General features: G+C 40.8%; 1 protein-coding gene across 3 annotated transcripts; it reads left to right on the top strand.

Annotated features, from left to right (window-relative positions):
• The first annotated feature begins 5094 nt into the window (after positions 1 to 5094).
• Positions 5095 to 49264, top strand: rbl1 (retinoblastoma-like 1 (p107)). 3 transcript variants are annotated; one of them, XM_080780702.1, is made up of 23 exons: positions 5095 to 5407; positions 8414 to 8550; positions 9325 to 9424; positions 9804 to 9907; positions 10022 to 10086; positions 23364 to 23492; positions 23984 to 24162; positions 24269 to 24333; positions 25603 to 25750; positions 26200 to 26366; positions 27768 to 27880; positions 28109 to 28212; positions 29259 to 29396; positions 30177 to 30341; positions 31408 to 31552; positions 32733 to 33032; positions 37745 to 37956; positions 38507 to 38683; positions 43411 to 43482; positions 44576 to 44666; positions 45908 to 46059; positions 47724 to 47918; positions 48568 to 49264. In XM_080780702.1, exons 1-23 carry the CDS (start codon positions 5237 to 5239, stop codon positions 48799 to 48801), a joined length of 3363 nt encoding a protein of 1120 aa, XP_080636828.1. In that variant the 5' UTR covers positions 5095 to 5236; the 3' UTR covers positions 48802 to 49264. The 3 variants fall into 3 exon arrangements, with proteins under 3 accessions (XP_080636828.1, XP_080636827.1, XP_080636829.1); XM_080780701.1 differs by having other exon boundaries at positions 26197 to 26366; XM_080780703.1 differs by lacking the exon at positions 5095 to 5407 and adding an exon at positions 5523 to 5541 and having other exon boundaries at positions 26197 to 26366.
• Positions 49265 to 53530: the final 4266 nt, after the last annotated feature.

Here is a 53530-nt window from a genome sequence, read left to right as displayed (position 1 = left end):
GGCCATATCCGTCATCACAAATGTGCACATTTGGGCATAATAGCCTATAGCCTATTTGGGCAAGTGGCCAAACTAGGGGGTTTTCATGATTCTGAACGAACCCATTCCAAGCATTCGTTTTGCACGAAAAACACTCCTTGCCTGAATTTAGCCCAAGGAGTGTTTATTATGCTTGGAATGGGTTCAGAATCATTTTTTGCCCCCTAGTTTGGCCATATACCCCCTATTGACCATAGCCACTTTCTCAAATATGCCCAAATGTGTTGACCTCATCCCATTTGTGAACGCATAGATATAGTTATACGATTTAGAACATTAAATAGGAAAATATAGCCTGGCTGAATAGTTTAATGTTCCTGACAGAGGTTATAGGCCTATGTCAGGAACATTAAACTATTCAGCCATATGGCAGATGATTAGCCTGGATCCAGCCCAAAGACCCACTCTCTGAGTGGACTGCAAGAAAGCTACAGTCTGATAATCAGGCTAGGAGATGATAGCCCAGGCCTATACATCTCGAATGTAAATGCATTCATTCGTTTATGAATTAATTTATCATTACGTAATTCAGTCAACTCATGGGGACTTTTCGTCGTGTGGAAGAAACATTCTAATAATTTTTTATATTATATTATTTTATTTTTTGAAGACTTCCCATATCTATTTCATCAAATCAAACATGACTGAGAGAATGTACATTTGACTTTTTTACATTTGACATAAATAAATACTAATCCTATACCTATAACTTCAACCCTAAATCGCTAAACCTAAACATCAAACCTCGGTTCTAAGCGCGGGTCTTGGCCGATGGACGAGCATCTCCAACTAAAAAAGATAATTAAGATCAAGGGGATAATAGACCCACCCAAATCAAAACATATTACGGCGTATACGTGTTCAATCAATTATTCCATCAAAGCAAACGGCATAAACAATATTAGTTTTTCTTTTCTTTTTTAATATATTTTTTATCCCACGATTTTGTAACCCATTTTTCACCCCTGTGCCAATCATCTACTGTGATCCTGGGCTCTACACACCCTCCGCCAACCTGGGGAGAGCAACGGACTTAACTCGTGCTCCCTTCATGCCTGAGTGTCCAAGTTGCTCCTTTACACCTGACAGGGGGGAGTTTCCCTGGTTGGACGTAGCGCGTGGAAGGAACACGTTATTCCAACCAGTTCCTTTCCCCTCCATCAGGCGCCCCGGCTGGCCAGGGGGAGGCAGTTTAGAGACCAGGATTACTGCATGTTTTTGTGAGGGTACCAACCCTAGTATGGTAATATTAGTTTTTCAAAAATAAAAGTTACAAGTTACAGTGTGTACGTGTCATACGTATGCATATTACCCTCTGTTTGACATAAAAGCTCATCCACCACTCCCAGTCCCCAGGCTCGCCTCTCACAGTCTGCCTAGGCATGTGAAATAATGACTGCTTCTGTAGCAACACGACTCTTGGTGTGATCACGATAATAGACAACACAAATACTCCCACACACCTCAATCAAAACACAAACACATGCTTGTCTGGTATGAAGTATGTAGGCTAGGAAAGAGTCATGCCTTGGGCCTTGGCAGTTGGCACATGTACAGTACAGTAGCACCCACATGCCACATGGTTTGTTGAACTCCCTCTGGCGTTCTGGGTGTGGACAATATCGTTAAGGAAGTATTAGACAGGTAGCACATTTTGTGGACCAGACCCATTGCAAGATGCTGTACTCTGTCGTCAACCCTAAGCCATTCCAGCCCAAAGTGGGCAGGGGTGAGGTGGGTTCGGGGGGGGCTTAGGCCCAGTAGTAACCTGACCAGTTTGTTTTGGGAGCCTTGTTTTAAGGGACTTTGAGGTGCTGTGGTTCGAAGAGGTGCATGCATAGTCGAAGAAACCTTGAGGGCTCCTAGTTGTTAGGGTCTTCAAGGTGTTTTTGTCGACCATGCAGTGAGGAGATCCTGTTATAGGAATCTTGTTGTTTGGTTGACTTTTTTGATTACGTTGGTGGCCATTTTATCACCGGAAAGATTTGCCGCCAGGATGGAACCTATATAGTTAATTTCATCTTTTCGTGTGATAATATTGTCACCTAGCCTGGCTCCAGCCCTGAATCGCTATAGCCACGCCCATTAAGAAAATATGTTCTGGCGATGAAGTGAAACGAAATGAAATTCATATATGAGTGTCAGGCTAGTTTGTCACAAGAAGCCATATCTGCCTTGCTGAGTTAGATAGATTGAGATACTGGCTACGTTTACATGAAGGGTGATCATTCCGAATAAATACTTCCGAATAAAATACATCCGATGTAATGTTTTTTGCCGCGAGTTTACATGGGAAATGGTCATTCCGAATGAGTGTTTATATGGAGAAGTGATAGAAGACATGATACATGTTAATTCACGTGAAACTACGCCATCTGTTGGACACATAAAATATAGGCAGTTCATTCATTGTGACTGTCTCAACAATACAAACATATTACAGACGAAAGACGATACTTTGAAATCCCATCATTTCATTCCGCAGTAGCTTTGAGGCTGCTGGTTGGATAGGGGCGGCGCGGGCATATATGTTTAGTGTTTACCGTATTTTTTTCCCCACCCGCTGCGGCTCCGCTTCTCCGCTGGGAAGTTGATCATCTCGTTTTTATTTGTAGGCCTACTACTATACTTTGTATCTACAGCACGGCCAGGGCACGCAACGCAACACTGATGATTATTATTGTATCGGGTCGCTCGTTATTTTTGAGAGAGAGAGAGACCGTTGAACACACACACACACACACACACACACACACACAGATCGTTTTTTTTGTGGATTTCGGATCTGAAAAAAGGAACGAAATAACGCGCTCTATGTGCAAACTCCTCGGCGCCGACGGCGTGCCTTGGATATGAGCGCCTTGGAGCATGCTCAGAAAGACCAGAATGAATTTACATCCGAAGCAGTGTATACATGAGTCAAATTTCTTTCAATCGCATTGAAAATCGGAGTAATCCGGCCAGTGACATCGGAATGGTTTTTAGATCGCATCGAGCGTTTTCATTCGGATGTAAGTTTTTGTAGGTGTTTACATAACAACGTTTAATAGGATTGAACTTCTATTCGGAATGAAAAGGGGATTTAACTGCTCATGTAAACGTAGCCATTGTGATAGTATAGCATTGATCATTGAGCAGCCGTTCCCAAACCGGCCCCAGAAATTAGACATTTGCCTGGGACTCACCCAAACTAGTGAAAATAGCAGGCCTACAAGCAATTAACGCTTCGTGCCACATTATTAGCTTGCAGATCGACTATTTTCACTATTAGCCTACTAAATAATTTGTTTTATAATTTATGGAATTTCTTAGATTTTAATTTTATTTCTTCCTGAAATTAGGCTACTGTTCAATTCATGGAAAAGAAAATGGGGGGGGGGAGATGTTTTTGTAAATGTTCAATAATAATAATTAAAAACTAAATATAGGAAACCAATAAATAGGGCCCATAAAAATGTGTCCGGGACCCATGGGTCCCGACCCTGTTTGGGAACGTGCGTGCGACGTGCGTGTATCGCTGCCGTCGGCACTCGGCAGGGGCCAGGGCAGATGGGTTCGTCTCTCCTAGCAACCAACCAACTGGCCAATCACAGCGCTGACCGCTGCCCTCCGCGCTATGGGATCCAGACTGAGGTCGGAAGCACGAGGGGGAAGGGAGGGGGCGGGCCCGGCGGCGTTAGGTTCCTCCCTCCTTCACTCCGGTTGGTCCTCGGCTCTATTTACCTCTCTCCGATTGGTCGCGGCGCGGCCGTTTTCGCGCCACCCGCGCTGTGCATTGTGGGGGAAGCTCTTCGGAAGCAGTGTTGCCATGTCCCTTTATTATAAGTGACTCTGTGCTTGTTTTTTCTGTAATAGTTGCTGGTGAATATTGGTGGTTGTTTATTTGGTATTGTTTCTAAAGTGTAGGCCTAGTTGTTTATTTTTTTGACTTTCTTATTTCACAGTATGCAGAAAGAGTAGCCTACATTTCAAACAAAAGCACAAGTCATTACAAAAACCTCTACTTTGAGGACAAAACTGAAAAGCACTATAAATTAAGACTTGTTTGCATCAGTCATCCATTTTCAATTCATCAGAACATTTAAAGACATACACTTCTAAAGTGCAGTTGTTTATTTGGTCTTGTTTCTAAAGTGTAGAACTTTGTTTATTTGGCCTTGTTTCTAAAGTGTAGAACTTTGTTTATTAGCTCTTGTTTCTTTGTGCGTTTGTTTATTTGGGCGTGTTTACGCACATCGACAGGCTGGGTGCTGGGCTAAAGAAACTTCAGCAGATGATGGATGGAGCCCGCACACCACAGGTACAAAAATTCTTTCTTTATTGAGAAATCTGACAACGTTTCAATCTATATTTGATCTTCATCAGGTCATCCTAAATCAGTTATTCAATTTCTCACACATTTCCATGTCAAGGACCCCCAGATGAATGTATGTCATTTGTATGTAAAAGGACCCGTCACCCCTACATCTAAAAAATATATGTTGTGCCACTCAGATATGAGTTGTTAAAATGTTTCACATTTGTCCGTTTTTTTCCCAAGATTTATTTTTAAATAGCGGATCTAAAGCTCACAAAGCATTGCGATGTGACACGTTGTGAGCTTTTAGATCTGCTGTTTTCAAATATCCCATTTGATTTTGATAAAGTCTCATTTAGTCTATTTAGACTAATGGAATGTTTTAGTGGTGATTTATGTTTATTTGTACGTCTCTAAATGTTATGATGAATTGAACATGGTGGACCCTATTGTAAACAATTAGGTTTAATGCTTTATGGTGTCGTCCTCTACTCCACTTTTAACAATTTTGTGTTTGAGTTGTGCTTGAAATGTGCTGTGATTCTCCAATCTGTTAATACATTATGCAATCAATCAATCAAAGTCAAGTCGACTAAATATATATTTATAAAAAACCTTAGTCTTAGTATTAGTCAACAAAATTAACACTGCAGTAGTCGTTTATTTTTTGTTCTTGTTTTCGTAGACCTGGCTGCTTGTTTCTCTGACACAATCTGGCAACGATGTGCGGAAGTAGAGTCAGACCGGAGAGGGGAAGTTTGACTGTGTTTTTGTTTGGTTAGTCTGCTGCGGGGTGTTTTAATACTTTAACGGGGTTCTTTAGTCATCTTTTTTATTGTATTATCTTTATATATCTTATATAATATTGTTATTATTATTATCCTTTGATCCTCCTCTACGATGGGAGGAGGAGACGACGAGTCCGACAGCGACTCTCTGAGCACCGGTATGGACTGTGGCTCTGTGAAGAGAAGTCTGGAGGTTCTGTGTCAGGATCTGAACATGGACGAAGACACTTCCATGGAGGCTCTGGAGGTGTTCACCAAGATGTTTAACACCTACACTCTAGAGGTAAATACATTTCTATAATAATAATTATATAGTCTGGGCTCTGGAGGTTCTGTGTCAAGATCTGAACATGGATAAGGAGACCTGGAGAAGCTCTGGGTATCGTTGTAAAGATGTTTAACACCTACACTCTAGAGGTAATTATAACTAGGTTTAGGGTTAAACGGGCTTATTTATTATATTATTGGTCCACTCCGTTTGGTTTAATTTTGGTTTCCTAAATCAAATGTTTCTAAACATCTGAGAATGTCCACTGGAACCAGCCTGTTATTAGCATGAGAGTAGGTAGCTAGGGAGGAGTACTGTAGGACTGTAGGTATACATACGATAGTAGAGCAGCCTCTTTGTTTTCTGGGTGCAGCAGTGCTAGTACAAACACTGACTGTCTCTGTTGCTATCATGTTGTAACAATTCAATTCAAAGGGTTTTATTATTGTCATGAGAAAACATGGAAACAAAGCCAAAGATAAAAAAGTCGAACAATACGATCAAAACCAAATGTATGTACAATTGAAGATCACTTGATACTGATATAAGTGCAGGTCAGAAATACACGCAATGTATTATTAGTAGTCTTTAAGGTGGTTGTGTCCAATTTCATATCCTTCTATCATTTCAAAGGAGCTTTATTGGCATGCGAGAAAACCTACATTTACATTTCCAAAGCAAGTGTCAAAATATAATTAAAAACAGTTGAAAGGGGGTACAGCATTTTGTAAACAGCAATTATGTGACTGTCACAATGTGTCGTTACATACATGTTTTATACAGGGTATAAAGCTTTAATGGCATACAAAAAAACAACAACTCAGATTTAAGATGTGAAGGTAGCAGCTCTGTGTACATGTGCAGATAGTAGTCCTTAGGGTGGTTGTATATTCCATTGGCTAGCCTTCTTTTGTCGCAACAGTTCACAAATATTGCTGCTGTGTTGCACATTGTTGTATTTCTCCCAATAGGTATGGGAGTTTTTGTAGCTAGTCGTAGTTTAAACAAAAACTCACTTTGGGTCCGATGTGTGTATGTGTCTGATTTATTGGTCATCACAGCAGCTCACAGATCTGGCTGCTGTGTTTGCACATTGTTGTACTTCGCCCAGCAGATATGAGAGCAGATATGTTTTTGTCATTAGTCATGCTTTCAAAATCTCCTTCTTATTTGTAACCTGTGGGAACTGTCTCTGATATCATCAAGACATCAGAGTCTGATGTCTTGGTACAGTGGACAGTATGTGTCTCTGATGTCTTGGTACAGTGGACAGACGTTTAGGAACTTAGGGAAGTGTAGCTCAGTTTCCACTTCGTTTTGTGTGCAGTGGGTGCATACTAGTCTGCCGTCTCTCTGTTTGTGTTTGTGCACAGAGTTCCAGGACGGTCCCGGTCCAGCTGGCTGAGGGGGTCATTTCTCTAGAGTTGTGCTGTGTGTGAGACTACCTTGTTATGCTGTAACAATGCTGATTGAGGCAGCGGTGGCCGAACGGTTTGCGGAGCGGTCTTGATATCGGAAGGTCGCTAGTTCGTATCCCCGGACCGGCACGTTTCAAATTACCACAGCTGAAGTGCCCTTGGACAAGGCATTGAACCTCTACCATGAAATGTTCTATGAGCAGGGCATGGCTGTAAACAAGTTCTTGAGCTTAGTCCAGTTACCCTGGGTAAACATAGTACCTTTCTTTTCCTTTGATGCTATTGAGTCACAGTGGTATATCAGCTAGCCAGTATTTGTTGACCCCTTGCCGTGACCAGTGACCACACCCATCCTTAGACCTCAGCTTCCATTGTGATCTCAAATACACATCTGTAAAGTTTCAGCTCTCATTGTTATCTAAACCAGGGTTGCCAAGTCTGCTTATTTGCCACAAAGTACCTGTCCCAAAGTTGTGGTTTTTTGGGGGGGCTTGTTTTGTTTTGACAAGCAAACATTTCTTTGATTTACATATACTATAAATACCCATAGGTTTGGGGGAGTGTGAATCACATTGAGTGACATAGTAGGTCTGTTGTCTCTACTTTTTAAGCCCTGGCTAAAGTATCTGTGTAATAGTATAATTAATGACCAAAACATTCATTATTATAGACATTACATACTAGTAGTATTTATTATGATAATTGCACCAAGTCTTTTTATCAGGATTATATGGCCTTACAGTATTATTGGGCTTGTTTTTCGAGGGAGATGGCTTGTTTTTCGAGGTGGGTTGGCTTATTTCTCTGACAAGAGTTGGCAACACTGATCTAAACTACACATCTGTAAAGTTGCCTGACTGCATCTCACACACAGACACACACATTCACACAGCTGGTTCGGTTCGGCTTATTTCTCTCACGAGACTGACAAGAGTTGGCAACACTGATCTATTCTAAACTACACATTCTGTGAAGTTGCCTGACTGCATCTCTCACACACGTCTCTCTCTCACACACACGCGCACACACGCGCACACACACACACACACACACACACACACACACACACACACACACACACACACAGTCACACAGCGACTTCGGTTGAAGAGAACGTGTGTCACATCATAATTTCATCTTCTGCACCAAATCTCTCGCTTTGCCGGAAATAAAATAGGCGATCTACAAGCTCACACCGTGTCTGAGTTTGTACATGGGCTACTTGTGAGCTTCTATATCGGCTATTTTTGGCGAGGCGGTGTTTACGTGGTTAAACTGAAGTCTCATGATTGATATATAACATTCCAAATATTATCAAGAGACACCTCGGGACTGAAGGCTCATACATAGTCTAGATTTTCGGTGGTTAGGTGACCAGTACCGAACTACAACATGACGTCACGAGCCGCGGTGAAGAGAAAACCACCGCCACCGCTCCAGCCCTTCTCTCTGTTTTTTTACTCACCACCGTTCAACGTTATTTCAGCTCCGAAAATCCCAGACTATGAATAGGCCTTTAGGCACCCGCTCTGAGAAACCCCTTCTAATTGTACAGAACAAAAATAATTATAAATAACATGTTATTGTTGTGGGTCGTCCTCAGGGAGAGGTGGTCCACTGGCTGGCCTGTGCTCTGTACTCGGCCTGTAGGAAGGGCTCCACCCCCACCGTGGGGGGTAAAGGACTGATGGAGGGAAACTGCGTGTCTCTGACCAGAATCCTCCGCTCCGCCAAACTCAGGTCTGTACACATCAGTGTTGTTTTTGGCAGCAAATTTCTATTTTAGTTTAGTCATAGTCTTTGGACTGAAACTTCATTTAGTTTTAGTCACATTTTAGTCTAGTTTTAGTCGACTAAATGTCATAAGATTTTAGTCGACTAAATCTACAGTTGATTTAGTCGACTAAAATGTATTTTGGTGGGTCTTGATGCCGTCGTAATGAGTGTTTTTACACTTGCTAAAAATAGCAAGTGTAAAATATTTTCAGCATGCAACCAAGTGTAAAATGACTTATACTGGATCTCTTGTCCACTAGTCCCTTCCTAACATTTTAGTCTAGTTTTTATTTGTCTACGAAATTGTCAGTATATTTAGTCTTAGTTTTAGTCATCGTAGCTTAGTTTTCATTTAGTTTTCATTTGTTTTTGTCCGTGAAAAAAGGTAGTCGACGAACATTTTTCGTCTTAGTTTTAGTCGACGAAAACAACACTGGTACACATCCAATTTCATATTCAACTCGATTCAATTCAAAGGAGCTTTATTGCCTTGAGAGAGAGCATACGTTTACATTGCCAAAAAGTGGAACAATACAGACAAGATAAAGCAATGTACGTACGAACAAACATTGAATACCAATAGGAATACAATAAAGGTGTAAACAGAGCTGTGTTACATTAACACTTTGAGTAATGCTGATTATGCTGTCTTGTGAAAACTATTTAAAAAAATGTTCCGTATCCCGTGTGCGTGCATCATCACCTCATGTGACAACTTGTGTGTGTGTGTGTGTGCAGTCTGATCCAGTTCTTCAGTAAGATGAGGAAATGGGCAGACATGTCCAACCTGTCTCAGGACTTCAGACATCGAATGGACAGTCTAGAGAGGAACTTCCAGGTATAACGTGTGTGCGGTTGCGCAAAGACCCGCCCATCAGCACTGTTTAATGCAATTTATTTGTGCGTGTTATATATGTTTTTTTTTTATTGAATTATTCACGACAGTTGTACAGTATGTATATCAATAACATAAACAAGCGGCACACTAGCAAACAATTCACTAGTTCTTTATTTCAATCATTTTATTATTTTTTTTATTTTCACAATTATATTACCTGATCATCTTCTTAAATACACTAGTTTGAAACTATACTGTCATATGCAATGCATACATCTGTCGCACAAATTATCAAAACATTAGAAAGTAGCTGTGTGTGAGAGAGTGTCCAGGTGTCCACAGTCATATTCATATATGACCATATATGGTTAACTTCCAGGTGTCCACGGTGATATTCCGTAAGTTCGAGCCCATCTTCATGGACATGTTCCAGAACCCACAGGGCAGCGAGCCGCCCAGACAACCTCGCAGCAGGAAACACAGGTCTGTCTGTCTGTATCGCTGTCCCTCTCTCTCTCTCTCTCTCTCTCTCTCTCTCTCTCTCTCTCTCTCTCTGTGTTGTACACATGTGATCTAACTCGGTGTTCTCTCTTCCAGACGTCTGCCGTGCCATATCAGTGACGTATTTAAGTTCTGCTGGACTCTGTTTGTGTACACCAAAGGTAAGTCTTAAACCCATTTTGACCTGCGATCAGATTCTAAAAAAATGTCTTCTACATCCCGACAGTCGTTCTTCGATTCTTCAAAAATAGCAGATCTACAAGCTCATAGCGCGCCACCGAGTGGCGCGCTATGAGAGTAGTCTATTAGGATGTATGTTCACTACACATTCTGACCACTACCACTGGTGGCGCTAGTGAGCAATTTAATGCATAATTTGCATAATTAATTATGCAAATTAGTAATTAAACATTCCTTGAATTCCATAGATATAATTAGCATAATCATAAATCATAAAAATCCATAAATATAAATATCCATAAATATAATTAGCATATAATAGTTTATAATTAAATAATAATAAAAACTAATGATAGTTATTTATAAAATGCATGATGTGTGTGTGTGATTAGCTGATCTCATCTCTCTCTCTCCCTCTCCCTGCGTCACCATTTGCCATGTCCCCAACATGTAAATTTTGTCACTGGGGTTAAGGTGGGGGGGGGGATGGTCGCTAACCTCAGGCAATATTTATTTAGGGCAGGGGGGTCACTGTCTTAAGGGGGGGATGGGCTCTAACCATGGGCCAGGTGCGACATGCAAATTAAATGAAGCGAGGGGGTGGGGTGGGGGGATGGGCACCCCCCTCTTTGTGGAATGCTAGGTGCCAGACATGCAAATTAAATGAAGCGGGGGGGGGGGGTGAGGTGGGGGGATGGTATCTAAACAGGTGCAAGTTAGATAAACAAGGGGGTGGGGTGGGCTCTAACCAGGTGCTAGTAGTAAAATGCAAATTAGATAATCACAAAGGTGGGGGTCCTTATCTTTGAAGTGAATTGTATGCATAAATTAATCAAGGTAGTATTTAAATTCCTTACATACATTGACAGTGGGTGTGTGATTCCACCTAGTGGTCAATCTCTCTATATAAATATTTACACTGCAATACCTACTATGCCCTGATGTGATCTCAGTCATCTAGGGCAATGTTTTTCAATCAATAGTCTGGGGACCACCAATGGTCCTTGAATATAATTCTTGTGAAAAATCAATGATACCCCCCTAGTGTTCAATCTCTATATAAATATTTACACTGCAATACCATTTATGCCCTGATGTGATCTCAGTCATCTAGGGAAATGTTTTTCAATCATTGGTCTGGGGACCACCAGTGGTCCTTGAATGTAATTCTTGGGTAAGTCAAGGATATCCCCCCTAGTGGTCAATTTCTATATACATATTTACAACTGCAATACCATTTATGCCCTGATTTCAGTCACCTAGTGCAAATGTCTTCAAGCATTGGTCCGGGGGCTACCGATGATCTTTGAGAGGGTTCAGGTGACCCTCCCCCCAGCTAAATCATGGAGAGTTGGTAACCAAATAGTCTCCTTATAGATCTTTAACTCTATACTTTTCAATTTTTTGTGTTTTTGAATTTTTATGTTTCATGTGTCCTAAGGTGTATGGTTTATTGTCTGTCTTGTATTATTTTTGGTGTTTTGTGTTGGGATCTTTGAATTTTTTATGTTTCATGTTGTCCAAATGGGGTTGGGTATTGTAAATCTTGTATTATTTTTTGTGTTTTGTGTTGTGTCTTTGAATTTTGCATGCTTCATGTGGTACTAGGTGTTTGGGTTATTGTCTGTCTTGTATTATTTTTGGTGTTTTGTGTTGGGATCTTTGAATTTTTTATGTTTCATGTTGTCCAAATGGGTTGGGTATTGTAAATCTTGTATTATTTTTTGTGTTTTGTGTTGTGTCTTTGAATTTTGCATGCTTCATGTGGTACTAGGTGTTTGGGTTATTGTCTGTCTTGTATTATTTTTGGTGTTTTGTGTTGTGTCTTTGAATTTTTTATGTTTCATGTTGTCCAAATGGGGTTGGGTATTGTAAATCTTGTATTATTTTTGGTGTTTTGGGTTGTGTCTTTGAATTTTGCATGCTTCATGTGGTACTAGGTGTTTGGGTTATTGTCTGTCTTGTATTATTTTTGGTGTTTTGTGTTGGGATCTTTGAATTTTTTATGTTTCATGTTGTCCAAATGGGGTTGGGTATTGTAAATCTTGTATTATTTTTTGTGTTTTGTGTTGTGTCTTTGAATTTTGCATGCTTCATGTGGTACTAGGTGTTTGGGTTATTGTCTGTCTTGTATTATTTTTGGTGTTTTGTGTTGGGATCTTTGAATTTTTTATGTTTCATGTTGTCCAAATGGGGTTGGGTATTGTAAATCTTGTATTATTTTTGGTGTTTTGGGTTGTGTCTTTGAATTTTGCATGCTTCATGTGGTACTAGGTGTTTGGGTTATTGTCTGTCTTGTATTATTTTTGGTGTTTTGTGTTGGGATCTTTGAATTTTTTATGTTTCATGTTGTCCAAATGGGGTTGGGTATTGTAAATCTTGTATTATTTTTGGTGTTTTGTGTTGTGTCTTTGAATTTTGCATGCTTCATGTGGTACTAGGTGTTTGGGTTATTGTCTGTCTTGTATTATTTTTGGTGTTTTGTGTTGGGATCTTTGAATTTTTTATGTTTCATGTTGTCCAAATGGGTTGGGTATTGTAAATCTTGTATTATTTTTTGTGTTTTGTGTTGTGTCTTTGAATTTTGCATGCTTCATGTGGTACTAGGTGTTTGGGTTATTGTCTGTCTTGTATTATTTTTGGTGTTTTGTGTTGGGATCTTTGAATTTTTTATGTTTCATGCTGTCCAAATGGGTTGGGTATTGTAAATCTTGTATTATTTTTTGTGTTTTGGGTTGTGTCTTTGAATTTTGCATGCTTCATGTGGTACTAGGTGTTTGGGTTATTGTCTGTCTTGTATTATTTTTGGTGTTTTGTGTTGGGATCTTTGAATTTTTTATGTTTCATGTTGTCCAAATGGGGTTGGGTATTGTAAATCTTGTATTATTTTTTGTGTTTTGTGTTGTGTCTTTTGAATTTTGCATGCTTCATGTGGTACTAGGTGTTTGGGTTATTGTCTGTCTTGTATTATTTTTGGTGTTTTGTGTTGGGATCTTTGAATTTTTTATGTTTCATGTTGTCCAAATGGGTTGGGTATTGTAAATCTTGTATTATTTTTTGTGTTTTGTGTTGTGTCTTTGAATTTTGCATGCTTCATGTGGTACTAGGTGTTTGGGTTATTGTCTGTCTTGTATTATTTTTGGTGTTTTGTGTTGGGATCTTTGAATTTTTTATGTTTCATGTTGTCCAAATGGGGTTGGGTATTGTAAATCTTGTATTATTTTTGTGTTTTGTGTTGTGTCTTTGAATTTTGCATGCTTCATGTGGTACTAGGTGTTTGGGTTATTGTCTGTCTTGTATTATTTTTGGTGTTTTGTGTTGGGATCTTTGAATTTTTTATGTTTCATGTTGTCCAAATGGGGTTGGGTATTGTAAATCTTGTATTATTTTTTGTGTTTTGTGTTGTGTCTTTGAATTTTGCATGCTTCATGTGGTACCAGGTGTTTGGGTTATTGTCTGTCTTGTATTATTTTTGGTGTTTTGTGTTGGGATCTTTGAATTTTTTATGTTTCATGTTGTCCAAATGGGGTTGGGTATTGTAAATCTTGTATTATTTTTTGTGTTTTGTGTTGTGTCTTTGAATTCTGCATGCTTCATGTGGTACTAGGTGTTTGGGTTATTGTCTGTCTTGTATTATTTTTGGTGTTTTGTGTTGGGATCTTTGAATTTTTTATGTTTCATGTTGTCCAAATGGGGTTGGGTATTGTAAATCTTGTATTATTTTTTGTGTTTTGTGTTGTGTCTTTGAATTTTGCATGCTTCATGTGGTACTAGGTGTTTGGGTTATTGTCTGTCTTGTATTATTTTTGGTGTGTTGTGTTGGGATCTTTGAATTTTTTATGTTTCATGTTGTCCAAATGGGGTTGGGTATTGTAAATCTTGTATTATTTTTTGTGTTTTGTGTTGTGTCTTTGAATTTTGCATGTTTCATGTGGTACTAGGTGTTTGGGTTATTGTCTGTCTTGTATTATTTTTGGTGTTTTGTGTTGGGATCTTTGAATTTTTTATGTTTCATGTTGTCCAAATGGGGTTGGGTATTGTAAATCTTGTATTATTTTTGGTGTTTTGTGTTGTGTCTTTGAATTTTGCATGCTTCATGTGGTATTAGGTGTTTGGGTTATTGTCTGTCTTGTATTATTTTTGGTGTTTTGTGTTGGGATCTTTGAATTTTTTATGTTTCATGTTGTCCAAATGGGGTTGGGTATTGTATATCTTGTATTATTTTTTGTGTTTTGTGTTGTGTCTTTGAATTTTGCATGTTTCATGTGGTACTAGGTGTTTGGGTTATTGTCTGTCTTGTATTATTTTTGGTGTTTTGTGTTGGGATCTTTGAATTTTTTATGTTTCATGTTGTCCAAATGGGGTTGGGTATTGTAAATCTTGTATTATTTTTGGTGTTTTGTGTTGTGTCTTTGAATGTTGCATGCTTCATGTGGTACTAGGTGTTTGGGTTATTGTCTGTCTTGTATTATTTTTGGTGTTTTGTGTTGGGATCTTTGAATTTTTTATGTTTCATGTTGTCCAAATGGGGTTGGGTATTGTAAATCTTGTATTATTTTTGGTGTTTTGGGTTGTGTCTTTGAATTTTGCATGCTTCATGTGGTACTAGGTGTTTGGGTTATTGTCTGTCTTGTATTATTTTTGGTGTTTTGTGTTGGGATCTTTGAATTTTTTATGTTTCATGTTGTCCAAATGGGGTTGGGTATTGTAAATCTTGTATTATTTTTGGTGTTTTGGGTTGTGTCTTTGAATTTTGCATGATTCATGTGGTACTAGGTGTTTGGGTTATTGTCTGTCTTGTATTATTTTTGGTGTTTTGTGTTGGGATCTTTGAATTTTTTATGTTTCATGTTGTCCAAATGGGGTTGGGTATTGTAAATCTTGTATTATTTTTGGTGTTTTGGGTTGTGTCTTTGAATTTTGCATGCTTCATGTGGTACTAGGTGTTTGGGTTATTGTCTGTCTTGTATTATTTTTGGTGTTTTGTGTTGGGATCTTTGAATTTTTTATGTTTCATGTTGTCCAAATGGGGATTGGGTATTGTAAATCTTGTATTTTTGGTGTTTTGGGTTGTGTCTTTGAATTTTGCATGCTTCATGTGGTACTAGGTGTTTGGGTTATTGTCGGTCTTGTATTATTTTTGGTGTTTTGTGTTGGGATATTTGAATTTTTTATGTTTCATGTTGTCCTAATGGGTTGGGTATTGTAAATCTTGTATTATTTTTGGTGTTTTGGGTTGTGTCTTTTGAATTTTGCATGATTCATGTGGTACTAGGTGTTTGGGTTATTGTCTGTCTTGTATTATTTTTGGTGTTTTGTGTTGGGATCTTTGAATTTTTTATGTTTCATGTTGTCCAAATGGGGATTGGGTATTGTAAATCTTGTATTATTTTTGGTGTTTTGGGTTGTGTCTTTGAATTTTGCATGCTTCATGTGATACTAGGTGTTTGGGTTATTGTCGGTCTTGTATTATTTTTGGTGTTTTGTGTTGGGATATTTGAATTTTTTATGTTTCATGTTGTCCTAATGGGTTGGGTATTGTAAATCTTGTATTATTTTTGGTGTTTTGGGTTGTGTCTTTGAATTTTGCATGATTCATGTGGTACTAGGTGTTTGGATTATTGTCTGTCTTGTATTCTTTTTTGTGTTTTGTGTTGTGTCTTTGAATTTTGTATGTTTCATGTGGTACTTCAAAATATTATTAATACAAACAGGCGGCCTGTTGTATTAATATAATATTTTGAAGTACCACATGAAACATACAAAATTCAAAGACACAACACAAAACACAAAAAAGAATACAAGACAGACAATAATCCAAACACCTAGTACCACATGAATCATGCAAAATTCAAAGACACAACCCAAAACACCAAAAATAATACAAGATTTACAATACCCAACCCATTAGGACAACATGAAACATAAAAAATTCAAATATCCCAACACAAAACACCAAAAATAATACAAGACCGACAATAACCCAAACACCTAGTATCACATGAAGCATGCAAAATTCAAAGACACAACCCAAAACACCAAAAATAATACAAGATTTACAATACCCAATCCCCATTTGGACAACATGAAACATAAAAAATTCAAAGATCCCAACACAAAACACCAAAAATAATACAAGACAGACAATAACCCAAACACCTAGTACCACATGAATCATGCAAAATTCAAAAGACACAACCCAAAACACCAAAAATAATACAAGATTTACAATACCCAACCCATTAGGACAACATGAAACATAAAAAATTCAAATATCCCAACACAAAACACCAAAAATAATACAAGACCGACAATAACCCAAACACCTAGTACCACATGAAGCATGCAAAATTCAAAGACACAACCCAAAACACCAAAAATAATACAAGATTTACAATACCCAATCCCCATTTGGACAACATGAAACATAAAAAATTCAAAGATCCCAACACAAAACACCAAAAATAATACAAGACAGACAATAACCCAAACACCTAGTACCACATGAAGCATGCAAAATTCAAAGACACAACCCAAAACACCAAAAATAATACAAGATTTACAATACCCAACCCCATTTGGACAACATGAAACATAAAAAATTCAAAGATCCCAACACAAAACACCAAAAATAATACAAGACAGACAATAACCCAAACACCTAGTACCACATGAATCATGCAAAATTCAAAGACACAACCCAAAACACCAAAAATAATACAAGATTTACAATACCCAACCCCATTTGGACAACATGAAACATAAAAAATTCAAAGATCCCAACACAAAACACCAAAAATAATACAAGACAGACAATAACCCAAACACCTAGTACCACATGAAGCATGCAAAATTCAAAGACACAACCCAAAACACCAAAAATAATACAAGATTTACAATACCCAACCCCATTTGGACAACATGAAACATAAAAAATTCAAAGATCCCAACACAAAACACCAAAAATAATACAAGACAGACAATAACCCAAACACCTAGTACCACATGAAGCATGCAACATTCAAAGACACAACACAAAACACCAAAAATAATACAAGATTTACAATACCCAACCCCATTTGGACAACATGAAACATAAAAAATTCAAAGATCCCAACACAAAACACCAAAAATAATACAAGACAGACAATAACCCAAACACCTAGTACCACATGAAACATGCAAAATTCAAAGACACAACACAAAACACAAAAAATAATACAAGATATACAATACCCAACCCCATTTGGACAACATGAAACATAAAAAATTCAAAGATCCCAACACAAAACACCAAAAATAATACAAGACAGACAATAACCCAAACACCTAATACCACATGAAGCATGCAAAATTCAAAGACACAACACAAAACACCAAAAATAATACAAGATTTACAATACCCAACCCCATTTGGACAACATGAAACATAAAAAATTCAAAGATCCCAACACAAAACACCAAAAATAATACAAGACAGACAATAACCCAAACACCTAGTACCACATGAAACATGCAAAATTCAAAGACACAACACAAAACACAAAAAATAATACAAGATTTACAATACCCAACCCCATTTGGACAACATGAAACATAAAAAATTCAAAGATCCCAACACAACACACCAAAAATAATACAAGACAGACAATAACCCAAACACCTAGTACCACATGAAGCATGCAAAATTCAAAGACACAACACAAAACACAAAAAATAATACAAGATTTACAATACCCAACCCCATTTGGACAACATGAAACATAAAAAATTCAAAGATCCCAACACAAAACACCAAAAATAATACAAGACAGACAATAACCCAAACACCTAGTACCACATGAAGCATGCAGAATTCAAAGACACAACACAAAACACAAAAAATAATACAAGATTTACAATACCCAACCCCATTTGGACAACATGAAACATAAAAAATTCAAAGATCCCAACACAAAACACCAAAAATAATACAAGACAGACAATAACCCAAACACCTGGTACCACATGAAGCATGCAAAATTCAAAGACACAACACAAAACACAAAAAATAATACAAGATTTACAATACCCAACCCCATTTGGACAACATGAAACATAAAAAATTCAAAGATCCCAACACAAAACACCAAAAATAATACAAGACAGACAATAACCCAAACACCTAGTACCACATGAAGCATGCAAAATTCAAAGACACAACACAAAACACAAAAAATAAATACAAGATTTACAATACCCAACCCCATTTGGACAACATGAAACATAAAAAATTCAAAGATCCCAACACAAAACACCAAAAATAATACAAGACAGACAATAACCCAAACACCTAGTACCACATGAAGCATGCAAAATTCAAAGACACAACACAAAACACAAAAAATAATACAAGATTTACAATACCCAACCCCATTTGGACAACATGAAACATAAAAAATTCAAAGATCCCAACACAAAACACCAAAAATAATACAAGACAGACAATAACCCAAACACCTAGTACCACATGAAGCATGCAGAATTCAAAGACACAACACAAAACACAAAAAATAATACAAGATTTACAATACCCAACCCCATTTGGACAACATGAAACATAAAAAATTCAAAGATCCCAACACAAAACACCAAAAATAATACAAGACAGACAATAACCCAAACACCTGGTACCACATGAAGCATGCAAAATTCAAAGACACAACACAAAACACAAAAAATAATACAAGATTTACAATACCCAACCCCATTTGGACAACATGAAACATAAAAAATTCAAAGATCCCAACACAAAACACCAAAAATAATACAAGACAGACAATAACCCAAACACCTAGTACCACATGAAGCATGCAAAATTCAAAGACACAACACAAAACACAAAAAATAAATACAAGATTTACAATACCCAACCCCATTTGGACAACATGAAACATAAAAAATTCAAAGATCCCAACACAAAACACCAAAAATAATACAAGACAGACAATAACCCAAACACCTAGTACCACATGAAGCATGCAAAATTCAAAGACACAACACAAACCACAAAAATAATACAAGATTTACAATACCCAACCCCATTTGGACAACATGAAACATAAAAAATTAAAAGATCCCAACCCAAAACACCAAAAATAATACAAGACAGACAATAACCCAAACACCTAGTACCACATGAAGCATGCAAAATTCAAAGACACAACACAAAACACAAAAAATAATACAAGATTTACAATACCCAACCCCATTTGGACAACATGAAACATAAAAAATTCAAAGATCCCAACACAAAACACCAAAAATAATACAAGACAGACAATAACCCAAACATCTAGTACCACATGAAGCATGCAAAATTCAAAGACACAACACAAAACACAAAAAATAATACAAGATTTACAATACCCAACCCCATTTGGACAACATGAAACATAAAAAATTCAAAGATCCCAACACAAAACACCAAAAATAATACAAGACAGACAATAACCCAAACACCTAGTACCACATGAAGCATGTAAAATTCAAAGACACAACACAAAACACAAAAAATAATACAAGATTTACAATACCCAACCCCATTTGGACAACATGAAACATAAAAAATTCAAAGATCCCAACACAAAACACCAAAAATAATACAAGACAGACAATAACCCAAACACCTAGTACCACATGAAGCATGCAAAATTCAAAGACACAACACAAAACACAAAAAATAATACAAGATTTACAATACCCAACCCCATTTGGACAACATGAAACATAAAAAATTCAAAGATCCCAACACAAAACACCAAAAATAATACAAGACAGACAATAACCCAAACACCTAGTACCACATGAAGCATGTAAAATTCAAAGACACAACACAAAACACAAAAAATAATACAAGATTTACAATACCCAACCCCATTTGGACAACATGAAACATAAAAAATTCAAAGATCCCAACACAAAACACCAAAAATAATACAAGACAGACAATAACCCAAACACCTAGTACCACATGAAGCATGCAAAATTCAAAGACACAACACAAAACACAAAAAATAATACAAGATTTACAATACCCAACCCATTTGGACAACATGAAACATAAAAAATTCAAAGATCCCAACACAAAACACCAAAAATAATACAAGACAGACAATAACCCAAACACCTAGTACCACATGAAGCATGCAAAATTCAAAAGACACAACACAAAACACAAAAAATAATACAAGATTTACAATACCCAACCCCATTTGGACAACATGAAACATAAAAAATTCAAAGATCCCAACACAAAACACCAAAAATAATACAAGACAGACAATAACCCAAACACCTAGTACCACATGAAGCATGCAAAATTCAAAGACACAACCCAAAACACAAAAAATAATACAAGATTTACAATACCCAACCCATTTGGACAGCATGAAACATAAAAAATTCAAAGATCCCAACACAAAACACCAAAAATAATACAAGACAGACAATAACCCAAACACCTAGTACCACATGAAGCATGCAAAATTCAAAGACACAACACAAAACACAAAAAATAATACAAGATTTACAATACCCAACCCATTTGGACAACATGAAACATAAAAAATTCAAAGATCCCAACACAAAACACCAAAAATAATACAAGACAGACAATAACCCAAACACCTAGTACCACATGAAGCATGCAAAATTCAAAGACACAACACAAAACACCAAAAATAATACAAGATTTACAATACCCAACCCCATTTGGACAACATGAAACATAAAAAATTCAAAGATCCCAACACAAAACACCAAAAATAATACAAGACAGACAATAACCCAAACACCTAGTACCACATGAAGCATGCAAAATTCAAAGACACAACCCAAAACACCAAAAATAATACAAGATTTACAATACCCAACCCCATTTGGACAACATGAAACATAAAAAATTCAAAGATCCCAACACAAAACACCAAAAATAATACAAGACAGACAATAACCCAAACACCTAGTACCACATGAAGCATGCAAAATTCAAAGACACAACACAAAACACAAAAAATAATACAAGATTTACAATACCCAACCCCATTTGGACAACATGAAACATAAAAAATTCAAAGATCCCAACACAAAACACCAAAAATAATACAAGACAGACAATAACCCAAACACCTAGTACCACATGAAGCATGCAAAATTCAAAGACACAACCCAAAACACCAAAAATAATACAAGATTTACAATACCCAACCCCATTTGGACAACATGAAACATAAAAAATTCAAAGACACAACACAAAACACCAAAAATAATACAAGACAGACAATAACCCAAACACCTAGTACCACATGAAGCATGCAAAATTCAAAGACACAACACAAAACACAAAAAATAATACAAGATTTACAATACCCAACCCATTTGGACAACATGAAACATAAAAAATTCAAAGATCCCAACACAAAACACCAAAAATAATACAAGACAGACAATAACCCAAACACCTAGTACCACATGAAGCATGCAAAATTCAAAGACACAACACAAAACACAAAAAATAATACAAGATTTACAATACCCAACCCCATTTGGACAACATGAAACATAAAAAATTCAAAGATCCCAACACAAAACACCAAAAATAATACAAGACAGACAATAAACCATACACCTTAGGACACATGAAACATAAAAATTCAAAAACACAAAAAATTGAAAAGTATAGAGTTAAAGATCTATAAGGAGACTATTTGGTTACCAACTCTCCATGATTTAGCTGGGGGGAGGGTCACCTGAACCCTCTCAAAGATCATCGGTAGCCCCCGGACCAATGCTTGAAGACATTTGCACTAGGTGACTGAAATCAGGGCATAAATGGTATTGCAGTTGTAAATATGTATATAGAAATTGACCACTAGGGGGGATATCCTTGACTTACCCAAGAATTACATTCAAGGACCACTGGTGGTCCCCAGACCAATGATTGAAAAACATTTCCCTAGATGACTGAGATCACATCAGGGCATAAATGGTATTGCAGTGTAAATATTTATATAGAGATTGAACACTAGGGGGGTATCATTGATTTTTCACAAGAATTATATTCAAGGACCATTGGTGGTCCCCAGACTATTGATTGAAAAACATTGCCCTAGATGACTGAGATCACATCAGGGCATAGTAGGTATTGCAGTGTAAATATTTATATAGAGAGATTGACCACTAGGTGGAATCACACACCCACTGTCAATGTATGTAAGGAATTTAAATACTACCTTGATTAATTTATGCATACAATTCACTTCAAAGATAAGGACCCCCACCTTTGTGATTATCTAATTTGCATTTTACTACTAGCACCTGGTTAGAGCCCACCCCACCCCCTTGTTTATCTAACTTGCACCTGTTTAGATACCATCCCCCCACCTCAGCCCCAGGGACAAACAAACAAATTTACATTTGTTTGTTTTTCACACCTTCGAGTCAGCATCTCTGTATGCGGGAGGCATAGCACATGGAGGGAGAGAGAGAGATGAGATCAGCTAATCACACACACACACACACATACCCCACATCATGCATTTTATAGATTTATAAATAACCTATTATTAGTTTTTATTATTATTTAATTATAAACTATTATATGCTAATTATATTTATGGATATTTTATTGGTTATGGATATTTATTATTTATGATTATGCTAATTATATCTATGGAATTCATGGAATGTTTATTACTAATTTGCATAATTAATTATGCAAATTATGCATTAAATTGCTCACTAGCGCCACCAGTGGTAGTGGTCAGAATGTGTAGTGAACATACATCCTAATAGACTACTTATGAGCTTGTAGATCTGCTATTTTTCAATAGCTAAAGCATAACATAATGCTAACACCAAAAGGGGTTCCCGCCCAAAATGGGTTGAAGCTGCTATAAGCAATAATATGTAACATTTTTAATGATTTTTATTTATTTTTTGGTATTCAGACAGCCAGCAATGGGTAAAACGCTCCCATGTGTGACACATCTAGGGGGCTAGAAGCTTTGTCATTGGTCGATTTGCCTGTCTACTAACTAACTCATTGGTCAGTCATTTCGACCAATGATAAAGCTATATAGGTGTAGCCCAGGCCTAAGTGATGGTTGGGACAAAAGTTAAGTTTAGTGTTTAATTTTGACTGTCTCTCTCTCTCTCTCTCTCTCTCTCTCTCTCTCTCTCTCTCTCTCTCTCTGTCTCTGTCTCTCTCTCTCTGTAGGTAACTTCTGTATGATCGGAGATGATCTGGTGAACTCCTACCACCTGTTACTGTGTTGTCTGGACCTGGTGTTTGGCAACGCTCTGCTGTGTGCCAACAGGAAGGAACTGATCAACCCCCTTTTTAAAGGTGTGTGTGTGTGTGCGTGCGTGTGCGCAGTCCGTAAATCCTTGCCTAAATGAATTTATTCATGAACGTGAAAGCGTAAACGTGGTCGCGCTTCAAAATGGACAGATCTACACGTTAACAACACAGCAGTACCAGGTCGCGGCGCACCACATAACCGACTTGTAGATCGGCTTTTTTTTTGCTCCCTCGTGATGGATCCACTGAACGTTAAAAAGTAGGACAGCCTCTAACTCTCACTTCTAATGAGAAAGAAGTTAATTTATGAAGTTCAACCTCACAACAAAAGGCAAAACAAAAGCCCTTTTTACTAACCTTTGCAGAGGTAAAATCACGTCCGATATCGTTATACACGCGAGCTGTGAGCTTGTAGATCGGCTATTTCTCGGCAGCTCCAAAATGTTGTCCTCACAAGCACATTAATACAAACGTGTGTGTGTGTGTGTGTGTGTGTGTGTGTGTGTGTGTGTGTGTGTGTGTGTGCCCATGTGCAGGTCTACCCACTGCGTACAGCGCAGAGTCGTCAGACAGACACGCCCCCTCTCCAGACGACGTCCCGCCCCCCTGTGTTCTGGCCAATCTGTGTGAGCTCCATGACGGACTGGTGGTCGACGCACTGTCAATCAAAACTCACTACTTTAACCCTTACATCACCAAGCTGTATGACAGACAGGTACACACATGCAGACACACGCTCACACACAGACACGCACTGATTGATACGCACACACACACACATACATGCGCACACACACTGATTGTGATGTTTTATCTTGCAGATCCTGAAAGGAAACGAGGACATGTTGACGGGACTGTTGGATCCACAAAACTTTATCGACAACAAGTATGTCTGTCTGTCAGTCATGTTCATGATTATTTGAAATGCTTTTATATAATATATGCATAATCTTATTTTAACCCATTAAATCCGGGGGAAAGCATCTATGTAATTTGAGATTTTAACCATTATTTTATTACTTTGGCCATTAAAAAAATAGCAGATTTACAAGCTTTAAATACTTTTAACTAAACGTATTGAGGTATAAACCCCATCTCAAAGTATTTTGAGATGCGGTAGGGGTGCCGATCAGGTTTTATGGGACCGATCACATTGGTGATCCCGATCACCAATTTGTTTTTTCCTCGCGATTGGCTGATACCGATATTGTGCCTTAGGGGAACATTTCTATATTTCCAAAATGATTATAATGTCAAAACCCACGTCACCCCTTGTGTAGCCTGGGCAGCATTCCTTTTCGGGCTTATGATCCGTTCTGGAGCGGACGATATCGCTACGTCATGTTGGAGTCATTGTTTTGTAGTCGTCAGGATGATATCGCTACGTCATGTTGGAGTCATTGTTTTGTAGTCGTCAGGATGATATCGCTACGTCATGTTGGAGTCATTGTTTTGTAGTCGTCAGGATGATATCGCTACGTCATGTTAGAGTCATTGTTTTGTAGTCGTCAGGATGATATCGCTACGTCATGTTTGAGTCATTGTTTTGTAGTCAGCAGGCAGGAACTTCCTTTTACCTCAAACCGATTTTTCTCAATAAAAGCAGCAGGCTACGAGAGCTTTTATTGTTATTCTTCCGGTTTGAGGGAAAGGATGATGGTTCCTGCATGATGACTACAAAACAATGACTATGACATGGCGATATCATCCGCTCTAGACCAGGCGTTCCTCCGAGGTGGAAAGCCTGGTGACGCGAGGTTAGTTCCTGTGTGTGTGGGGAGGAAAGGGGGAATGTTTAGGCCTGTCACAAAAATGCAAAACGACACTTAAATGGTAAAATAGATCGGTTTCTCCAGATCGGGTAAATTACCGATCGCTGATCGAGTCATGTAGAGTGACAATCGTCTGATTTAAATCGGTGGCCGATCCGAATGGGGCATCTCTGGGCCGCGGCCGAATACGATATAATTTTGGGGGTCCTTGACATGAAAAATAATTGAGCACCACTGTTATATAGCAACGTAAGTTTATCAGAAAACTGTTTGGATTTGGAAGACATTTGTGGAAACGACCTCAGGTCTAGACTCTTATTGTGCGTGTGCGTGTGTGTGTGTGTGCGCGTGTGTGTGTGTGTGTGTGTGTGTGTGTGATCCAGTAAGGCCATCAACAGGGAGTATGAGGAGTTCGTTCTGACGGTGGGAGACTTCGATGAAAGAGTTTTTCTGGGAGCGGACGCCGACGAGGAGATCGGAACCCCCCGAAAAGTCCCCCACGATCCCCCCCACACACACAGAGACAAGAAGGTGCACGCACGCACGCACACACACACACACACACGCACGCACACAAACACACACACACACACACACACACACACACTATGAGGCTCCATCGGCTTCTTTATTAAACATTAATTGCGTTGCTCCACACGTGTGGGTGTGTAGTTTTGAAACGTGAAATGTGTGTGCATGCGTGCGTGTGTCGTGCACAGACTGTACGCGTGATCATAAGATGTGCACAACCAACTGCGTCTGCACGCTTGTGCACAATAACAAAAAAACATGTTCTATCATGTTTGTGTGATTTGGGAGCACACAGTAATGGTTGGAAAGCCCACCCCCTGGGGTTTAGCGAAGCAAACAAACAGCCTGGTTTCCTCCACTCCAACTGTCTGTCTGCCTGCCTGTCAGACAGACAGCCTCCCCCCCCCCACTCCTAACTGTCTCTCTCTCTCTACCTGTCTCTCTAGCAGACAGACAGCTTGGCTCCCTCCACTCCTCTGACTGGGCGTGTCTACCTGAAGGAGAAGGACTTCCTGGTTACGCCCGTCTCCTCGGCGACTCAGAGCGTGTCCCGCCTCCAGAGCATGGTGGGCGGGCTTAGGACCGCCCCCAGCGAGCAGCTCCAAACCCTGTTCAAGTGAGCACGCGCACAGCAAGCCACACACACACACACACACACACACACACACACTGTTGTGGCGCTATCACTGGACCCAGAAAAACCCATATCCCCATAGAAGTCCATGTATTTGGGCCCAACTTCACCTAGACTGTATAACCTTAGTAAACATGGTCATGAATACTTTTTGCTTCCAGTCACTAGTTTAAAGTCTCATTTCTAATGTCATAATATTCTTTTTGGAAAATTATGGTCCCTCCCATGTATAAAAAAATGACCATAAAGTCGCGCATGTTCTGAGGGGCGTGGCTACCGTTACAGTCTATGAACGGGATCCCCCACCCACTCGAGTCAAAATAAAAACCAACGAAGAAGAAGGGGGGAAGTCCCGCCTCGTTGTCTGGGCCAGCCAATGGGCCAGCCAATGGGCCAGCTGGGCCTGGGCCCGGATCTTGAAAGATGGCTGCCTCCATGGCAAGGACTGACCCATTGAGACAGGCTTCATTTTACGTTCATGTTAGACCCGCGGAACGCTTTGTCCATCTTTTTTACAGTCTATGGTAATAACACAATAGAATACAATTAGCCACTGTCATATTAACAATTACAACATAACAACAAATGAGTATCGAAACATCTTTACAATGGTAAGAATCACCCACAGAGGGCCTTATATGAATTATATTAAGACATCTGCAGACATTAGTAGTGTTGCTCTTCACACTCGAAACAGAAGCTTATAATTGACTTTCACTTCAACCAACTGTCCAGTTAAAATTGAAAACAGCCGACCCCTGGTGGTCACATAAGGCACGGCAGAGAATGACGTTCACTTCACACACAATAAATACAACATGGAATGAAAATGCTGGTGATACAGTACTTCACGCATCACAAAGAAATTGTTTACAAACCACCTCCGTAACTCCAGACACATATTATGAGCATTATACAATGACGTTAACTCTCCTTAAATCTTACACAACGTGAAGTATAAACACAACAATGCACTTTTCGTCATTAACTCGTAAAGCTCGTGAAAGTATACCAGGATGTCAGACGAACAGTAAACCTGAGGTAATAATCCACAGTTTCAGCTCAAACTTGACTTTTAGAACAAAAGGCTGGAGGGACACTAAGGCTGCAACGATTAATCGCAATCAAATCGATTATTCAATTAGTTGCCAACTAATTTAGTAATCGTAATCAAATCGGCAACTAATTGTTGTAGTTTTTTTGCAATTCATTGTGGGTGCTTTTCCACTTAACCTATAGTTTTTACAGTGTTAAATGTCACTAAGCTAAAGGGGAGTGAGCCCCCCCAACACATTACATAGTAATAGTATAGTAGTATTGTGTGTTTAGGAATTGTTCCAGAACACATTAAATGTAATTCATCGTACTGTATTGTGTTTTTAGGGGTTGTTCCAGAGATCCTACAGAGTCCATCGTGAACAGAGTGAAGACTCTGGGACAGACCTTTAAAGAACATTACACCAAAGACTGTGACGACACACCTGGTTCACACATAGGTATGTGGTAGGCTCACACTCCCTTCAACACACTGTACACACACACACACACGCACCTGGTTCACACATGGGTAAGTGCGCACACTGTAGTGTACACACGCGCGCGCGCACGCACAGGTAACGCCTATAACCTTCTAGTGGCTGCAACTGTCATTATCCAAGCCGTTATCCGTTATTATATCGATTTCATCAAATGTGTGTATTTTTTTTTTCATGGTTCCATTCCAGACTTTGCAGAGAGCCGTATGAAGCTAGCAGAGATCCTGTACTATAAGATTCTGGAGAACGTGATGGTTGCTGAGACCAAACGATTGCACGGCAAGGACATGAGTGTAAGTGTGTATGTGTGTGTGTGCGTGTGTTTGTAATGCCAAAAGTTCGGAAATGTAACTTTGACTATTTCTCCCTTTTTAATAATACGGTACTTGCTATTGTATTTTATACCTTTTCTTCTCATTGACTAGACACATTTACAACGAGGTATAGCTTGTATCAGAAATTTGTGGAATGAGCAACACGCAAAACGTGTGGGTACCGCCTCCAAAAATGTGCCTAATTGGCAAATATTAGTAAATATTAGTATTGGTATTCACCCTTGCTTTGAGTTGCTTAGGCCTCATTCACACGTACCAAACACCAATCAAGCACATGTTTGGGCGTTTTTTAGGGTTTTTTTTTGGGGCCACCACAATGCTTTTCCAATGGGAGTCACATGGTTTGGTCAAACATTTGTGTTTGATTGCCGATTGCTGGTGGTGTTCTGCCCCTCCCCCCTCATCAAACTAAAATGTTACTTATCTTGGTTAGCTTGCGTGTTGTACTTGAAAGTTGACATAATAATCCCTTGGTGAAATAACTTGTGGGTTGTTGTTGCAACTTGCTGGCTGCAATGCAATACTATCCCATTGGCTGAGAGGTCGGCCAGAGGGAAAAAGTGTCTGGTTGCCTAGGGACGAGGCAGCCAATCGGAAAGATAGGTCTCTACGGCAGCCAATGAAATTTTAAGTTGCCCCTACCAAACTTATAGAAAATAGACCAGCTGCCAGGCTGGTCTACTTTCTACTGACATATTTACTGTGTTGCTCCTTCCACAAATGTCTGTCTGTCTGAGCGATGATGTCAACTTTCTGTACCTGAAGTGTATTTATTTAAAATACACACATGTTGCTTTCTACACTTGAACTGAGCTCAATCTAAACTAACTCACACGCAATGTCTTCACCTGGCTGTATGGCTTTGCTTTAATGCGTGTTTTTTTTAATTAGATTTTTCCTGATTTTTAGAGATTTATGGACCAACAATTCACCACTTCGTCATGCCCCCAAACACTCACTGTGTGTGTGTGTGTGTGTGTGTGTGTGTGTGTGACTGTGTGCAGGTTCTCCTTGAACAGGATCTGTTCCACTCGTCTCTGCTGGCCTGCTGTGTGGAGGTGGTTCTGTTCTCCTACAACTCCAACAGAACGTTCCCCTGGATCACCACTGTCTACAAGATACCTCCTTTCTACTTCTTTAAGGTACACTAGAGCGGTGCCTGCTGGAGCCTCTATACAACGTTGCCCGTTGGGCACTAACTAGCCTACTTGGAACTTCCAACTTGGAAATATGCTCCTCTCAGATATTACATCTGTGTCCCTTTGTTATGCCCATATATGGAGTTCTTCGTCAGGAATGCCCAAATATGGAGTCTATGCAGACGTCATTATGATGTCAGAACAGGCCATTGAAGTCTTCTACATAAAAACACAGGCAGGGGAGAGAAACGTTCTGTCAGGCTGCCCATGTTGGTCAAAACCAACCAATGACATTGCTCGCGAGCGTAATTATGTAATGCTTCTGTGATCGCGCCAGAGGGCCCTTTAACCCATTCTGAACGGGGACCCATTTTGGTGTGTGGGAACCCATGTTATGCTTTAGCTATTGAAAAATAGCAGATCTACAAGCTCATAGCGCGCCACCGAGTGGCGCGCTACGAGCTTGTATAGGTCTGCTATTTTTGAAAAATCGAAGAACGACTGACATTTTTAGAATCTGATCTCGGGTCAGAATGGGTTCATCAGACAAGTGTGTGTCCAGTGGAAACCTTCATATGAATCTGATCTCAGGTCAGAACGGGTTAAAGCCAGTTGCCGAGGCGCAGTTTAATTTAAAAATGACTCGTGTCATGTTGTAGTCTGGTTAAGTTTGTATAGTCACCAGGCCCCGGGAACCACCAAACCGGTATACCAGAATCACCCAAAAATAATTCCCAGTCATCAAAAGGTGTGTTATTTTGTGTGGTGTTATTATTTTTCCAGGTGATCGAGGTCCTGATTCGCTCGGAGGAGGGTCTCTCCAGGGACATGGTGAAACACCTGAACTCCATCGAGGAGAAGGTGCTGGAGAGCAGAGCGTGGACCTCGGACTCAGCCCTGTGGAACGCCCTGCAGGCTGCGGGGAACAAGGTGCCCACCATCGAGGAGGTCAGTGGAGCATGCACAACCAGTCAACCACACACACACACACACACACCAGTGTTGTTTTCGTCGACTAAAACTAAGACGAAAAATGTTCGTCGACTACCTTTTTCCACTGAAGAAAACTAAATGGAAACTAAATTAAAACTATGCTATGGTGACTAAAACTAAGACTAAATATACTGACAATTTCGTCAACAAATAAAAAAACTAGACTAAAATGTTAGGAAGGGACTAGTGGAGAAGAGATCCAGTATAAGTCATTTTACACTTGGTTGCATGCTGAAAATAGCAGATCTAAAAGCTATTTTCAGCAAGTGTAAAAGAAGTCATTATGACGGCAACAAGGCCCGCAAAAATACATTTTAGTCGACTAAAATCTTATGACATTTAGTCGACTAAAACTAGACTTAACACTAATACATTCCAGGTGATTAAAATGTGACTAAGACTAAGTGAAAACTATTCAGGAGACTATGACTAAAACTAAAATAGAAATTTGCTGCCAAAAACAACACTGACACACACACACACACACACACACACACATAGACTCATGCGTTGTCCACATATCATTCAATACACAACTGAAATGTATACATAATCTGTCTCTCTCTGGGACAACGCTCCACACGTTCCCAAACTCTTCCCTTCTGCCTTCCAAAACTATGGAATGCACTGCCCCATTGCTATCAGAACTGCAGACTCACTCCCAATCTTCCACCGTATAGTCTGAAAACCCAGCTCTTCAGACTCCCATCTTAGCCCGTAGCACTTGCCCTGCCTTGACGACATTACATGCGTATGCAGAGGCTCAACTTATGTAATTTAGATAGCATTTTATGTAGACATAGCACTCTATAGTGTATTATGCAGAGTTTCATTATATAGATGTATTCCACTGTTGGACAGATGTTAGGTTCCTAGCTTACGTATGATTCCTTTCTATGTATTTGATGTATTTCCATGTTTTGTTCTTGCGTACTGTAAATTGCTCTGGATTAAGAGTGCCTGATAAATGCCTAAATTGTAAATTATCTCTCTCTCTCTCTCTGTCGTCGTCGTCCCCCAGGTGAACTTCTCGTCAGGTCTGGACAGTACCAGCGGAGGTAGCGGTCCGTCTGCACCTCCCTCCCACCTCCCGCTGGTGGCGCTGTCTCCTATCATCCACCCTCGCATCCGGGAGTTCAGGATGGGCCTGGGCAGCGCCCGGAAAGGTACAGTGTGTTTTGGTCTATGTGTCCGATTATTTCTCCGCCACTCTGCTCAAAATTGGTTGAAATGGTCATGATGTCACCCGCTCATGCCCTTGTTCCCAGAAGTAATTTCTCTATGGAGAATAACATTGGTGTTATGACCCAAAAGCACAGCAAGGAGAGGCAAAGCATGAGTAAAGCCCACCCGAGCGGGTTTTTATTCACAAACACGGGAGGGGGTGAAAGGAGTGCAGGACACTGGAGGGGAGAAGAGAAGGTCGAGTCAATGGCAGGTTCACAGAGTAAAGGGAATAGCACGGTAACGGCGTGATGTTTAACTGTCCAACACTAAAACACTGAGAGCCTAAGCCTAGCTGTCTAACTTTACCAACCGTAGACTGGGGAAGAACTGGCACCGAGCTGCAGACAGGCCTGGCTCTTGTAGGCTCATTAGGTGATTGCAGACGACCTCCAGGTGGGGAGATAGTAACAGGGAGAGAGGTGCTGTGGGAGTGCTCTGGAGTCCTCTGGGTGGCGCTGAAGTGCCCAGAACACCCACAGCACATGGATGTAGAGGTGAGGTGATGGAGAGCGAACCGTAACAATTGCTTCATCTTAGAATCGACTCATAAGAATCGCAGTCCAAAGATAAACAAACCGTCTCGGCGCTATTATCGGGGAGGTGGCTCTGTATCGTTTTACGACAGTCAATCACTCATATTCTGATAAAAATTGTATTGATTCGACGATGGTAAAAATGAGCCTTTTCTTGCCAGTTCAGTTGATTATTTCATATCCATATGAGTCAAACCGCCGGGATAATGTGTTCATTTTTGGAACACAGTTCTTATTTGACGTGATATTAAACTGAAACTGAAAAAGCATGCCTCAGTGTAGCAGCTTAGTGGCCAACAGTATTACCGCTGTTATTCATAACTCGATGGCTCGAGCAGGCGGAAGTTGAGAGCGCTCTCAAATTTACTGTAAGGTCAGGGTTGACGCACTTCACGCACATGATGTCACTGCAACGTTCGTCCACCGATCCATGGACGTCCCGGGAACGTGCCGCAGTTCCACTTTTTGGTCAGCAGAGGGTAGTGGCAGCTTCAATGTTGGCCAGCCGTTCTGTGCGCTTTGCTTTTGGTCCGTTGGTTGATTGACGCCTCTCTCTCTCTCTCTCTCTCTCTCTCTCTCTCCCCAGACATCCCTCCCTCGCCCCTGTCAGTCCACGACCGCTACAGCTCGCCGGCGGCCGGCAGCGCCAAGCGGCGTCTCTTCGGCGACGACCCCTCCCCCGCGGCGGCGCCAGGCAGCCCGTCCCCGGCCCTGGCCAAGAGGTTGACCTTCGACCCCTCTGCCGCCCCTCCTCTACCCCTGGCCAATAAGCGGCTGACGTTCACGCCGGCGGGGGGGCTGAAGATCGGCACGGCGGGGGGCCAGACCACCACGCTGCTGACGGTCAACACGTCCACGGGACAGCAGCTCACCATCCCCCTGCAAGGTAACGAAGTACGCTACGCTAAACACTGCCAACTACACACTAGACATAGTACACACTAACTGTATCCCACTGCAAGGTAACAAAGTACACTACGCTAAACACTGCCAACTACACACTAAACATAGTACACACTACTGTATCCCACTGCAAGGTAACCAAGTACACTATGCTAAACACTGCCAACTACACACTAGACATAGTACACACTACTGTATCCCACTGCAAGGTAACCAAGTACACTACGCTAAACACTGCCGACTACACACTAAACATAGTACACACTAGTGTATCCCACTGCAAGGTAACAGAGTACGCTACGCTAAACACTGCCAACTACACAGTACACATAGTACACGCTACTGTATCCCACTGCAAGGTAACAAAGTGCACTATGCTAAACACTGCCAACTACACACTAAACATAGTACACACTAACGTATCCCACTGCAACTTAAGGTAGTCTCACGCTGCTAGACTGTTGCCTCTCGCAATTTTCTAATACCACCGTCATACAGTCTGGAGCAACGGAAGCTCTGATCATGAGTAAAATGTAAAACGGAAGTGGGGCCTCCACCCCACTTCCGTTTCGTCTTTACAGTCGTGCAAATTTTCACTGATATAAATAGAAACCATCTAAACACATATATCCCACTACAACGTCCACTAAACTAAACATAGTACACACTATCCCACTACAACGTCCACTAAACTAAACATAGTACACACTATCCCACTACAACGTCCACTAAACTAAACATAGTACACACTATCCCACTACAACGTCCACTAAACTAAACATAGTACACACTATCCCACTACAACGTCCACTAAACTAAACATAGTACACACTATCCCACTACAACGTCCACTAAACTAAACATAGTACACACTATCCCACTACAACGTCCACTAAACTAAACATAGTACACACTATCCCACTACAACGTCCACTAAACTAAACATAGTACACACTATCCCACTGCAGCGTCCACTAAACTAAACATAGTACACACTATCCCACTACAACGTCCACTAAACTAAACATAGTACACACTATCCCACTGCAGCGTCCACTAAACTAAACATAGTACACACTATCCCACTACAACGTCCACTAAACTAAACATAGTACACACTATCCCACTACAACGTCCACTAAACTAAACATAGTACACACTATCCCACTACAACGTCCACTAAACTAAACATAGTACACACTATCCCACTGCAGCGTCCACTAAACTAAACATAGTACACACTATCCCACTACAACGTCCACTAAACTAAACATAGTACACACTATCCCACTACAACGTCCACTAAACTAAACATAGTACACACTATCCCACTACAACGTCCACTAAACTAAACATAGTACACACTATCCCACACTACAACGTCCACTAAACTAAACATAGTACACACTATCCCACTACAACGTCCACTAAACTAAACATAGTACACACTATCCCACACTACAACGTCCACTAAACTAAACATAGTACACACTATCCCACTACAACGTCCACTAAACTAAACATAGTACACACTATCCCACTACAACGTCCACTAAACTAAACATAGTACACACTATCCCACACTACAACGTCCACTAAACTAAACATAGTACACACTATCCCACTACAACGTCCACTAAACTAAACATAGTACACACTATCCCACACTACAACGTCCACTAAACTAAACATAGTACACACTATCCCACTACAACGTCCACTAAACTAAACATAGTACACACTATCCCACACTACAACGTCCACTAAACTAAACATAGTACACACTATCCCACTACAACGTCCACTAAACTAAACATAGTACACACTATCCCACACTACAACGTCCACTAAACTAAACATAGTACACACTATCCCACTACAACATCCACTAAACTAAACATAGTACACACTATCCCACACTACAACGTCCACTAAACTAAACATAGTACACACTATCCCACTACAACGTCCACTAAACTAAACATAGTACACACTATCCCACACTACAACGTCCACTAAACTAAACATAGTACACACTATCCCACTACAACGTCCACTAAACTAAACATAGTACACACTATCCCACACTACAACGTCCACTAAACTAAACATAGTACACACTATCCCACTACAACGTCCACTAAACTAAACATAGTACACACTATCCCACACTACAACGTCCACTAAACTAAACATAGTACACACTATCCCACTACAACGTCCACTAAACTAAACATAGTACACACTATCCCACACTACAACGTCCACTAAACTAAACATAGTACACACTATCCCACTACAACGTCCACTAAACTAAACATAGTACACACTATCCCACACTACAACGTCCACTAAACTAAACATAGTACACACTATCCCACTACAACGTCCACTAAACTAAACATAGTACACACTATCCCACACTACAACGTCCACTAAACTAAACATAGTACACACTATCCCACTACAACGTCCACTAAACTAAACATAGTACACACTATCCCACACTACAACGTCCACTAAACTAAACATAGTACACACTATCCCACTACAACGTCCACTAAACTAAACATAGTACACACTATCCCACTACAACGTCCACTAAACTAAACATAGTACACACTATCCCACTACAACGTACACTAAACTAAACATAGTACACACTATCCCACTGCAGCGTCCACTAAACTAAACATAGTACACACTGTCCCACTACAACGTCCACTAAACTAAACATAGTACACACTATCCCACTACAACGTCCACTAAACTAAACATAGTACACACTATCCCACTACAGCGTCCACTAAACTAAACATAGTACACACTATCCCACACTACAACGTCCACTAAACTAAACATAGTACACACTATCCCACTACAACGTCCACTAAACTAAACATAGTACACACTATCCCACTACAACGTCCACTAAACTAAACATAGTACACACTATCCCACTACAACGTACACTAAACTAAACATAGTACACACTATCCCACTGCAGCGTCCACTAAACTAAACATAGTACACACTGTCCCACTACAACGTCCACTAAACTAAACATAGTACACACTATCCCACTACAACGTCCACTAAACTAAACATAGTACACACTATCCCACTACAGCGTCCACTAAACTAAACATAGTACACACTATCCCACTACAACGTCCACTAAACTAAACATAGTACACACTATCCCACTACAACGTCCACTAAACTAAACATAGTACACACTATCCCACTACAACGTCCACTAAACTAAACATAGTACACACTATCCCACTACAGCGTACACTAAACTAAACATAGTACACACTATCCCACTGCAGCGTCCACTAAACTAAACATAGTACACACTATCCCACTACAACGTCCACTAAACTAAACATAGTACACACTATCCCACTACAACGTCCACTAAACTAAACATAGTACACACTATCCCACTACAACGTACACTAAACTAAACATAGTACACACTATCCCACTGCAGCGTCCACTAAACTAAACATAGTACACACTATCCCACTACAGCGTCCACTAAACTAAACATAGTACACACTATCGCTTTGAGGAGGCTACCGAATGTAAAAACATTCAGAGTAGAGCGTTGAGGTGTTTTCTCGGGGTGCATAAGTATACCACTAAGTTGGCCATTGAAGGTGACACAGGTTGGGAAAGCTGCCTGACAAGGCAGAGATGTGAGATGATCAGGTTATGGAATCGCCTTACCCAACTGCCAGGAGAGAGGCTTACAAAAATTATATTTAATTGGAATAAAAGATGTAATCCTAAGAGAGGTCTGGACATTGTGAAGAAGGCGAAATTAAGAAGTTATATTCAATTTAAAGAGGACTACATGACTGAACCTTATGTTGCATTTAATTTAAAAAGAGTTTCATTTTCAGGAAGGTAAGTCTGTCTGTCTGTCTGCCTGTCGGCCTGCCTGCCTATCTCTGCCTGTCTGTCTGAGCGATGATGTCAACTTTCTGTACCTGAAGTGTATTTATTTAAAATACACTATGTTGCTTTCTACACTTGAACTGAGCTCAATCTAAACTAAGTGACACGCAATGTCTTCACCTGGCTGTATGGTTTCGCTTATGTTGCATTTAATTTAAAAAGAGGACAGAGGTCCCTCTGTGCCCAGTTAAGATCTGGTGCTTTACCTCTGGCAGTTGAGGTTGGCAGATATACTGGTGTTCTCCTGAGGAGCAGCGACTGTGTGCTCTCTGTGACCTGGGAGTTGTAGAGGATGAGTTTAATTTTGTTTTCTATTGTCCAACTATACCATGATTTAAGAAACGTTTTATTTGAAAAAAATCAGGATAAGAACCCAGATCTGTTTTGGATGACTGAGTGTTTTATGTTAAATTGGTTGTTCAGTATAATGAAGTTTTTGTTTTTGGAAAATGTATAGAGAAAGCATGGCAGTTACGTTGGAGAACGATGTAACCATGAGTAACTAGTGTCTATTGTGTATATGTATTATTATATATGTACAATTTTGTGAGTGTCTTGTAAGCCCGTGCGGGCTGGGCATCTTATGATGTAGGACACTTTAATAAAAACTCTATCTATCTATCCCACTACAACGTACACTAAACTAAACATAGTACACACTATCCCACTACAGCGTCCACTAAACTAAACATCTCTCTCTCTCTCTCTCTCTCTCTCTCTCCCCAGGCATAAAGAACGACGGTACCTTTACTCTGATCCAGGTTCAGCCGGGCCCATGTGACCCCTCTGGACCTATCACGGCCCAGTTCCTGCTGACCTCGCCCAGCCGCCCGGTCCTCCCCTCCCCAAGCCGCCCGCCCCCCCCCGTGGCCTCCGAGCCCCCGCCTGGAAGCCAGAAGCCTCGACGCACCGGGTCTCTCTCTCTGTTCTTCAGGAAGGTAAGACGGGTGTCTGTCTGTCTGTCTGTCTGTCTGTCTGCCTATCTCTGCCTGTCTGTCTGAGCGATGATGTCAACTTTCTGTACCTGAAGTGTATTTATTTAAAATACACTCTATGTTGCTTTCTACACTTGAACTGAGCTCAATCTAAACTAAGTGACACGCACTTTCTTCACCTGGCTTTAAACCATTTTGGTCGGGAACCCGTTTTGGTGTTAGCATTACGTTATGCTTTAGCTATTGAAAAATGGCAGATCTACAAGCTGGTGGCGCGCTACGAGCTTGTAGGTCTGCTATTTCTTTTACTGTCAGGATGTAGAAGACATTTTTAGAATCTGATCTCAGTTCAGAATGGGTTAATCCATGCATGTATTTGGGGGGGGGGGGGGGGGGTCTGAGATTTATGGACTAACAATTCACCATATCGTCATGCCCCCAAGTTGGCCCAACCATTCAGTGTGTGTGTGTGTCTGTATGTGTGTGTGTGTGTGTGTGTGTGTGTGTGTGTGTGTGTGTGTGTGTGTGTCTGTGTCTGTGTGTGCGTGTCCAGGTGTACCACCTGGCCTCGGTGCGTCTCAGAGACCTGTGCGTGAAGCTGGACATCTCCTCTGAGCTCCGGGGGAAGATCTGGACGTGTCTGGAGCACGCCGTGGTCCACTGCACGGACCTGATGAAGGACCGACACCTGGACCAGATACTGCTCTGTAGCGTCTACATCATCTCCAAGGTTATTATCGTCCCATTCTGACCTGAGATCAGATACTGCTCTGTAGTGTCTACATCAGGGGTGCCCACACTTTTTTGACTTGAGGTCTACTTTTAAAATTGCCAGCTCAAGGTGATCTACCAACCAAAAAAATATTATCCCATTGCTTAAAATACTAAAAATAAATAACATTAAGGCAGGGGTGTCAAACTCATTTGGGGCGAGGGCCGCATTGGTCAAAAGGTCACTTGATGGGGGCCACAACCAGTTGCGGACGCACGCTCGATGTCTCAAGCCCAACACACACCGGCTCCGTCCGACGCGGCGTGTCAGCGCACGTCGGACGCCGCCGGTGTGCGATAGGTTCATTGAAAATGATGGAGGCGGCTGTTTTGACGCGCGGCGTTCGCAGACGGTGTGGGAGGCCCTTCAGTCAGTCACTGCTATAATATCTATCTATCTATCTATGCTCAGACCCAGCCAGCCAGCCAGCCAGCCACACACAGTGCTCAGACCCAGCCAGCCAGCAAGCCACATACATAGTGCTCAGAGCCAGCCAGCCACACACATAGTGCTCAGACCCAGCCAGCCAGCAAGCCACACACATAGTGCTCAGACCCAGCCAGCCAGCAAGCCACACACATAGTGCTCAGACCCAGCCAGCCACACACACCTCCGCACCACTCAAAAAATCTTCAAAAAACTGAAGAGGCTACTGGAGATTGGAGAACCTGATTTGGACATGATCTGATGCAGGACAATGTCACTATGACAGAAAGAGAAGATGGGTCTTCACACATTCACACACACACACACACACACACACACAACTTTGTCCCTATAATGTGCACGGCACCGTTCTACTTCATCATATCACGCAAGAGACGCCACACACCAGTATGGAAGAGAGATAGTCACTTACTCACTTGTTGTAACTTGTAGGGATGCCACAAAGTGAACATCAGCCAAATTGAATAGTCGACAGCTCTGCCGCTTAATAATCGATTAATTGAACCCACCCCCCATATTAATCAATATCAGATAAAACGTATAAGATTTTATATTATGCACATGCCATGGTCACATAACGATTATGTTGAGTGCATGCTTTGATGGTTACAGTTATATAATCAGTTTTGATGAGTAAACCTTTGTGGAGATCTTCTCAGTTCTCATTGTATGCTAGTTACTGCCATTCAGGATGGAAAATGAAATCCATTTGGATTTGGGGAGAAGTAGTTTCATAAGGGGCTGGTATGAAGTACTTGATATAAAGAGAACATGTTCAGTTCACTAGTCTACACTCTACTCTACACCTGCCTTCATTTCATCTGATTGTTTGTCTGGCAGGCACTTAACAAGCAATCGTTAACTGTGTCTGTTAGAGAGAGGGGCAGAGAAGAGTGGCTTTGCTCAACTTGATTTATACTTATATTCTCCACTCTGATGAAGGTACATGTTCGATATATCATGCAGGCTTACTTATAAGCCTATATTTTGGCTATTAAAAAAAAAAAAAAAACACTTTTTTTTTGCTTGAGGCAGGCGGGCCACATTAAATGACATGGCGGGCCACATTTGGCCCGCGGGCCTTGACTTTGACACCCATGCATTAAGGCATTAGGACTGTTTCAAAATCAATTCTATTTATTTACCTTTTCAGTTACCCCACCTTGCAAAGAAGAGATTTTTTGTTAAAGTTACTCTTTGTAATAACGTCAATCAATTTCAATTTGTAATAACATATTGCTCATAAAATGTTACAAATATTAAAAGTATCACACATAAAAAGCATACACAATCACATGAAGGAATAATGCACCACTCAACTCAACCAGAGCATAACTCCCACCACAGGACTCTGGCAATCAATTAATACAGTTGCAACCACTATATTAATGGAAAGTATTTCATACAATTTAAGTTAAAAAAAAATCTGAACTATCCCTTTAATCAGATGACTGCTTGCAGCCTTGCACTGAATGGAGTCCGTCAGCGCTGCGTAATCCGGACAGTCACTGCTGACAGCTAGTCTTAAACAGGCCTCCAAATGATCGTCCGTCAATGTGGAACGATATTTGGACTTAATTATCTTCATGTGGGAAAACGCTGATTCACATAAATATGTGGAGCCAAATAACGCTGTGAGCGAGGCTGCACAAGTCCTGATGTTTGGATACTTTTCCTCCACGAGTAAGCTCCAAAACTCTCCATCGTGGGCACACAACTTTAACTGTATGTCAGCCTGCAGTGCCATGATCTCATTCAACGCAGAAGAGTTCATGTTAAAAAGTGTTTCGAGGCAATGGAATCAACATCAGCTTCTGAATGGGAAGCACATGAATGTAGCGATGGGCTCGAGTAAGGCAAACGCAGTTGGACTTGGAATGTGACATCGTGAAAAAATAATCTTTTTCCCACTCTGCATGGAAGTGATATGTTTTAGGCTTCTTTGCCGCACGCATCTTGCTATATGAACAATGATGGATAGATATCCTTTTAATGTGTTTGTTTAACAACAGAACAGACCCGACGTTCCCCCATAGAGCGTTCCCCACACTTGAAAACAAGGCACTGCATTGTGGGGGGTTTTAAAGCCGCCGCCGCCTGCCCGAGGCGTGGATATTTTTTTTTTTTTTCATGTCTGGGCCAAGCGGTCTACCTGCGCAGCGCTTGCGATCGACTGGTCGACCGCGATCAACGTAATGGGCACCCCTGGTCTACATCATCTCCAAGGTTGTTATTGTCCCATTCTGACCTGAGATCAGATACTGCTCTGTAGCGTCTACATCATCTCCAAGGTTGTTATCGTCCCATTCTGACCTGAGATCAGATACTGCTCTGTAGCGTCTACATCATCTCCAAGGTTGTTATCGTCCCATTCTGACCTGAGATCAGATACTGCTCTGTAGCGTCTACAATCATCTCCAAGGTTGTTATTGTCCCATTCTGACCTGAGATCAGATACTGCTCTGTAGCATCTACAATCATCTCCAAGGTTGTTATTGTCCCATTCTGACCTGAGATCAGATACTGCTCTGTAGCGTCTACAATCATCTCCAAGGTTGTTATCGTCCCATTCTGACCTGAGAACAGATACTGCTCTGTAGCGTCTACAATCATCTCCGAGGTTGTTATTGTCCAATTCTGACCTGAGATCAGATACTGCTCTGTAGCGTCTACATCATCTCCAAGGTTGTTATTGTCCCATTCTGACCTGAGATCAGATACTGCTCTGTAGCGTCTACAATCATCTCCAAGGTTGTTATTGTCCCATTCTGACCTGAGATCAGATACTGCTCTGTGGCGACTACGTCATCTCCAAGGTTATTATTGTCCCATTCTGACCTGAGATCAGATACTGCTCTGTAGCGTCTACATCATCTCCAAGGTTATTATTGTCCCATTCTGACCTGAGATCAGATGCTGCTCTGTAGCGTCTACAATCATCTCCAAGGTTATTATTGTCCCATTCTGACCTGAGATCAGATACTGCTCTGTAGCGTCTACATCATCTCCAAGGTTATATTATCGTCCCATTCTGACCTGAGATCAGATACTGCTCTGTAACGTCTACATCATCTCCAAGGTTATTATTGTCCCATTCTGACCTGAGATCAGATTAAAACAAATGTCTTCTACACATCCTGACAGTTTTCTGTCGATAAAAAGAAAAAAAAGCAGACCTACAAGCTCGTAGCACGCCACTTGGGGGCGCGCTATGAGCTTGTAGATCTGCTATTTTTCAACAGCTAAAGCATAGCATAATGCTAACACCAAAACGGGTCCCCGCCCAAAATGGGTTAAATTATATCCAAGGCAAAAGAAATACCAAAAAAAAAGAACTGTCATATTTCGTCGCTGTCGGGCAGAAACCAAGTATCTACATTTTTCGATTATTTAATTTGTTTATGTCTGTGCAGTTTTTACATCTGTGTTTGGGTGTTACAAATATTGAACCAGGGGCACGGTGGCACAGTTGGTAGTGCTGTCTCCTCCTCACAGCTAGAAGGTCCTGGGTTCGATTCCCGCTCGGGACGCTGTGGGTGCTGGCGGCGTGTTTCCTCCTCCGCGTCATCAGTGCCCATACCCGAAGGCGGGGTTGGCGAAAGGGCCTTTCTGTGTGGAGTTTGCATGTTCTCCCCGTGTCCCCTAGGGTAGGTACCCTCACAAAAAAATATGCAGTAATCCTGGTCACTAAACTGCCTCCCCCTGGCCAGCCGGGGCACCTGATGGAGGGGAAAGGAACTGGTTGGAATAACGTGTTCCTTCCACGCGCTACGTCCAACCAGGGAAACTCCCCCCTGTTAGGTGTAAAGGAGCAACTTATGAAGGAAGCATGAGTTCAAGTCCGTTGCTCTCCCCTTGTCCCCCATATATGGGGACTAGGTTGGTGGAGGGTGTGTAGAGCCCAGGATCACATTAGATCATTGACACAGGGGTGAAAAATGGGTTACAAAATCGTGGGATAAAAAATATATTTAAAAAAATATATATATATATTGAACCAATGAACGGAATTCAATGTGTTGAAGAGTGATCGGAAACGTTATCAATTAAAACCTAAAAATGAATCAATAAAAACCTAAAATGTATCAACAAAATACTAAAAAGACGTCTTAGTCAGTGAGAGACATTGATGGAAATCACGTTAATATGAATACAGAGTGTGTGCGTTTTACTTTTATGTCCGCGGTAAACACACTGTAATGTTGACATATTATGACATATTAAACTCTTTCATTCAGATCGCCAAAGAGACACACACCTTCCAGGACATTATGAAGTGTTACCGCAGCCAACCACAAGCCAGCAGCCATGTGAGCATGTACACACACACACACACACACACACCAGATGTTGTCCTGTCTGTCTGTCTGCTACATGTAATCCACCAGATGTTGTCCTGCTTCAGGATCGTTTTATGATTGAAAGGAGAAATCCACACCAAAACACATGTACCCATGATGAATCAGCCCATCGCTAGCTTGCACTTAGTAGTTAGGATTTCTCCTTTAAATCATTAAATAGCAGTCGCTTCTTCATACCATCACAGAGCTATAGGTCTTTAAGAGTTTGACTCCATAAAACGCTTTACCCATATTTTAATAAAATATTCTACGCTGCCGAGATAGTTTTATTACCTTTGGAGCATACGCTTTGCAGCTTTCAACCATGAAAATCCGGCGAAAAATGGTTCGATGGTTTGTTATGAAGAGACGAGCCTGCGGCCATGACAATGCAGAACGAAACCACAGTGCAGAGCAAGTTGTAGTCCAAACAACCCCCGTTCACTTGCATTGGGCTCAATTTCCCAGAAGCCCTAGCAGCCCAGATGATGACTTGATTTCCGGGTTTCGTCGTCATAACGTGACGGCCTCGTCATCAGGTCCCGGATAAATCTGCTGTTTCTTTTAAATTATTTTAAAACGGCAAATTAAACGCATTAAACAAATGCCGGGTATAGTGTTTTACGCGCGGTTTAACACTGGATTAAACAATTGGCGGCCCTCAAACTGTTAAGAGGTTTAAAAGAAAGAAGAAAGAAATGTTTTTGCCAAATTCTGTTCAACGTGTTCTACCATCGGTAGCCGCCACATATGGCGAAGACGCTGTTATTTGTAACTCTGTCTGTCTGAGCGATGATGTCAACTTTCTGTACCTGAAGTGTATTTATTTAAAATACACGCATGTTGCTTTCTACACTTGAACTGAGCTCAATCTAAACTAAGTGACACGCAATTTCTTCACCTGGCAGTATGGCTTCGTTTGAATCCATGCATGTTTTTTTTTTTTGGGGGGGGGGGGGGGTCTGATCCAGATTTTTTAAGATTTATGGACTCACCATTTTGTGTGTGTGTGTGTGTGTGTGTGTGTGTGTGTGTGTGTGTGTGTGTGTGTGTGTGTGTGTAGGTATATCGTAGTGTTCTGCTTCGTCGAAGAGAGAGCAGAGAACAAACGTCAGATGAAAACATGGAGGTGGATCCTGCTTCAGGAGCCGAATGTAAGTGAGCGGACACACACACACACACGCACGCACACACCACTAAGGCCAGACTGAGACTGGTTTGGACATGTACAGAGGAGGGATAGTGAGCATATCGGTAGAAGGATGTTGAGATTGGACCAAAGAGATGGTTCATGGATGTAGTGAAAGAGGACATGATGTTAGCTGGTGTGAGAGAAGAGGAGACAGACAGAGGACATGATATTAGCTGGTGTGAGAGAAGAGGACAGAGAGAGGACATGATGTTAGGTGGTGTGAGAGAAGAGGAGACAGACAGAGGACATGATGTTAGTTGGTGTGAGAGAAGAGGAGACTTCATGGTTTTGTTTTTTATTTAGTTTTCATCAGTGAAAAAAAAAACGTCGTAGGTAGACGGACATTTTTCATTGAACACGGTTGTGTCCATGCCTGCTGAGCGATGATGTCAACTTTCTGTACCTGAAATGTATTTATTTTTTAAAATACACTCCATGTTGCTTTCTACACTTGAACTGAGCTCAATCTAAAGTGACATTTTTTCAGAACATTATCTGGAGAGTCGACAACACTCTCGGAGTCAATTCTCCGAGTCATTAACACTGTCGGAGTTGGATTAACTCTGGTACATTTCTGCAGGTAAAAGGGCGCACTGTTGTAGCCTGTGTGACGGCAAACACAATATAAAGCCCTTACATCAGCATTTGAGTCAACTTATAGGGCCGGATGGAGGAAAGTGCATGAACGTTTGGTCGGTGGCCCAAAGATGAGATCCAGAGCTGGATTTAGAAACTCATTTAGCAACGCATTTCGGCTAAATATGCTTCATATCAGTCCCTTTTTCTGGGTCTGAGAGATTGGGTGAAAATAGCAGATCTACAAGCTCACAGCGTGTCACATTGTGCGCTTGTATATCGGCTTACTACAAAGAGATCTGGCCGCCGAGTGGCGCCCTACGAGCTTGTAGGTCTGCTATTTTTGAAAAATCGAAAAACGACTGACATTTTTAGAATCTGATCTCAGGTCAGAATGGGTTAATCAGACCAGTGTGTGTCCAGTGGAAACCTCGTATGAATCTGATCTCAGGTCAGAATGGGATATAGGCCTTTTGTGGCGGTTCTGGACAACCGTGCGTTCGACCGACTCGACCACCGGGCACTGCACTCCCTGCGTGGGTGTGGAACCCCATGTGGGGGGTGTAGATAGATATATATATTAATTGATTTTAACATTATTTTATTATCATTAATCTGAATCCTCAGCTGCAGAAAAGGCCAATCAGGGTGAGGGCGGCGGGGCTGCTTGTGGCCAATCGGGAGAGGAAGAGCGCGGCGACCTCATCCAGTTCTACAACTCCGTTTTTGTCCTCAAGATGAAGAGCTTCGCCCTGAGATATGTTACCATGGATAACAAGGTACGTGCACGTGTGCACACACACACACACACACACACACACACACACACACACACACACACACACACACACACACACACACGTTACCAAGGTGCACACACACACACACACACACACACACACACATACTGGACAACAAGGTACACACACACAGGACAACAAGGCAGGTGCACACACACACACACACACACACACACACACACTGAGATGCATTATCATGGATACCAAGGTACACACACGCGCACAAACACACACTGGACACACATACACGTGACGTCAAAAACTGTTATTTTTCCTGATTCAAACGCAAAAGCAGCAGATCTACAAGCTAGAAAGGCGCCGCTTCACACCATGTTCCTGGCTTGTAGATCTGGTACTTTTTAAGCTTTTGTGTGACGCTGTAGTGTAGTGTGATCAAGTAGGACACTAATTTACAAAAAAAACACAAAGTTTCTAACATAGAATAGATTGTAAAAAAAAACACACCCGTGTGAAGTGAGGGGATATCTTATCATCATACTTTAGCTCATTCCGGCCAATCAGAATTTGCGTCCTCACCTTCGTCTTCAATGTTTGTGTAGGACAAAGTTTGTGTTAGCACACACACTACAAGCTGGACGTAGGAGGGAGGGTCTATCGCCCCGTTCCAACTCTTCACACTTTCCTGATCCTTTCCCGAACGTTTTCTGAAAATGCATGTTTTCCCCTGCAGGTTTTATTGACTGATTAGCCTAATGCTAATTGTACTGCTTTGCTACTGAAAAGAAGTGTCTAGCAGAGGAACTCTATATCGGTTCAGGGAATTTGAATAGAATGAACATATAGACGCATGTAAATGCCCCCTTTCTCACTGACGACGTTCAGTGATAGATAGATAGATACTTTATTTGTCCTTTCGGAAATTTGTTTTGTGCACAGCAGTCATCAGGATATACATAAAACATGCAAACAAACAGATCACACAGACAGTACATAGACAATAAAGAAACAGTGCCAACAGAAGGCCACCAGTCATAGTTCCAAGAGGCATCACATCACACTTTATGCACGGAACTGAGATGGGGCCTGCTTGTTCATTCAGTGATGTAAGTAGGTTTTCAATGTAATGAGTCCCAGGGATGCAGGGTTGGTCTTTTAGAGTCCCTGGGACATTTTATGAGTCCCACTTCAACGACTTTCAGTATGAAAATGTTGCCTTTTTTTTTTTTTTACAAATTGCAGCTTTTAACTCCCATTTCATTTTATGTTTATGTTTATGTTCATGTGGAAAACAGAAGAAGAAACGGTTATTGTAACTATAGCTAGCAAAATAAACTACAGTAGTGCATGCCGTGGATGCAGAGGTCATTTGTTTTATTGCGTCCCACTGTTTTAAGTGCCAGGGACGTTATCCCGTCTTATTGCCGTCTTTGTAATGGATGCCACGGGCGTTAAGACGTCTCTCCCTTTTTTTCTTAATTTTTTTTTTTCCAACCATATTGTCCAACCATATTTTCTGGTGTACAGGTGATGACATGCACATTACATGCATAATAGAATTACAAATTCTTTCTTTCTTTATAATATAATAATGTCTGTCTGTCTGTCTGTCTGTGTCTCTGTCTCTGTCTGTATGTCTGTGTCTGTCCCGTCCCGCCCTCTCTCTCTCTCTCTCTCTCTCTCAGATGGACGCCCCTGCTCTCTCGCCCTTCCCGTCGTTCCGGTCTCAGCCTCTCTCGCCCCGCCGCGTGTCTCAGAGACACTCTCTGTACGTCTCTCCTCACAAGTCCTCCCCGAGTCGTCACATGATCGCCCCGGGTCACATGACCACCCCGGGGGGCTCCTCCTACACCTACAGGATCAACGGGAGCCCCTCTAAGGTGAGCGCACGCGTGCGAGCACACTCTCTCTCTCACACACACACACACACACACACACACACACACACACCATTTGAACCATATAGTATATAAAATAAATGGGTTTCGCCATGCCGTCACACTGTCACTCAAGTGACTATACTGGCCAATCACATTATCCAGTACTTTTCCGGTGGCGCGTCAGACGGACCCGGGCGTCCGCTCTGTGACGCCCGCCGAAGCTTCTGTGAAGCACTAGTCAGTCGCATGTGGCCAGACTGTTGCCTCTATATAGTCAGTCTGGCCACGCGAGACTAGTGAAGCACCAACGTGCGCTCACTGGAGTACTCACTCGCCCCCCAGAACCGAAGGAGGCGTCTACCGCTCTATGTCTATAAGATTTGAACCCTCTTCTTCTTTGCTGTACTTGGTCTACGCTTTTTTCCCCGTCTACAAAATCTCTCCGTCAAAGAATTGAAGATCTACATACAAGCTCACAATGTGTCACATTGCTTGTAGATCTGCTGTTTTTGGGGGCAGATGCAGGCATGCCAGCGTTCAAGATGTTAATCAGTTATATATATATATTTTTTTCACACAAGAGTTGACGGTATATATGAATTATTTTCACACAAGAGTTGACGGTATAATTATTATTATTTTCACACAGGAGTTGACGGACATCAACAGGATGATTCGCCAGGGCTGCGTGAGCAGGAAGAGGGCGTTCACCTTGGACGGAGACGTAATGATGTCACCGATGACGTCACCGCCGGACTGCCAATCGCCCAGCAAGAGGGCGTGTCCCGAGAACGGGGGAGGGACGGGCGTGGGAGGGACAGGCGGCCCCGACGTGTTGCTAAAACGCCTGCAGGACGTTGTGTCAGAGAGACAGAGTCTCTGACAGGCAGGCAGACGAGTGAAATGTTGGAAGTGGACTAATGTTTAACATGAGCATTTTCAAACACACTTAATCTTCTGTTGGAAAAACACAAGTATTCTGATGACGTGTGTGCGTGTGTGCGTGTGTGTGTGTGTGTGTGTGTGTGTGTGTGTGTGTGTGTGTGTGTGTGTGTCCCTCGATACATATGTCATCCGGTGCCTCTCTTGGCGCAAGTCATCCTCAACCTCGGTGAAACCGAGTGCACCTTTTCCAATCACACTGTGACATGTGTACACACACACACACGGTAATGAAAAGGACATCATTCTTCAACACATCTAACGGACGTGTTGACAATTAATCACATACATTTATAATTAACCACAGTTATCTTGTGCTCTCCTCTTGTCACATCGCTTTGTGACGATGGAAAGGAATAGCGTATAGATTGATCATTTATCGGCATGTTTTGCCAAAGCAACAGTAAAACGACACAACCATTCAATGATTCGGACTCACGAGAGTTAGCGACGCAACATTCAGCTGAAATGACATAACAAAGTTATGAACGCGGTGCGGTTTCCCAGGAGGCGATGTGGATCCATGTGAATCCATTATGGATCGTCGATGTGAATCGTGTGTACTCGTATATTATTTTCACAATATACAGACGGTACACTAGCGAGACAATTTGTTACAAAGTGACATTTGAAGAATAATACACGTCAGCGCTGGACATACTGAACAAATTAATTTCCCCAATATAGGAAAGTCCACATTTTATGATTGTTTGCCTTTTTATTTTATATTATATATATTATCTTTTAAGGTTTCTTTTAGTTATCGGATGATTAATTTCAGACGGTTCAGTTCCGTGTAGAGAGACAGGAAAGTTCTGTTCCGTGTAGAGACTGACAAAGGAAAGCTGTCGACACAAGTAATATTAAAATATCACTTCATTGGACAGTAACATGTCTGTTCCAACAGGAAGTGTGTGTTCTGTGAGGAGCGTTTTTTTGGATTGTTAATCAAATGTTTTATTTGTATTTGTTAATGCTGTTTAATGTCCCAAAACTCACACCCAGTTGCCTCTCATCATATTGCTTCTGTTATATCAGTGGTTTTCAGCCTTTTTCATATCAAGCTCTATTATATTTTTATTATTTTTTTCAGATATGATTTTGTCCACAATTCCATGCTGTATTGATGTTGGTACCATTAGGAGAGATAACAGGCAAACACTCAATCAGGCAATCAAAAATAGCAATTATTGTACACATTCTCTAATTGTGTAGTATATCAACATTACATAATTTAGCTACATTGGGACCACCTGGAACCCATGTTCCAATCAAGGACCACTTGTGGTCCCCAAACCAAAATCTCCAAAAAGTTTTTCTCAACACTTTTTCACGTCAAGGACCCCCAAATTGATATTTATATAGCCGCGGACCCCCCAAAGAGAAGACTTCAAAGATCTTTGAAGATGATTGTGTAAAAGAAAGAAATCTAAATTATTCAACATTTTGACCCCACTTTGAGAACCACTGATCTATAAAGCTTTTCGACTATTTTCTGCAAAGATATTTAGTGTAGAGAGGGGTGGTGAAAATGAGGGAGAGACTAGTACAGGCCCCTGGGGGACTCCGGTCAGCTTTGTATAAGACATCCAATTATCGTATGTTGTATGTAAATAATCTCAACTGAGTTTCTAACGACAATTATGTTCAAAGATCATATTTTTCTAAAATGACTAAAACTGAACACTGTTTTAACAGAGGAATTACTATTATTTCTCAGCAAGTGGAATATGTTCTGATCTGTTAAATTGCAATTTGTACAATAATAAAACGTTGGGTTGTTTTATCACCATGCTGTGTTATTTAATTCATTTTGTATTCAATTTGGTTGAAATGTGTGCAAATAGTAGAGCATAGCAGTGGCAGCCATTATGTGCTTCCACTCAAATTGACTCCATTCATTTTTCCCATAGAGATTTCCAAAAATATAAATTATATTAAGTGCAGAATTAAGCCATCCTGGTGAATCATTGGTTCTGGGGGGACTTGGTCTAAGGATAGAATGAAAAGTCCTTGCGGAATTAGGCCTAATAAAAATGACCAAAAAAATAACATAAGGTAAGCGCATATCACTGTTGATGCATTCTGCGATTGTCCGTTGTCACCACATGGTGGCAGCAAAGCTTTCATTTTGCCTGATTTTCCACATTAACCAGTGTAAAATGTGAACAACTAATGTAAGAGATCTGAAAGGACTGACCCAGTGAGTTTAGGAGTCATTTTCTGTAGGCCTACTATGATTTATTTTCTCCTCAATTCTCTGTTGATAGTCCACTTGATAGTCCATAGAACCAAGAAATGTCTCATTGGGTTAAAACAGCCATAGCCATCTTTCAGCACATTTGGGCAAGTGCCTATGAACGTTTATATCCCAAGGAGTGTGTTTTTTTTTGTTGCAAAACTAATACTTTGAATGGATTCAGCCTCATAAAAAGCCCCTAGTTTGTTTTGTCTAGTTAAGTTGCAAGTTAGCATCCAGCAGTTTTTACCTGCTGGGGACCCATACCTCTGACATTGTGCTTATGAGGCAGTCACTTTACCCACTGAGCTGTGGTTGACCTGTAACATTGTAAACATGGAGCCATTAACACTAGCATGACTGAATTAAAATGAGACACAAGTAGCATGTGCTTAAATTCATATTTAGAAAATGTTTCAGATGTCAAACATTTCTGAGATGATAGAATGGTGATGGATGATGATGGTCATGGAAGGGGAACCTTTGAAACGTTTGTATTTAAAAAGTTAAATAACTCAGAAACTACAAAACATTTCAAAGTAAAAAAGTTCCGGCATGTGTCTCCACAGTAAGCTGAATTATAAAAACTGTGAATGGAGTTTCTAGGAGAAAGTGCTTTTTTGACGTGCCAAGATCTGCCATTGAGCCCCATTATACATTTCTCAAATGTGAAAGCACTATATTTCTAAAACTATGAAACATTTCAAAGATTCCTTTTCAGGCAAACATGTTCACCATAAGATGAACCTATATAGGTTGGAATGGTTTCTAGGTGTAAGTATGTAGGACTAGTAGCATGCCAAAGTTTGTTTGCTATTGCCATTAAGAATGCATTGGGCGTTTAAGTTAAATAACTCAGAAACTTCAAAACATTTAAAAGTAAAAAAGTTTCAGCATTTCTCCACAGTAAGCTGAATTATATAAAGTGTGAATGGAGTTTCTAGGTGAAATTGATTTTTTGATGTGCCAATATCTGCCATTGAGCCCCATTTTAAATCTATCAAATTTGAAAGCACTATAGGCCTATTTCTATGAAACATTTCAAAGATTCCTTTTCAGGCAAACATGTCCACTGTACGTAAGATGAACCTAAATAGGTTGGAATGGGGTTTCTAGGTCTAAGTATGTAGGCCTTTATTGCATATTGATCACAAACCATATCATTTTAACTTCTAGTAGGCTACTAAGTTAGTGACATGTAGGTCTTTATTGCATATTGATCACAATTAAACCATATAATTTTAACTTCTAGTACTTAGTGACTAATTTCACACATTATAGGCTACTGTCCCATACACACATCTATATGTAAATCACTACTTAATTCTCAATGAGTTAATGGACTGAATTGCATCTCAATAGCATAGCCAAATAGCCCCCGCCCCGCCCACACACACATCAACAACAAATTGGTGTAACTTGGGTCAAATGGTAAAATAGCAGGGGGGTAGATTGACAGGGGGAAAAAATCATGTTTGAAATATTTCCACTTGCTATGAATGTGATTTTCAATCTAATTTCTTGTTTCCTCTGCTGTAAAGTATTGGACTTGTGCATTCCTTGCTGAAACTTAGCGATCTTCAGCGATTGGAGTGGAGGACGGCACATATGCGGTGCACTGACGGAGCGGCCTTCTACAGCGCGTCGGCGGGGGACCTCTCTTCACATCTCGGCGGGGAGAAGCGGCGGTCACAGGCGGGGAAATGGGCCTACTACAAGCAGCGAACAAGCTGCGATCGGATGCATTCATCACGGCGTGCGGCGGGAGGACGGCACGGTGCTATTCATCACATCGACGCTCGCAGACGGCGACCCGACAGGGGGACGTCATTCATTCTTCATACGGAGCAGATCTGCAAGCTCACGTGTTGCGTTTCGATCGGCCTGTAGCTGCACAGGAGTTCATATTTTTCTTTCCAGTCATTATGTGATATTTCATATTACATAGTGTCTGGAAGGGGGGAGATGAGTGAATATGTGTTGGATAGGGGACAGAAAGGACAATGGACACGTGAGAGCGGCGCGGTGCGCGAGAAAAACATTGCAGACATGCAGTTCCTCAGTTGACCGAGTGGCTCTTCAGGTACGTCATATGAGGAGGGAGAATTATGTTTAAGAAAATATTTAAAATACAGTTATGTACAGTCCTGTATCTAAATGTGGGTCTAAAGTAGCCGATGGTGAAAATGGTAGTCGAAATAGTTCAGTCTATTAACTTTACTCAGTTATTCTGCAGTATGGGACTAAAAGTAATCATTGGTGAAAGAGTAGCATGGTACCTAGGTATCGCTTCATTTTGGAGCAGTGTCTGGTTTAAAGGTAGATTGACTAATTTCTTAAAGGGGGAGTGTCACAGCCCGAGATTAACATTGCTGATAAGGTATATCACGTGGTCTGAATGAAAACAGTTTCAAACGACACGTGACTATAT

The sequence above is a fragment of the Protomyctophum bolini genome, assembly GCF_963924005.1.
Source record: "Protomyctophum bolini genome assembly, chromosome: 2".
In the NCBI taxonomy this organism is placed as follows: Eukaryota; Metazoa; Chordata; class Actinopteri; order Myctophiformes; family Myctophidae; genus Protomyctophum; species Protomyctophum bolini.
The sequence above is the reverse complement of the archived record's forward strand: the minus strand, read 5'-3'. Positions and strand labels throughout refer to the sequence as shown.

Excerpts from the sequence above, each read along its gene's own strand:
- rbl1 (XM_080780701.1), top strand. The coding sequence starts at position 5,237 with ATGGGAGGAGGAGACGACGAGTCCGACAGCGACTCTCTGAGCACCGGT. Across the intron at positions 24,334-25,602 it reads CAAAACTTTATCGACAACAA|TAAGGCCATCAACAGGGAGT; the intron begins GTATGTCTGTCT and ends TGTGTGATCCAG. Across the intron at positions 26,367-27,767 it reads CAGCTCCAAACCCTGTTCAA|GGGTTGTTCCAGAGATCCTA; the intron begins GTGAGCACGCGC and ends TTGTGTTTTTAG.